General features: G+C 51.8%; 1 protein-coding gene across 1 annotated transcript; it reads left to right on the forward strand.

Annotated features, from left to right (window-relative positions):
* Nucleotides 1-17,101: 17,101 nt before the first annotated feature.
* Neurl1b (neuralized E3 ubiquitin protein ligase 1B) lies at nucleotides 17,102-49,149 on the forward strand. Its single transcript, XM_050135405.1, has 5 exons — nucleotides 17,102-17,269; nucleotides 34,013-34,558; nucleotides 42,398-43,090; nucleotides 46,142-46,267; nucleotides 46,643-49,149. Exons 1-5 carry the CDS (start codon nucleotides 17,239-17,241, stop codon nucleotides 46,885-46,887), a joined length of 1,641 nt encoding a protein of 546 aa, XP_049991362.1. The 5' UTR covers nucleotides 17,102-17,238; the 3' UTR covers nucleotides 46,888-49,149.
* Nucleotides 49,150-70,953: the final 21,804 nt, after the last annotated feature.

Raw genomic sequence — 70,953 nt, forward strand, 5'->3', positions numbered from 1 at the left:
TCACTGGGAAGGGTACAAGGACCAGCTCACCAGGCCGAGGGGAGTTCTCACTGAGTCCCTGGGTTGTGGTAGGCGAGGGGGCGAGAGGTGATGCCAGAGAGACGGCCAGATCCCGAGGGGAAGGGCACGGAAAGAAAGCTGTGCCCCGTTTGCTGGTTGATTTTCTTGACATTAGCTTCCCCGGAAAGTGTGTGACTTTCAGTGACTCTGCTCTGGAGCTGAGAGCAGACCTGAGTCATCAGCCTGTGAAAAGGGAGGATGTGTGAATGGACGGGAAAGATGGATGACGGCGTGGAAGAGAGAAGAGAGTGGATGAATGAGTAGGGGAGGGTGGTAGATGACAGAGCGATGGACAATGGGCAGGTGCTGGAGGGTGGTGGACAGGTGATGACTGGGTGTTGGGGGGGATGGGTGATAAACGGGTGCTGGATAGGTGCTGGATGAATGAACACTGGGCGGGTGATAGTGTGTGCTGAATGGATGGATGGATGGATGGATGGATGGATGGATGGATGGATGGAAGGCTATATGCTGAAAGCCCCAGGAAGCACCTCAGGCCAGGGTTACTGACTGGAGGAAGGACAAGAGGCAGGGGTCCCATCATAATGCTGTCACCATGCACACAAGGGAGAAGGGACCAGAATGTTGGGGAAAACCTGTAACTGTGCTCTGAAAATGAATTGCTGTGTTTGGTCAAACGAAGGGTCTGAAGTGAGAGGTCCCGTGGTGGCCAGGGCCATCCTCAGGAAGACCATTTGGGGCTGGCTGTGTGAGGTCTATGGTGACCGCGCTGATCCAAATGGGCAGGGGAAGGGAGACCCGGAAGACGAGGCGCAAGGGACCTGTGGCTCGGTGCACTCCCTCAGCAGGCCAGGGATGTGAGGGTTGTCAGTTGTGGCACACTGGCTTAGTTAGGGCTTTTATTGCTGTAAAAAGTCACCATGACCATGACGGTCCTCTCTTACAAAGGGTGGCTGGCTTACACTTTCAGATGCTCAGTCCATTGTCATCATGGCCGGTAGAATGGCAGTGTGCAGGCAGACATGGTGTAGAGCAGTAGCCGAGAGTCCTACATCTTGCAGGCAACAGGAAGCTGACTAAAAGTCATGCTGAGGGAAGCTTGAGCAAGAGACTGCAAAGTCCGCCCCCACAGCTATGTCAAACTCCAACAAGGCCACACCTTCTAATAGTGCCACTCCCCCTTGGGGGCCATTTTTTTTCAAAGCCACTGTACCTTAGGCCATGTGCCAATCACTCGAATCTTATTTGTTCTCCTGTGGGCTGTTCTGCCAGGGGTCCCCCCCCATGCCATTTTTGTAAACAAAGGCTCAGGTAGGTGATCTAACTTGTCTAAGGTCACACAGCTGCTGAGAACAGACGGGCCTCCTCCTTGCCATGTGGTGTACATGCACATAGGGTGTCTGTACATGTTCACGTTAAGTGTACATGTGTGAGTGCGTGCCTGCATATGGGGGCCAGAGGGCAATGCCAGATGTCTTCCTCTACGACTCTTCAGCTTTTTGTTTAGTTTTGTTTTTGAGACATAGTCTCTTACTGAACCTCGCTGAATCGGCTAAGAGGACCAGTCAATGAGCAATAGGAATCCTCCTGCCTCCACCACCCCCACCCCCACCACCCAAGCACTGTAGTTACAAATGTGCATAGCATGCCCAGCTACTGGAAAATCCAATCGATGGGTACAGGGAATTCGAACTCAGGTCCTCATACTTGCATGACAGTGCTTAACTGGCTGAATCATCTCCCGAGCTGCTCTCCTTCATTTCTGCAGCTGCCACGCAGTTAGGCCTCTCCCACCTCAGTGGGAGCTCCCAGACAGTGCCACTTCCCACAGCATGCCGAGTGGCTGCAGGGGCCATGCCAGGTGGTGTTGCCTGAGACAAAGGTAGGAGGTGCGTGACGGCACATGGGGTGGGGTGGCCATGACAATAAGGGCTTGAGCAACACAGCCAGGTGGCTTCTGGGAAGAGACAGACACTGTCTCCAGTTTGTTCTCGTCAATGAGTGAAGCTACAAGCCAGGACTCCCAATTGGCTCCTGGACGGTGTGACCTCAGCGCCTCCATGGACTGAAAGTTCCAGATGGCTTTTTTTTTTTTTTTTTTTTTCTGCAGCTTAAGTCTTGACGGTGTTTGTTCCCGGCAAAAGAACATAGCAAGCGGCTACCACTGACCAGGCTGCACAGGCGAGCCGGCTTGCTGGAGGGTGGGGCAGGACGAGCAGCTGTCATGCCCCACAGGCTGATAGTCTGATGATAGGTGATAGTATCCTCTGAGGCTGGCTCTGTTCACTCAGCCTCCGGACGTGTTCCTGGGAAGGAAGGCAGCACTCAGTACCAGACTGCAGCATGGGCGGGGCTTGATGTCCTGAAAGCAGCTCACCTGGATGAGCCAAGACCAAGCTCTACTGAGAACGTGCTGGTGGCTTGCAATCGATTCTGGTGTAGGCATGGACACGAGGCTCTCAGAAATCCTGGGGGATCTGGAGCCCGGTCACTCATATCTAACCCCGCTGGCTGGCTTTGACCAAGGATGACAAACACAACAGAAGTGTTCAGTAATCAGAGACTGATGCCCGGAAAGGGAAGTTCAAATCCAGAGGAATGGCGGTGGCCTGGAGGCAAGGTTGGCACTGGTCAGCAGCATGGGGCAACAGTTCTGGGGGAGGCTGCAGGAAAAGAGGGTTTGCAAACGCACAGCTGACTGTAAATCTACCACCATGTGCGCACACACCTGGGTAGTATAACTGAGCCTCCGGACACCTCCACAGGAAGCAGCAGCATGGTGACATCTGGATAGGGCCTGCAGAGGATGGGGCCTCCTTCCATTGGCCATTCTTGCCTCTCTGGAGACTTTCTTATACTGTGCCTTCTGTATTTGAGATTAGCTCCTCATGGTCATGCCCCTCCCCGGCAAAGCTCCAGCACAGGAAAGACAGATACACCCAGCTGATGACTGCACTTGGCACCCCTGAAGCCTCAGAAATGCTTGTTCATAGGTTGTCTTAGTCAGTGTTCTGTTTCCGTGAAGAAACACCATGATCACAGCAGCCTTTATAAAGGAAAGCACTTAATTGGGGCTGGCTTACCATTCAGAGGTTTGGTCTATTCTCATCGTGGTAGGGAGCATGGCAGCATGCAGGCAGACATGGTGCTGGGAAAGGAGCTGGGAGTTCCACATCCAGATCAGCAGGCAGCAGGAAGAGAAAGAGCTGGCCTGGCTTGAGGTTTTGAAATCTCAAAGTCCACTCCCAGTTATACACTTCTTCCAACAAAGTCACATCTACTCCAACAAGGTCACACTCCTAATTCTTTTCAAATAGTGCCGTTCCCTGATGACTAAGCATTAATATATATGAGCCTATAGGAGTCATTCTTATTCAAACCCCCACATGGGCTGATTGGTTGCACATGTTTTAGCTTTGCTTTGTTGTTTCTCTGAGTTCTCTGAGTGTAAGTCACATCTTGTATTTGGGAAGATGACCACCTGATTCATGCGCTACGTCCTTGTCCTTTTCTGGAGCAAGGCAAAGGACTGTTCCAAGGGGTGAAGAGATAGTGAGCCTCACCCTTGCCAGGAGATGCTCTGAGAGCCACATATGCCATCACTGCCTATGCAGAGGAAGGACCAGATTGGGCACTAGAGCAAAGGGACGCTGTGCCTCATCAGCAGCACACGTATACCAAAAACAGAAGGACCACACATCAGCCACAACATGGATGAGTCTGGAGGACATTATGTCAAGTGAAATAAGCTAGACACGGAGAGATGGCTGTGTATCTGGTCTCATGTGTGGAAAAGGCCTGAGAAGGTCAGAGGACTCAGTTCAGCTGACATGACGTGACTATTATAAAATATGTGTTTGAAAAGGCAAAGAGGAGACAGTAAGTGTTCCACCAAATAAAACAGTAAGTGTGTGAGGTAACTGGCTGTGGGCCGGCTTGCTTCGGCTGTGCTTCTACAGTGCACATGTCCCTCAGAACAGCTGACGGACATCACACGTGTATGCAGTATTTGGATTAATTTTAAAAACTCAAAATTTTAAAAACGAGTTTCAACAGCTACCCCGCCAACTATGTCTAGAGTAGAAAGTTTCAACGCACAAGACACCAGAGGGAGGGGACAAGAATGACATGGGGAGAAAGGCCTCTGGAGGTGGGGCTTGGTGCAGTGGGAGATCACATGACAAGCTGAGCCGGTCCAAGCTCTAGACTAGATCCCCAGTGCACCTCCAAATGCTAATGACCTTGAAGACAGAGGACCAGAAATTAGCCGAAATGAGACACAAAAATAACTCCATGTGTTTGTTGTGCTGGGGATTGAAGCCTGGGGGGATCTGGTACTCTACCACAGAGCTATAACCTAGACCCTCAAGAGAAATTCATAAGGACACTAATCTCAGTGACCTTGGAACACCTTCAGATGGCTCAACACATGTGTAAACTTAGGAGGGCAGCAGGAGGAACGATAACAGCAGAAGAGGAGCCCCAAATCTCTACATCCACATAGACCATAATCAGAGTTTCCAGGTTTCTCTGCCCCATCCCGTCCACACCTTGACGTCCATCCCTTCCTCCAGCTCACAGGGTCCTACAGGTCACTTGCCCCTCTTGTAGGTGCACTTGTCTCATCCCCGGTAGAGTACTGGGGCTTTCCTGATGCTGCTTCCCCAGGGTGGGATTGCAGGATAAAACCCACGAAACAAACTGCTCAAAGTTCCCAGCCTCTAAGAAGTCAAACGAGTTTTGACCCCAGGATCCAAGATACCAGAAAGAAAGGGAATATGGGGGTGCCCAAAAGGTATGTGTAGTCTGTTGACCAAACTGCACCAGAGGCATGCCCAAGGGGAAAGCTACCAAGAGAAGTTCTACCAGGAACATGGCTGAGACTGTGCCATCAGGGGTGTTCCTGAAGTGAGCATCTTCCAGACTTGAGCACTTTCCTGTCTCTCTGTGAAGCAGAGTTACTTCATGAGCTGTGATGTTCACAGCAAGGTGGGCAGGAACCTATTTCACGACGTCTAAAACATCAGGACATCCATCGGGATTTAGACCTGCTGGTATTGCCATTGTAACCTTCATCAAAGACCGCGTAGAGAGCTGGATGGAAGGAAACTCAGCTTTAGGAGAAGTAAAGTAAAATAGAAATTTAAGAGGAAGAGGATATGAAGAATAGAGGGTTGTCCCAATGAACATGTTCCCTCAGCCTCTTGCCAGCGGTAGCATAAGCCCAGGCTTCTGGGATGTGCAGGAAGGAGGTGTGGTCAAGCAGACCTGCCAGAACAGCCATTCCCCAGTTCCAGCAAGCTGTGGCTCCTGTGGCAGGGCCTGTTTCCATTCCCTGGTGGGTGGGCTCAGCATAGGTCTGCTTGATGATTCTCATGTATACAGAGCCCTCACAGCTCCCTGATATCCTCAAAGGATACCCAGAGGGACAGCAAGAGCCCACATGCAGGGCTCTTTCTAAAACCCAGAGCCCACACCAGGGCTCCCTCCCATCGGGTCCCATTCCCTCTCTACAGGTTGGGTTAAGTGACATGTGAGAATCTGTAGGGGACAACCTAGGGCTGGACCATCTGTCCTTTCTCTATTGACCACTCGCTATATGTCAGGGCTTATTCAGTTCACTGTGTCCCTGTCTCTCCAGCAGCATCTGGGGATGGCCTGAGCTGTCTGGGGTCAAGTCATTCCCTAGCAAGAAAGTGTTTCCTCTAGAAACACCTGGACCACGAAGCTGTGCACAGGCCCCAGGAAGGGCTGGGGTTGGAAGGACTGCATACCATAATAGGTAGAACTGCAAAGAACGGGGCAGCAGGATTCCAGTTTTCCCTCAAGAGAAAGTAAAAAGGCCCGCCAGCCTAGGAGGGGAGGGATTATGTTCAACGGTAGCACGGGGTTGGTTATTTTATCCCTACCCCGTGACTCACTGCTAGACTGTCTTTAATGCCTTTGTATGGGGCAACCATAGGGTCAGGATTAGCTCAAAGCATCCCTTTCAGTGTCCCACAGCTGACATCGGGCAGGGTGACATGAGGTGCCGGGCCTCCCCCAGACCTGCAGAATAAGAAGTTCCAAGGGCCCAGCCTCTCTGAGCCCTTGTGATGCTCACATCCACTAGGTCCCCGACTCCCAGGGTGTTCCACCTACATCTCTGATGACTGGCAGGCGGGGATAAGCCCGCCCCTGTTGTATTTGCAAGCGTGGTTCCCAGTCACACACAAGCTAGAGAACTATCTACCGAGTCAATGGGGAGGGGCATGGCAGGGCTGAATTAGCTACTGGGGAAGATGGACAGTAGGCACACAGCTGAACGGAAGGTAGCAGTCCGGGTAGAGAGAGCAGCACCATGGAGTGACGGACAGTGTGGAAGCAATGACATCACCATCGTAGCCCTCACACAGCCTCTACCTCTCAGCGCTCCATTTGTAAGGGAAGCTATGCTGCGGCTCACTTCTCTGAAGCTAGCGGGTCCTCATTCCCAGGTGCCTGAAACCAGGGTGGGCTTCGTGGTGGCAGTGTCTCAGGCCATGGATTTGGGGTGGCAGGAGAAGGGATGAATGTAAGGAGAGCTTGCAAATGGAAGGAGCCGCCTTCCATGAGGGCAGACATTTGAAGCTTACTGTGTTCTAGAATGATCCTTCCCTCTGTTTCTGAGCCCTTCATGGTGACAACAGTGCCCATCATAACCTGACTTTACGACAAACCAGCAAACTGCTAGTCAGTGAATGGCCGCAATGATACCCTCTTATGAATGTCATTCCTGTCCCGTTCTCTGTGGGCTACACTCAAACACCTGTCCTCACTGCACGGTGCCCGACGGCAGCCAGCTAATAATGTTACTCAGCCTCTCCCCTGTCTGCCCTGTGAAGGGTGCTCACCATATTCACAGAGGAGGAAAGGGAAGGGCGGGCTCAGTGCTGGGGTACTGTCAGCCCTGGTCTCACATGGGAGGATCCTGACATACAGGCTGTGTGACCCTGGGCAAGTCCCTAACCTCTCCGAGCTTCAGCCGCTTCATCTCTATCTAAGGCAGGCACCAGCTTTGCTGGGAGCTGGAGATGGGAGGGACTGCTTGTCCACTCATTCAGTGGATATACATCAAAGACCGCGCTGGCGGACAGAGAGGGTGAATGGCCCACCCGTGCATTGTAGGGTTCATGGGGAAAGGGACAGTAGCTAGCCGGCCACCCTGTCAGTGTGACAGAAAGCCTGGTGTGAAAGTGAAGCGGAGGGCGGGGAAGGCACCAGGCTCGGGAGAGGATGGAACAGATTGCATCAGCCTAGTCAAGATGGTCAGGACTGTGGGGCTTTCAGAGACGACACAAGTTAAGACCCCAGTCATGAGCTGAAGCCCTGAGGTTGGGGGAGGGGGCACCTAAGGTGGGGGTCAACAGGTACAGGTGCCCCGAAACTACAGGAAGCTCAGTGTGTCTGCTGAGCCTAGCCATGATGGTGTGGGGGTTATGGGAGTCCCCAGAAGCCAGGCCAGGGAGGGATCTGACGGGCAGGTGGGAAGGCGTGCTCTACCCACCCTGTGTGGCCACAGCAGAAACTGTAGAGAGGGAGTCTGCCTATGGGCTGAGGATCCTGGGAATGGATATCAGTGGCCTCCAGGCCTCTCTATAACTGACTTCCCTATCCAAAGATTAGGAGAATCTATGCCTGAGGCAGACCACCAGGACTGCACACGGCCTGCACATTCACTGAGCCCGCCCATCCCGCCCCCATATCCTGACACCCCAAACAGTGACTCACGGAACAAGACAGCAACCATGCACCCAGGTTAAAATTATGCAAGCCACGTGCGTGATATTAAAAACCCAGGGAGCGTGTGTTTCTAGTGCGGCAGGGGGCGGGAGGGGGGGATGCCAAAATGTAGCTGTTTTATTTAAGGAATTTATTGGGCTAGTGTGAACGGATGTTTGTTGAAGGTTTTTCTCCCAGTGGGGGAGAAGTAGGTACCTGCAACCTGATTGCTAAAAATAGGGGGAACCTCAGCCTGCTCCATGAGATGAGTCCCAAAATACCATGTCTTTCCTTCTTCCCCAGCAGCAGCTCCGCGAGCCAGCTCCTGCAAAGTCTGGGCTGGGGACCATCCAAGACCCCAGGGCTTCACTTCAGAGCTCCTTAGCTATTCCCTGAGTCACAGGCTTGGTGTGCGCCCATCCCAGCTGTCTCAGGGAGGCAGGCAGGCAGGCCATGGTCTACGGCATCAAATCCCCAGCTTGACCCTGATTCTGTCTTCCTGTGTAATTGACTTCGGATGCTGGGGACCAGACTGCAACACCCACCTTTGGGGTCTTTGAGAGGCTGCAAGCACAGCTGTGCCGAGTGAGTGGAGATGTATCTGCCAAGAGTGGGGCACAAGGAAGGGTAACAGGGGCCAAGTGCGACCAAAGCTCGTCACAAAGATTACGAAGATGTCCTGGGTCCATGGGGCCTATTATTTCATGCAACCAGTACACACTATTTTTTAAAGAGAGCTCTGCAGAGCCTGGCCCCTCTTGGCTTTTCATCAGCTCTCCCATGTCCAGGCAACCTCCACCTGTCTGCCTCGGTGGCCCTCAGCCATCCTGCTGCTCCGCATATCTGCTCCTCTCTCACTATACCCAGCAACTGTTCTCGGGGCATTTTGCAGGCCTGATCTGGACTCTGTACTGGAACCTCATTATACAGGAGTCTAGACCTGGGGGTGGAGTGGGGCTTTGCCCCTTAGATGGACCAGGGACTGACCCAGAGTCACCAGGAGCTTCTCTGACATCCAGTCAGGGTGGGTCTTGTCTTTACACTGGAAATATGAGGCGCTCCAGGTGCAGTGGCTCCTGAGCAGATGGCCCCTGCTCTCCAGAGCCATTCAACTCCTTTTGGGAAGGCATACCAGGTGGCCACTTTAGCTGTGACACCTCAGAGTCCAGGTCTGGAAGGTCAGAATGACTAGCTGAAATCTCTTAGCCTAGACACTGGGCCTGTGTGGCCTTGAGTTGATTTATGGGCCTTTTTGAATTGCTCTTTTTTTTTTTTTTTGAATACCTGTGTGATCCAGGCATGACGGTATAAACAAAGAAGAAAATGCCCATAGGGCTCTCAGACACCCCTACCCTCTGAACCTCTCAGCCAGGTCGCACTTGCTCAGACATCACCTGCTTTCTTTTCCTCCCAGACCTCAGCCCCTCCCTGTGTGCCCTGGGCTGCCCACCTGCCCACCTCACACCCAACTCACTGGCCTAGTGTTACAACACCCACTTTTTCTGTCACCCCATAGCAGGAACAGCCTTACGAACGTCAGCTCCCCTCCTGGGAGGAGGTAGCGGTCAGTGTGCTCTTGACTCCATCACGAGATGTGGTAAATGTGGGGATGGTGGAGGGTGCTCACACCATGGAGAGTCCTGAGGCTGGACATTATTCCTAGCCTCATTAGCAAAGGTGGGAGGTTCAGAGAGGTGAAGAATCTGTCCGTGGTTGCACAGCAGTGCTGAGACACACCTCCAGGTGTCTGTCAAACTCTTGTTCTTTTCTCTAGAATACACAGCCTGTGTGTGTGTGTGTGTGTGTGTGTGTGTGTCTACTCTTTGTACTGACAGTTTTCTGACGAGGGATATAAGAGAGAGAATGTCCCCCTCCTGCTGCACAAACTTTCCCTGCCTGCCTCTGTTCCCTGGCCAAGTGATGGGCTAGCCTTCCACCTCCCTCTCCTGCCCTGATCATTGAGGGCAGACCTGTGTCACTGGGAGACTATGTCAGCCAGAGAAGAGGACAGGCGTGGGCCTTTCAAGGCAGCTGCTATGGGAGGAGGGGTGCTTTGCCAGACCTTTTCAAGAGGGTAGGACACCTCTTTCTTTACTTTCTGCCACACCTCTGGGCCACCTGTTCCTCAGGGGGCTCCTCCCACTGACTCTAGGACTCTCAAGGTGGCCCCCACAGCCTGGGCAGTCCTGCCCTGCTGACCACTTCTGCAGCAAGCATCGCTGCTACCTTTGCCAGGAGGGTTCCCACAGTCCCCAAGACTCGAGGAAACTGCTCCTGACACACACAGTTGTAGCAGGATGTGAATGAAGCCCTCAGTGTGACTCATCTCCTGAGCTGTGCAGGATATGTTCTTCACACACGTGCACGCACACACACACATGCCCACACATGTGCGCACACACATATGTACACGCACACACGCACACAAACACACACACACACTGGCCCCATGGCTGGACCCGGAAGGTGCCAGCCTAGAGGATCATGCAGCTTGGGGCAGCTCTCCTCAGCCCCAGCTCTGACTCGGGGAGACCACCTTGCACCTCTGCACCATTGTCTGCCTTGGCTGCCAGGAGTCTTTGCTCTCAGAATACTTTCACTGAATATTTCCTTCAGCACAGATTTCACAGCTCAGCGGAGACTGCAGGGAGTGGCTGAGAGATTTCTCTAGAAGGTAACAAGCTTCCCAGCTCCCACAAGCCCCCTAGACCTGGCTTTGACCACCATATCATGCCCAGGTGGCCTCCACCAGATGCCATCCTCCTCCTCCTCACTCCGTGCTGTCTGTTCTGTCGCATGGCTGTGTACACGGTCATTGGAACTGCTGCATCATGGCTGTAGGCTTAGTTACAATCAATGCTGCTCAATAGGTATCGAAAAGGTACAGATAAACAAGAATGCACGCTAAGTAGGTGTAAATAGACACTCGATAGAAACAGTTCAATATATAATAGATACTGCTAAATCATTTTCTAAAGTGTAAGATTTCCTGTTGTCCCACAATGTAGCCAACACTTAGCATTATCAACATTTTAAACTGTAGCCAGTCACTTGGGGTGCTGTGGCTATCTCTTTGTAACTTCAATTTTCATTTCTCTAATCACTGTTGAGATTCAGTACCTTCACGTTCATTGGCCACTGAGATGCTCTTGTGAAATACCTGGATTTTGCCCCCCGACTCACAGTGTATTAACCCTGCCCCATGTGTGTGTTTGTGTTGTGTTCTTATTAGTCTAGGTGTCCACATATTTTTGGAGCCCAGAGGTCAATGTTTGGTGTTTTTCCTCCGTCTCTAGACTTTATGTTTTGAGACAGGGTCTCTCACTGGACCTGAAGCTGTTCCCCCTGCATTTGCTGCCGTGCTCTTGGTTTCACGTGGACTCTAGAAATCCAGACTCAGGGCCTCATGCCTGTATGGCAGCCAGTTTGCATAATGAGCCATTGCCACAGTTCTTGGTCAGTTTAGTTATTATTGTTGCTGTGTTGAATGCCACATGAACAAGAAGACTTTCAGTAGTGGGTTATTTTGAGACAAGGGCTCATGTAGGCTAGGCTGGCCTTGAACTTGGGACAATCCTTCTGCTTCAGCCCCTCTAGTGATTGAATTAGAGACCTGAGCCACCATGTCCATCTGTATTTCTCTTTGAAGAATTTATTTTTTAGATTGGTTTTATTGTTGTTGCTTTTGAACTCCATATGTAGTTGACTCCTGTTTCTGCCTCCTGAATGTGGGTTTGCAGGCGTACATCATACCTGACACAGATATTCCTTTTGTGTTGGTTTTTTTGTTTGTCCGTTTGTTTTGTTTTTGTGAGTAGGGAGGGTCAGATCTCATGTAGGCTGACATCAAACTCCATGTATAATCAAGGATGACCTTGAACTTCTCATCCTCTCGCCTCCACTTCCCAAGTGCTGGCGCTGAGATGAATTCATGAGATGTAGGGAATTGAATTGAAGTTTTATGCATGTAGGCTAGCAGGAACTGACCCGTAACTCCATCTCTGGGTCATTCTTCTTCTTTAATCTAGACCCTTCCACCACCATTGCTGTGATGGTGTGGGGCAGGAGTCTGTTCCTGTATGGACAGTCAACAGGACCAACACCAGTCATTAAAGTCTGTCTTTACCCTGTGTTTGGTATAAACCACATGACTATTGGTGTTCCTCTGTCTTCTAACCAGCAGGCCTGGTCATTTATCCACACACAATGCCACACTGTTTTAGCTAGCTTTATAATTGGCATTAATATCCAGTAAAGCTGGGTAGATGAAGGGGAGGCTCAACTAAAGTAGAGGAGCAGAAATTCCATAATGAAACCTGCTACTTTGTATGCTAATTAAAAGAAAATTAAAATAGCACAAAACCAAAAGGTACCCACTAAAGCACCTCCTCCCATTTCATTCTTCCTCTTCTTCACTGTAAACAGCTGTCTTTCTTTACCCTGTGTTTGGTATAAACCACAGTTTCTACAGCTTCTGGGAAAATTAAAATGTGTTTCACACACACACACACACACACACACACACACACACACACACACACACGCCAGACCTTTGTTACGGTTGTTTGCATTGGATCAACTTGAAGTTGACTTCTTTAAAACACTGAGCCAACCAGGCCATGAAAAGCGTCTGCCCCTTCATTTCCTTTAGCTCATTTGGATCCCTCTTAGCATGCTGACAGAGTAACTCTTGAGCAGCTCTGTTTGATGAAGCGGGGCGGGGGAGGGGGAGGATCTTGCTATAACACAGCAATGCCTACCTTTCCTTAGAGATGTAGTCCCAGAGCCCTGAAATGGCCTGGCCAATTGCCCAGCCAGAAGAGGGCAGAATGAGGACTCAGACCACCTTGCTTGGCCAATCTGGACCTCTCAACACAGGATGCTGCAACATGCAGGCACATAGTGACAGGTCTGGGGTGGCTAGCATCCTGAGGGGTGGCTAGCATCCTGAGGGGTGGCTCTGTGGCTGGTTGATGACCCACTCCTCCAGTACCCAGAGGCATGTGTCCCCTGGCCCCTCCACTGCACAGACTCAGAAACAAGGCATGCAAGCCACACAGGGTCAACAAACTAGAGCCCAGATGTTCAATGTCTCTTCCCTCATGACCACAAGCTCTACCCACATGGATTTTAACGTTCCCCATTTAGATAAAGAGACACTTTGATAGGACTACATCCTTACACGATTGCAATCTTAGCACACGCAAAGGGTTTAGGGGGCCCGAAGCTCACTCAATTTGGGCCTCCTTCGCATTGTAACTACCCCAGTATTTACACAGCCAATGAGAGCTAGGATCATGGCCTGACTCCAGTCCACTCCAGCTCAGCCTTCTGCCCTGTGCCCACAGAGTGAGTCAGATCACCTCCATTCTGTCCTTGTATGGTGGAAACACTGAGTCTGGGTACCCATGACCCAGGCCGTGGCAGGGCTACCCCCATTGGATTTTAGGTAAATTCCCACCTTGCTCCTCAGCATCGAAGGAAAATGTGTACATCCATCAAACCCGGATGATACATCTTTGGATAATAATGATCTTCTTGTGGCCCTTAGGTGAGATCCCTCTACTTCTATCTTCACAACCAAACGTGCATCTGTAAGCAAACAAGGAAAACCATAGCACAGGCTTCTTTCCCTTTTTATCTTGACTGCCGGGTATGTGTTTGCTGGGGTCTGTACCAAGTAGAAGTGATTTACTCATTGAGGGCCATGCAGCTGGAGTAAATCCTGGAATCAGAGAAATTCAGACCCCCTGGCTCCTCTGCTTAGCGCTGCGATAGGGGCATTATCACTCCAAACCTGCCTCCTCCTCCATAGAGAAATGAGAACCCTGAGTTCTACCTTCTCCAGACTGGGTGAGGCTGACAGTGACCCCCACTTCATCTCTGAGGCTGTTTCCTCTCCTGAGAGGTTCATGGTCACCTTGGCAGGTGGTGGCAAGGACTCAGAGGGTGCTGCCAGGCTCCTGTACCAGGTTGCTGGCACTTTGTAAACAGCAATTGATAAAAGGAAGGGTTATGAGCCTGAGGTTTGCAAATTGAGGCATTTTCCTTCGATGCTGAGGAGCAAATCGAGGGCCTTGTGCATGTCAGGCAAGCACTCTGTCTTGGTGTTATGAGGCAAGAGCTTTGCTCTGGAACCCAAGCTGACCAGGAACTCACAGAGCTCCTGCATCCTTCCTGTGGCAAGTGTAAAACAGCTCTGTAATCTAACGACAGCCCGGATTCTGGCTTCCGGAGTTGGTGGATGTGTCTGCGGTGAGCACCCCAGCTCAGGTGCGTCTTTGCAGGTGTTCCTACTGCTGCCAGGGATAGACCTGTCAGAGCTGGCCCTGAGGGTGCAGAGCCAGGGTCAGGCCTCCCACTGCCCATTGTGTAACCACAGTGCTGCTTACCCAGAGCCTACAGCCCTTGTGAGGATGATACCAAAGAAGGGCTGCCGCCTCACTGTGTGCTGGGTGGGGCAGGGGGCTGTGTGTTGAAGAGCAGCCAGACTGGAGGTGTGGCCAAAGCCTTGTGGTATTCCACATGCCCGGCCTCCTGGGCCCTGTGGGGTGCTTCTGACCTGCCACTCATTCCCCTACCTCCAGTGCCCTGGCCCCTAATAGAGCTGTCTTCTCTCACTTTCCAGGCACACTGGAGCCAGTCTGACCTGGGCAGCCATGCCCACTCCTCTTAGCAGCTTTAATGCCTGAGGCGAGAGCCTCCACTTTCTGAGGCTCTGTGTCTGAGACTGAGTTTGCAGGCTGTCTTCTTTGGTGTGGTACGACCCATCTAACTGGAGAGGCAGGAGAGGGTCACAGGATGCAGCTATGGTCACAGAGCCCCAGGCACAGCACATGAGCGGGGCCCTACATCCCTCCTATCCTTTCATGCTTCTGCCCCAGGTCTGGTCCTGGGTCTCCTAACCCAGCAGACAGAGATTCCACACTTCATCAGCTGGCCCTGCTGAGGAGCTGAATTGGCAGGGACTACAGAAGCAGGGCCATAGGGGATCAGCATGAATCTGTGGTTTTTCTAGCCTGGCCCACCACGGTGAATTTTGCAACCCTGTAGAACATAGACACCCATACAGCAAAGCTCCTAGCTGTTTCTCACCTCCCGCCACAGCGGTCTCCCTACCTGGCCAAGCCACTGGCCCCACCCTCCTGCAACAGCTTAGCTTTATTTATTTGTTTGTTTTTCATGGGTGGGCTCCAGAGCCAAAGCAAATTTTAGAATAAGCAAATCAGCCTGTGTGAGAGTGGCCATGCCCTTGGCTACAAGACTACATTTGTGTTTTAATGCCTTGCTATTTTGTTTGCTTACTTTGTCCACACCTGTCACTCTAGACGAGTGGGTGGGACCGCTGTCACTGCCGCCCCCCCCTTGTGGATTTTTTTCTTCCTCTCCCTTCTCTCTCTTTGGCCTCCCTTCCTTCTTTTCTGCCTTCTCCCGGCAGAGCCAGGCCTCTGTACACTGAGTGGGGGCCAGTTCTGTGTGGGGAGCTGGGGATGCATGTCTGTCTGGGTGGCAGAGGAAAGGGCAGGAAGGCAGCACCTGCTGTGAGCGGCTAGCTGAAACAGGACAAGGTGCAGAGGGACCTCAGTGAATAAGCAATTACTGTGCATACCCAAATATAAGACAGTCTATGCTCTATTTAGACTCTAGCTAGAGGGCCACCTCCATTCTCCCCAATAGCCCACACATGTAAAGCTGAATAGTCCAAAAACCACGAGGGAAGCCGGGTGGTCAGAAGTCCACTTACAAGGCCAGGGTCTCACTTACACATCCATATTTTAAGTTCATGTTATTCAGCACATTGATTTGTAATTCTGAATCTTTAAGAAATTCTTTGATCTTTCCTGTGGGGTTTGTGGCTACGTCACCATCATGGCGGGGGCAGTATTTCCCAAAGCACATCTTCACGGGCTGGAGAGGCTCAGTCTCTGCCTTTCAGACCTGCGAAGCCCGTGTGGACACCTCCTGCACTCCACCGGGACGGCAGGGGGCTCGGTGGCTGCAGATGACCCACAGCCACTCGCTGGAGCACTCTGAAAGCGGTCTTTAAAAGGCTGGTCAAGAGCAGCCTCCCTCCCTGCCATCACGGAGTCCTTTTGCCTTGAGTCCTTTTATCTGAGTGAAATTCCTCGAGTCCTTTTATAGCAATGGCGGCCTCTATAAGCACCCCAGGCTCACAGAGAGTGAAGGCCCACCCAGCCAATGTACCTTTCCCCCATCAGAGTTTGGGGTGGGAAAATAAATAATTTGGAGCACTTTGTAATTGAGAAAAAGAAACTCAGTACAGAGTAGGTCCTGGAGGGGAGGGGGCGAGGACGTCTGAGAAGCCAAGGCAGAGGCTCTCCTCGGAGCACCCGTGGTTTTTGCACAGTTTTTGAAGGAGCTTGCCCTCAGCTACTGGGAGATAGGTTTGGGTATCTCTTTTACTCACGGAGCCTCAGTTTACCCTGTCTGTGACGTGGAGACGATAACCCTGCTTTGACGGCGGCGCTAGGAATACACAGCATAGTGGAAACTAGAGCAAAGGTTAGGGACTGGGTCTCCTCACACAGTTACATCTTCCCCACCTTGGTGTTCCAGCCTAGGAGTCTGGACCAGAGAGGCACAGGCTAGCTAACTTCGGTGTAAGAGAGTAGCCAAGGCTGAAAGGTTCTGAGAAAAAAAACCTATGAGGTGGGCTAATTCACGAAAATGTTTGCCTCCCCCCCATACATTGCCCACCTCTCACACAACCCCATTCTCCCCCAAACCTCCAACCAATGCTACCTAACACCGTCCGTGTTGTTGCTGGCTTTGATCATTGTGTGATCTTGATGGCTAATTTTTCCTATCTCAACCCCTACTGTCCCTTCCTTAAGAGCAGAGACTGTATCTTGGGGCTCAGCACAGGGCCTGGTACACAGGCTGTAGCCAGTATTTTAATGAAGGCGGGGGGGGGGGGGAATAGTGAGCCAATGACTGAGTCAACACCCCGCCCTATCCTTGCACGCCACCGAAGTCTCTCCTAGGTATGTGGCCCAGAGAATGGAGAAGTTCCCAGGCTCCACAGGTCACCCTGGCTGGACTGCCATGGAGTCCTTGACACTGTCCTGCGCGACCTGCCCGTGTGACCATCACCTCTGAAGTCGGCGCACCGCCCAGAATGGCCCAGCGCCCGGCAGCCCCTCCCGAGGGGCAGAAAGAACCCGCGCAATCCGCGCGGGAACGGCAAGGACCGGAGGCCAGCCCCGCCTCTCCCACGCCCTGCCGGTGCAAACTTTCAAAAGACGCGGCGGTGGCGGCGGCCCCGCCCCGGCACGGTTGGCGGCGGGCGCGGGGGCGGGGCGGGCGCGCCCGGGCCGGTGGCTCCGCCTCCTCTCGCCGCCGCCCGCGCCGCCCATCTGCCGCCCGCCGGACGCCCGTACAGCGGCAATGCCCCGCAGCCCGGCCTCGGCCCCCGGCCCGCCCAGCTAGCTCCGCGCCGGGACTCTCGGAGCAGCGATGGGCAACACGGTGCACCGGACCCTGCCAGGTACGCGCAAAGCCGCGCCCCGAGGTGGCGCGGAGCGCTCGGTCTTCCCCGGGCAGCCCCAGCCTCGGAGCCCCGGGTGCACGCGGGAGTCTGGCTGCCTGAGCCTGATGCCCGGAGCCGCACCCCAGACAGGCCGTGCAGACCCCGCCTGGTTCTCCTGGCCTTGGCCGTGCGCCCCGCGCCTTTGTTCCAGCCCGAGGTCGCTGAGGAGCAAGCCGGGGGACATCGGGGCTTCCCCCGGCCGGAGCCTCCAGGGGGTCGTGCGGGTCGCGGGTGTCCCGGGTCCCCGCGCGCAACCCGCAGGCGCCCCCACCACACGTGCTACTTCTTGGCGGCGTTCCCACGCGCGCCCGGCTGCGCCCAGCTCGGGTGTCCGCTCAGCTGGGGGTTCTCCAGCCCCATCTGAGCCACTGCTGCGGAGCGCATCGCCCCCTAGTCAAAGGAGCCCTAGAATTTCACAGACTGGAGAAAGGCGGTGGGCGAGGGGCGTGGGGCGGGCTGCGGAGGCTGGGGACACCACGCCTCGCTGAAAATACCTAGTGATGGTAGAACAGGTCAGCTCGCCAAGGCTCTGGGCCACTGCCTGTCTGCAAAGAAGCGTCCTCGTAAAGAAGGGCACCCCGATTTTACACATGAAGAAGTTGAAGCTCAGAACATGAGAAATGACCCGATACCAGGCAGTGGTGGGAGACTATAAGGGCCCTGTCAGCCGTCTGCCACCCACCTACCCCCACCGCCTCAAGTCGTCGGAAGTATTTGGGTATAAACCTGGGGCAAATTTAGGGGCATAGGCTGAGTGTGTGTGTTTGGTGACGGGTAGCTCAGAGAAGCAGCAGGTTGGCTGTAGGTCAGATTCAGGGCAGCCCAGCTGACACCCCCACAGGCCTTCCTCCAGCAGCTATCAGAAAAGAGTTGTCCCCTCCTCTGGAAAGGATTGTCTGCATAGGGCCAGCCTGGGGTCTAAGGGCTGTTGAGGAGGGAGACAGCCCCTTCTACTAGTAAGCCCTGAGCAGCTTTCTCTGGATGGTTCCTCCTGTCAGCCAGGTCCCAGACTGGTCAGCTCCAGAGGTGCATTAGAACCTGGGTCTGTACTAGAGTGCAGCTGCTTCTTGTGCACATGGCTACTGCTAGAATGGGGAGACCCAGCCCCCCCCCATCCCCACGGACCCAAGGTGCCATCAGCGACGGCACACAAGTCCACGGGAGGGAGACACCACTCCGCTGCTCTCTACTCAGCTTCTTAATCCAGAATGTCTGTGTTAATCTAGTCGGTTTTGTAAAAGCCATTCTGCCACCTGTGGGTCACACTTGGAGTACGGGAAGGGACAGGCAAGTCTTACCAGGTGATCACCTATTGCTCGAGACTGGTACTGCGTCGGTTCCTCTGGGGCCTGGTGCTGTGGGTGAGCCCCAGACTGGGGGCTCAGGTCAAGGCAGGTCATACCGTGCTGTATGTAAGTGTGGGAGCCCCCTAGTGTCGGAGGGACCAAGTGAGGGAAGATAGCAGATGCCAAGGGCTGTGTATTTTCTCCAGTCTACCTGCCATTGGCTTCTTGCACCTCTGTACCCAGCCCCTCACACCTGAAACGCTCTTGCTTGGCCACACAGTGGCTCACCGTCAAGCTCCGTGGACGTATTTTGCAGGAACCCTTCTGCAGCTACGCTCTCTGCTTCCAAGACTGCTTGTTCATAGGACTGGGCTGCTCTGTCACTGCTTCTTGCCGTGACTCTGTGTGGGGTTCCGTGAGGACAAGGCCCTTGATCGTCTTGTACCCCTCCCTGGCTTGTCCCATCTCAGAGCCCAGTGACTGGCGCAGGCTCAGAACCGAGTGCTGGAGCACAAACGGAGCCTGCATCTTTGGCTGAAGGAACGCTTGGCTCGGGCTTGCCCCGAGGAAGCGGTGCTTTCCTTCTCAGGCAAGGGACACGTGCGTGGGGCTCATTCCACAGCACTGGAAATAAGGAGCTGGCATTTGCTGAGCACCTGGATTCCGTGCCAGGCTCCCTACATGTGTGGCTGCAGTCACACACCAACACACTGCTCAAGGCGGCTACACTCCCATCAGGTGGCCTGGCAGGTCTCAGTCTTATTTCCATGTGACACCCCCCTTCCCTTGCCTCAGGCCCTTGCTCTAGAATGGTTCTAGGCATTGTCATTTCTCCCAGCCCTCTCCCCCTTTTTTGCTTTATGGTTCTCCTGGGAGTATGTCATCTTGTGACACCAGGTGTGTACCTTTAATCGCTGCTTTACTTCGAGTTTCTGGAGCAGAGGCTGGGCTGGTTAGCGAGTGAACGAATGGGTTTAATTCTCCCAGCAACCCTGCACAGCAGGATTATCACTCCCATTTAATGGGTGAGAAATCGAGGCTCAGAGAGGTCAAATGATGTCTCTTTGTCTACAGTGCTCCTCTAGTTGACAGCGCCAGAATTGAAACCCAGGTTTGTTTAGCTCCAAAGTCTTCAGTTCTTCCTGACGGGCATTATCCCTTCAACCCAGGCCTAGATAACACTTACTAAGTGCCCCCGTGGTTTAGATAACATTTATTGGGTATTCCACCTTGCACATGACTTGCTACAGGGCACAATAAGGAAATGCCAAAGGAAGGGAGGTGCCCTTTGGTGGTGGGACCCCCCTTGGCAGCTCTCTCAAACTGCGCCAACATATTCCGATGTATACCCTAGACCAGGAGTGAGCACAGGTCAGCAGGAGACCTTGCATCTGCTAAGGTCCTACTGTGTGCTTCACCCTCCTTTCCAGATGCATCTCCATCCTGCAATGTAAGGTATCAGCTCCCTGCAATTTAGAGGACATAGGACTGGGTGAGTCCAGCTCACACAGGCTTCAACCAAGCTGGGCCTTAGCAGACTGAGATCCATCAGGTTCCTAATGCCATACGGTAGTATTCGTCAGTTAGCTGGCCTTCCCTGGGCTTTATAAGGGGAGAATAAGCATATAGCAGGTGGAAACGGGGGAGATCAGCTTTCCAGGATGGGAAGGGTAAGAGGAAGAGTTCTCTCCTTTCTCCTAACCAGCGCATTCTAGGTGCACCTTTCCCTGTGCACCTCTGGGGTTCACCCAGCACTGGTTGGAGGAGATGCTGAATTCAAACTATTAACTTGGTTTAGTCATTAAGATAGCCAATGCTTGGCCAAGCCAACAGCTTTCAGAGTCTGCTCAATGGCCAGCTGTCTGGGAGTTTTAGCTAGGAGGTATGCTGAGTCTATCTGGGCCACCACGGGCAGGCTGGGCAGACCTTCACTGTGTGTGCTCCCAAGGGCCATCTTTCACAGGCAACAGATGAAGGCTCAGAGAGGTCAAGGGCAGGGGCTGGAGAGATGGCTCAGTGGTTAAGAGCATTGCCTGCTCTTCCAAAGGTCCTGAATTCAATTCCCAGCAACCACATGGTGGCTCACTACCATCTGTAATAAGGTCTGGTGCCCTCTTCTGGCCTACAGACATATACACACAGACAGAATATTGTATACATAATAAGTAAATAAATATTGAAAAAAAAGAAAAAGGGAGGTCAAGGGCAGTCACTCACTGCTATAGGAGTGAGAGAGACAGACAGACAAGAGAAAGACAGGCGTCTTAACCTACCACATAGCTTGCAGATGCTAAGTCTAGAAGGGATGTACTCCTACCTGCCTTAGATGATCCTTCCCACAGAGCTCCTGTTCCCATCCTCCTAGACAAGACCATCTTGGACCAAGTGCACCCCAGCAAGACCCTCTTAGACAAAGAAAACCTGTAGCTGCTTGGCCCTCTGCTGCCTAGCCCCCTGTCTGGTCACTGAGATGATGTTCCCTGAACAAGCAGCCACTGGTATTCCTGAACCATGGCTTTTTCAAGCTCTAGGAAGGTAACAGTCTTGTTCACTATGCAGTAGCCAGCCAACAAGTGATGGTGGCCCTTCTCTTCACACCCCCTGCCTTCTCCCAGCTGAAGTTCGGAGCTGCGTTTCCTTTGTCCCCTTGGCCATGTATACCCCCTCAAAAGTTATTAGAATTTCTTTTGTAGTGGAGCTGAGCCCCTCAGAGCCACGGCAGCTCCTTCGATGTTCCTGAGACCTGCATGCTGCCGACTAATGTCCAGGCGGGCTGGGCAAGGCCCCTTGGTGAGGTCCTGTAAGGGTGCTGTGCGCTGGGCTATGGGTCTGGCTTGTGTGAGCGAATGGTAGAGAAGTCTGTGGTCTGGACGGAACAGGTAGACTTCTGCTTCATTCTCCCCCCTCCCCCACCGTGTGTGCTCAAGCCGGCTTCCTGGAAGAGGTTACATCGGAAAGGAAGTCCGGCTGAGTATCTGCTTGCCCTTAGGGTCTTGCGTGGCTTTGTGTGGTTTGGTTACTCTGTGGCCACCAACACCTGTCATGTTCCAGGCATGGGGTACAATCTTGAATGCCACAGCCAGAAGGTCTGCATGTTCCCATGGCGTACAACCAGCTTACTGCTACCCTATCCCCAAACCGAGCTGGGCCACCAAAGCACCTGTCCACTGTGGGTTAGCACCAACTACTAAATGCTCTTTAATGATACAGCATAGAAAAGGTACTGACTTGCACTCGTTATAAAAGGATTATTGGTGGTGGTGGTGGTGGTGGTGGTGGTGGTGGTGGTGGTTTTCGAGGCAGGGTTTCTCTGTGTAACAGCCCTAGCTGTCCTGAAACTGGCTCTTGTAGACCAGGCTGGCCCTCGAATTCACAGAGATCGCCTACCTCTGCTTTGCACGTGCTGGGATTAAAGGCGTGCGCCGCCCTTTCTGGCAAAAGGATTATTTTTTCAAGATATGTCTTATTATTTTAATTACATAGTTGCATGTGTATGAGATAGAGCACATGAATGCAGCTGTCCTCGGAGGCCAGAGATGTGAGATTCCCTGGAATTGGAATGACTGCGGTTGTAACCCATCTGATGTGGGTGCTGGGAACCAAGTTCAGGCCCTCTAGGAGAGCGGCAAGTGCTCTTAAATGTTGAAAAGTCTTTCCAGCCCTAAAGTGTGTGTGTGTGTGTGTGTGTGTGTGTGTGTGTGCGCGCGCGCTACATGTGTGCAGTGCCTGCAGAGGCCAAAAGGACTTTCAGATCCCTTGGAGCTGAAGTTATACAGACTTAATAAGCCACCCATTATGGGTCCTAGGAACCAAACACTGGTCCTCTGCAAGAGTAGTGTGGACTCTTAACCACAGAGCCATCTCTACAGTCCAAGCAGATTCTTTTGAGATAGCGATTCACTGTATATGGTCTAGACTAGCCTTGAACTCAGCAGCCCTCCTGCCTCTGCTTCCTAAATCCCAACCACCTGCTAGGTTCATGCTCATGTCCATGTGACAGGTCAAACCTAACTCTCTGATGGACACAGTCTGTGTTGACAGAGGCCGCTTGGCAGAATGGGAGACAAGGCCGGAGCCCAGATCTTAGAATAAGGCCCCACTGTGCCCCAGATCCTCAGCAGGGAACAGGAATGGAAGGGACACAGCTCCCAGGCTGGCGGGGTGACCCGAGTAGTGTGCTGGGAGAGGTAAACAAGAAAGAACACCATGATTGTGGTTGTCATTGGGGAAGGGCGTTCCCAGTCTTGCTCCTGGGGCCTGTAAAAACTGGCTGGCATGTGGCTGGCCAGGTGACCCTCCGTCTCATACCCAGGACTGGATTGGAGGACTCCCTTCAACCCTCGGGTTCTCCAGTGCTTCCCAGACTACCAGCCTTTGGGAGAGAAAGCTGGCACACTCGGTTAGGACAAGGACCATAGCCTGGTCTTAAGGAGTTGGGTTTTCATGGTAGAAACCAGCAAAGTCACCACAGCGATGGTGACAGAGGAGACCCACAGAAGATGCAGGAGCATTTCCTGGAGAAAGCACACTCTATCCAAGGAAAAAGAGGCTTTGTTGGGAAAGAGGGAACAGCTGGTGAAGGCAGGGCACCTCAAGGTCAAAGACCCCGGGTGCAAGGACAAGATGGGAGCCGAGCTGCAGAGTTCTGGGAGCTAGTACTAGCTGGGGACAGGAAGTCTTGTGACGGCAGGCGAGGTTTGCAGACGGGGTGCAATCTGCTCGCTAGCTTTCCAGCAGGGTCAGGGTCAGGCTATTTAATCCTCCATGGTGGAACGAGGCGGCTCTGTACCCCGTATCTGTATTTAGTGCTGTGCTTTGAGGGTGTAAAATAGAAGGCGAGAGGCTGGCAGTGGCAGTGTTTGAAGCAGAGGGTAAGGGGCAAGATGAGGAAAGAAACTCAGAGCAGTAATGAGACCTGCCCTGGGTCAGGTGGCTGAGAAGTGGCAGGTGATCCACCCAACCCCAGGCCTGCCCTCAGGAACCTTTGCCTCATCAAGTGGCTGACCCTTGTCCTCATCCTAAGCATCCTGGGACACGCCTTTTCTGTCATCTGAAGTTATCTATGGTTAAAAAATATCCCCTCCCAGCACCCTTGGCTCTGCATCTACAGAGGTGGGCGTGGCTCTGCACCAGTCTCTTTGAAGGTGCATGTGCCTGCCCAGTGGAACCCGAACACCCAGGTGATGGCGGACACCATAGGCCCACATTTGTTGAGAGGCTGGCTACCAGGTAAGAGCAGCCTGTCCCCACACCGGCCAGGGTCCTCGATTGTCTACCTGAATCTGTGGCCCACCTGCCCTTCGGCCAGCCAAGTAGCATGACATTCCAAGCCTCAACCCCTTCCTGGCACATTGAGGTGACGATACTTCTATTCAGGTGTGCCAAATTCTGGACCAGGAGAGTGCTCATCTGGCTTCTGAGAATTGTGAATCCTCTAGCCAGCGAGCTGTTCCATGCTGAGCCGGAATCAGGTGCTCTTGAAGGAGACAGACACAGAGTAATCAGAACTGCTAGCGTGTGCCCCACAGCCTGCTGGTGCCAAACACTATTCTAAGCCAGTACACTTGTTTAACCCTCAGCTCAGGCCCCAGTAGCTGCTGCGGTTAGCTCAATATAACTGCTGAGAAACAAGTACCGAGAGGGGCAGAGGAGGGCGCCCACTGCAAGTTAAGATCAGCGTTCTTTGGTTGTCCTGAATCATCAGATATCCATCCCACCCTCACCCTGCTGCAGGAAAGGTGGGTTGGGCTTGCTCCAAGTGACCTGTGGGTTCACCTCAGGGAACCTGCCTGAGAATCCCCCAGGTCTGATGTACATATCTCCAGCCCTTGCCAAAGTCAGTCGGGTATGGAAAGCACAGCTGGGAGGCCTGTACCATCCTATTGGAAGTGTGGCCGTTGGCAGCTTGGGGCCTCCCAGACCTGTGGTCTGTTTTCAGACACGATGGGCGGAGCAGCGTGGGCAGAGGTCCACTGTGTCCAGAAAGACAGATTTTAGTGCCAGAAGACTTCCTCATGACAGGGCCCCCAGGGCAAAGGTGAGGGAGTGCTTGTCACCTGAGTGGCTTGGCCTAGTCATCTGTCACACAGATCCTGGGAGGATAGTTTACTCTCAAGAAATTGGTGAGTTAGGGATGCCTTCTGTGGCCCTCCCAGCCATGAACCTGTGCCCCCCTAATAGTCTACAGGAGTTAGACCTATTTTACAGATCTGGACACTGAGGTGATGGGAAGCTACCTGCTGTAGCTAATACAGCCAGCCTCTAGTTCAGCTCAGTGGTCACTGTGTTTGTGAGCCTGTCCTGGAACCTGCACCCAGGACAGCTGCCAAGCTCCCTAATCCTTCCTCATTCCTTCTTCTCACAGGGACTCCACTGGCCTAGTGATACCCTACCTCAGGCCTGGCCTCCCACTGGTGGGGAAAGCTTTTTAATGAGTAAGCCATTTAGGGAAGTGGAAGGGCGGGGGCATCTGGCTGTGGGCTGGCCGAGTGCCCGGGGTATTTTGTTTACACCCCCGGCACCACCCAGTTTATACCACAGTATGGCCCTTGGGCATTTGCCTTTCTCCCCTTGGCCCCCCAGGATGATGGATTTATGAGATGGGTAGGCACACTTCCACCTTGTGCCTCCAAAGCTGGGCTCAGTAACTTTCCATTGTAGCCCGCAGGCTCCTTGGGCCTCAAGAGAGCTTCCTTTCCCACAAGGTTCTTGGTGTTCAAGGGCAGGAGATGGCAGAGTGGAATTTCCATGTGTCTGGGTTGTGTCGTAGGATTGCATCCTGGACGGCAGGGGCTTTGTTCTAAGAACCAGGAAGCTCTGCATCACGTTGCCCTGTCTCCCACTTGTCAGAATGGGCCACTGAGGCCTGGAGCCTGGCCCAGGGTCTCCGAGCAGTCACAACTGGACTTTGACTAGAACCCAGGAGAGGTGTTTGAAAGAGCCCTGGTCTTAGAGGCAGTACTGAGTTCAGACCTCTGTCTGTGTGTCCTCAGGCAAGACGGTTGCCCACTCTGAGCCTCCATCCTCCCGTTATCTTTAGGGTGAGAAAAATGACACCACCACCCTCCTTTTCAAGGTTCGGAAATGAATACCAGGTGGGAGTCAGAGCCCTGCACACAGTAGGACTCCACAAGTGTCCTTTATTCTTGGACACGAAGAATCTGCACTCCCGAAATTGCTGATGAGGGAATGAGACCAAGTTGCCCTGTCACACCCAACATCTCATGTCCTGTTCCATGGAAACAAGCGTGGGCTTTCACTGAGGTGTGGTTTACCTGTGCCCTGGCCATGGCCAGCCCCTCTCCATCTCTGGAAATGGGCTTCGAACTATACAGTGGCCACAGGGAGCCAGTACCCAGTAGGAAGGAGACTTGGACAGGGCCAGCTCGGGTCATGGCCTTGTAGGGAAGCAGGCTGTCCTCAGCAGCCTGTGAGGCACTGGAAGATCCAGCCTGGGGAGCAAAACCAAGCACACCCCCTCCCGCAGTCACGGCATCTTGACCCCAGCTTTAGCTGATTGCCCAGAGCCTCACTGTCAGTCCATCTCAGCCTGCTGGCCCTGGGCACTTTCCTCGCCTCTCCAAGCCCCTGCTCTTCAGCCACCTCTATCTCAGGGGCAGGCGCTAGGTCTCAGTTCCAGGATCTGCCTACCAGCAAGCTCCCCTCTGGTTCTCCCCCCACCTTAGGGTTGCAGGCCCTTAGGAACTCCCCTCCCCCACAGTCACCGCTTTCCCTTTTTAGAAACTTTGCCTTTGTTCATCCCAAGTTCCGCCAAACTGTGACCTTTTTTGAGGCTGTGAACCGGCTGATTGATGGCTCTCACTGCCACCCCGCTGCCCCAGCCAGAATCCCTTATCTGTGCCAAGCTTCACAATGGCCTTGCTTCCATCTGCAGCCTTCTCCTTGCAGGTTGGGATGTTAGGGAGACCTGGGGTGAGCATGTTGCGTGGTGTGAGTCTAGGGAGAGGGGCAGCCTTGATGGAGAACCTGTTCCACTCCCTGCTCCGTTTCCACCCTGCAAGGTGGTGAGGGCGTCTGTGGCCACAAGCACCCAACTCTTAGAAGGACCTGCAGGTGCTCACCTGGCAGGGTGTTACAATGCCTCTGCTTGGGGCACCACCCATGTTGGGGTAATGGCTGTCAGAAAGGCAAAAGAGAGAGAGTGAGAAAGAGAGAGAGAGAGGGAGGGAGGGAGAGAGAGAGAGAGAGAGAGAGAGAGAGAGAGAGAGAGAGAGAGAAAGAGAAAACTCTAGCCAGCTAATCAGTGAGTACTGCCAGGGCTGCCTGGAGAAGCGCCACTGGGAGTGGGGGTGGGGGTGGGGGGCTGGACCAGGCAGGAGTGTGTGGCAGTTAGACAGGATGTTCAAAATTTTGGCTGCCTTTCTCATGGCCTGTCCTACTGGGCCATTTTGACAGGCAGGGAAGAAAGGAAGGTTCACAGTTTGAACCTCATTCTGCAGAGAGGTAGATCCAGTGGGGGCGTGGTCCAGCCTCAAACTCTTCAGCACCCTGAAGCTTTCTGGAAGACCCGATTTGCCTGGCCTTTAAGACCCTTTGTGATGCAGCCCTTGACCCCCTCCGCATCCTCCTGCTCCTGTCCACTCTGTGATTCTGGAAGGTTCCCAGTGCAGACTGCTTATTCTCCCCTCTAGACCTTCCCTGGTGCCCTTCCCCCAACCCGAACACATTTCCCCTGTCCCTTCTGTCTGCGAAGTGGCTCTTTCCAACTTCCCTGTGCGTTTTGTCTGTGTGTCCTTCCTGCTGCTTTCAGCTCTAATCCGATCTCCTGAGGGGAAAGAGATGGCAGGGGAGTCCCGTGTGTGATTCACTGGGACATGGACCCCACAACCCACACAGGCGCTGGCACAGAGACGCTCCGGAGCTGTCAGATGGAGGAGGAAGTGACATACTGGGGAAGGAATGAGGGACATTCCCTCTGGCCCTCACAGCACTGAGGCCCTAACCCTGAAGCTGGCGCCTGTGAGACTGGAGTTTCCTGGGCCCTTTCATCAAGAAGCAACCTGGCCGAAGGGCCCGTGCAGTTGGAGGGACAGTGAGCTGACACTCTGCCTGGGCTCCCATCCGAGCCAGCGCAGCAGAGAGGGCTGCTACACCGAACAGTCACTAGAGAACAGACAAGACTTTCTCCCCGGTTGCCTGGAGAGACCCCCAGCTCCCCACAGCTGTTGACTGTTGACAGTTGTTTTCTCAGCAAAGGGCCAGTGGCGGTTTCCAGCGCGGGCTGGCCCTCTTCCACACAGGGTGCTGGCCAGCCAGGCCTCTGAGGCCAAGAACAAAGTCCCTTACGCGCCTGTTGCTGTGTTTGGCAGGGGAGCCAGGGCCGGTTTGTCTTTTTCTGGCTACTTCAAACCCACCAATGGAAAGGTTCCGTCTGCTGCCAAGGACAGCCAAGTCCTTGCCCTTTCGGTATGGCGGGAAACCTTGTTTTTCTTATCTCTAAAGCCTGCCCTACACACACCTACCCACGCGCTCACCCCGTGTTGTTTTGTGCCGTTTGCAGCGCTGGTTTGCATTTTGACTGTGAGCAAGTATTTCTTGAACCAGATATTTCTCCCTCAAGGTCTGCAATCTAAGGATTGATGATCCAAGGGTCCAGGAAACCTCTGAAGTTGAATGTCAGGTTCTGTGCATGGGGCGCGGGTATGTTTCTGGGGAGAGAAGGTCATACGCTCTTCATTGCTCTCAGCCTGTGACTCTGCCATACCCTTACCCAAGTGTTTCAGCCTGCAGAGGGCCAAGTGGGAGCAGAGCCCTGAGCCTGTCCTCACAGCCTAACTTCTCCTCCCCAATGGAAACAGAAGGTAGTGAAAACGGACTGCTGGGGTCTTTCCAGCTAAAGCCCCAGCATGAAGGTCTGTGTCCAGCACAGCTCAGGAGCTCAGCAGGGATTCCCAGCCAAGAGCACGCTCTTGTTAAAGGTGGTGCCCTGCTTCTGGTTGGAACCAGAATGCTGTCACTACCAACACTGAGAAAAATGCTCACCATGCCTGTGGCAGTGGGCACTGTTTCCTCATCATAGATCAAAGACTCGGTGGCATGAGGATTGGGATGATTGACACAGCACACCTGTGCCTGACACAGGACAGCTGCTTAAGAAAAGGCCTCTGTCTGTGGACAAGAGAGGAGGTAAGAGTCTGGGGTAGCATTTCCTGGACAAAGCCATGGGCCCCTCTGGGAGAAACTCTGTCCCTCATCCACTAATTTTAAAAAGGACCAAGTTTTTCACAGCTACCCACTGAGCCCGTGCCATCCTCGAGACAACCTTAGAAGGTAGACATAACGGCCACTAGCCTTGTAGGTCGGCTTGAAGCTCAGAGATGTCAATCACGGAGCTTAAGGTCACACAGCAGACACAGCCTGGTTTGAGCTGGGTCTGTATGGCTGCAAGCCCGTGCTCTCTGGAGTTACTTCCACATCCACACCTAGTTGGAGGTGAGGCTTGACCGCTGGTCACACTTTGATGGAGGGCGTGACTGTTTAGGACCTTCCTACCACGTACCAGAACGTTAGAAGCCATATGTGTGTGTTCTCATCAGCCCTGCCAGCCACCTCAAGGTAGAGATCCAAGGTCACCGCCATCTGCAGGTGACAGAGCCACATCTGTCAGAAGCAAAGGGGTTTGCTCAAGGGCCCTCAGGCAGATTAGCGACAAGGCACAGGCTGAACCCAGAGCCACCGCAGAAACCGCCCAAGGAGCGGTCATAGGCTTGCCCAGGCCTGGGTAGTGGAGATGCCCAGTCTGCCCACCCTAGCCTTGAAGATGCATGATTTTGTGTCAGGTGTTGTTCCTCTGACCCACACCCTAGGCAGGGCCAGAGCTACTGGCTATGAGGTTCAGGCAGAGACTGTCCCTGGTGTCAGCTACATGGATGACTTCAGAGGTCCGTTCTGTTCCACCTCCCAGGAATCTCCCTGACTGGGTCTCACAGTTCCTAGACGGGCCTCACTAACCAGGGACCTTGGCTGTGTGGGGGAGGAAGGGACATGGGTTTGTCCCTGGTGTCCCTGGATTTGGGAGCCTCATCCTTGCCAAGTGCTCTTGTCTGAATCTGGTCCTGGTGGCAGCAGCTGAGACCTGTGCAGTTTGCAGCTGCAGCTCAGCAGCTGTGACAGGACGGTTCACGGGGAAGTGCCAGGAACCCGGGGCAGGATGGGCTGCATGCCAGCAGACCCTTAGTAAAGGTGTTGAGTGACCCTGGCCGCTGTAAAGAAGGAGTCTGCTATCTGGGGCTCGAACCTGAGCACTGAGGTGTGCCCTGTGGGTGATGGCCACCCGGAGCCTGCTTATCTACTGGAAGTGGGGACAGTAAGGTGCGGATTCATCTTAAAAGCCAGCTGCCGTCGTGCTGAGACACCTCCATTGTGGGGCGTGTGGAGTGGGGGACTGCGGCTTGCCAGGGGACCAGCACAGAGACGAACAGTGCAGTGGGTCTGGGACTGGCAGGATTCATCTTTCCTCCTATTTTCTGCTGTTGATTGCCCCTGCTGAAGTGACTGAGTTCATTTTCCTGCTGACATGCTTAGAGCCTTGACTCTCGCGCTAGCTCCAGTCCTGGTGTCCCCAGGCCCAGCAAGGCAGGTGCGGGAGGCCCATCAGGACACCGGTTGGCCTTTCTTGTGTCTCCACATTGTGTCAAGAACACATCCATCCTACCCACAACCACGCTGGTTGTCTTTGCCTCTCATCGAGTCTCTGGCCTGGGGATCGGAGGGGATGGAGTGCTTATCCCCCATTCCCTGAAGGAAGTTGAGTTGTGTAATCAAAATTAAACAAATATGTCCACCAGGGCCTAGAGTGTTCTCCGCAAGCACGGTGGTGTCGTCTGCGGGGAACTTACCCTAAAGTTGTAGAGGCTGGATCTCCCCATCTGTCTGCTACCCCTGCCTGCACATATCATCCGACTGGGCTCTGAAAACACCTGCGGAGGCTCCAAGGATGTTTGACAAGGACACAGGATGAAGAGATAGGACTGGTGCCTAGAGGGGAGCAGGAGAGAAGTCACCCAAGGTCACAGTACATTTGGATGCTCTGGAGGCTTTGATCTGTGGTCCTGTTAATGCTTCCTGGAGAACGCGGCAGATGCAGGGGACCTTGGTCTTTAGGAAGCCGTAACCCGTGTTCATTGACCTGCACAAGGCTGCGCGTGCGAGTGCTCAAACTGGGGATCCCGCTTGCTTGGATTTCATCCTCTAAACTCTATAGGTCTCTGATTGATTGTTAGCACATCGGTTCCAAAGATGGCTGCCTCCTCAAAGCCACCCCTTCTCTGCAGGCAGTATTGGCTGGCGAAAGGGCTGGTCTGTTGGAAACCTCTGCATAGCCCCTTCTCAGCTTGGGTTATGTCATCTGGTCTGAGCCTCCTGCCTTGGCCTTTAGGACCGTCCAGCTGAGTCCCAGGACATGGACAGCACACATACCAACCCTTCACCCAGCAACTGCCCGGCCTTGGCACTCTGAGCCACCACTACTGCGGTCCTCTGCTTCCCCCTCAGCAACCAACTCCCTGCTCTGCCCACAGCACTTCCCTCTGACCTTTCATGACCCATCTCTGTGGACATGGCTGCCACCCACTGCCACCCTGGGTGCTGGGGCATGTGCTGGCCTTCATATGCTCCTTGCTGGAGTGAATTCAGCTGTGACAGTGGAGAGATGCCAGTCACTCTGTGGGGTCACAGAGAGTATGAGCGGGTGAAGACAAGTCTGAGTGAGCTGTGGACGGAACACTGCCTGGCACTCTCCCGGCGCTCTCCAGAGCCTCCTAGGAGCACTCCCTGCAGCCCTCCCGCCAGGACCTTGTTGCTTTATTGTGAGAATGGGAGGGAGGGTGGAGGACAGGCACTGCAGAGTAAGCGGCCCTGGGGTGTGTGCTGGATGCGGGTGACTGCCCAGTTTGTAAGTAAAAGCCTGTCCCAAGCAGAAAGGTCTGTCTTGGCTAACCACCAGAGTTGCACCCCAGCTTCTGGATTTGAGTGCAGTCACCCTAGTAACTGGATGTGATACGGGGAAGGAGGGACCACTGTGGGCAGGCAGAACAGCAGAGTCTGGCTGTAGGGTGTGTGGAAAAGGATGGGTTCTTGCTGCAGCCCAGACCTGGAAGGCGTGCCTGACCAACCTGAGGCAACAGTGGCCCTGACACTCCTGTGGCTGCACTGGGATCACCTGGTAGAGTCCACAGAAGGGAGTTATACCCTGACCCTGACCGATCTGAGTTTAGGGCTTGTAGTCTCTCTGTTGGCCCATGTCCCTATCTGCATATGGGCCCCTGGAGAAGCTACTGCCTGGAGGAAGGCGACGTCTAGGCTGGCAGGCAGCAGCTAGCCTTTATCGAGGACCTGATTTGACCAGGACTTTGATGGGCTGGTGTGATTGAAGCCCTGCCCCCCGAGTCCATTCCTGCTACAACCCTACCCTTCCCCTTCTCTCTGCTGCCCTTCAGACACACTCCATAGAACCGAGACACCTCTAAAAAGCAGGTTCTGTTTGTTGAGTATTGCTTTAATGTTGAAAGCAAACATACCAAGTGTTTTTATTTCTGTGTGGAAAATTTCTTAGGCCCTTTGTATCTCCTCTGTTTTAAGACATACTGACCCCTTCTCTCCTTCTGCTGGCCCCTCTCCCATCTGAGCATGGTATTCCCACGGGCCTGTCCAAACTGTGGCTCTCCCCGCTGCCCATCCTGCCCTGGTGTCCAGGGTGGTCTTCCTCTCTAGGCTCCAAGCTTGCATTAATGAAGCTCCCTCATAGTTGTTGTTGTTGTTGTTTTTTCCTTTTAAGGCAAGGATCTATAAGCCCCCACTCCCCCAGCTCTGGGCTCACCCAGAACCCAGTCCCCAGCTTGCCCTCACTGGCTCCTTGTTGCTCAATCTCATCAGTACTTCTCCTTCCCAGGGGTCTTTGCGCTGTGATCCCTGCCTGTAACTCTCCTCCCTAAACTCCTCGTTCCTTCCTTCAGTTCCTTTGGTGTTTTCTGTTCCAGTCACTCATCAGAGAGACTCTCCATGCAAATCCCAGGGCAGGCTCTCAACACATTGCTTTCTGCAACATACCCCCACCAGCGTGCCCCCATCAGCGCACTCCACCAGTGCGCCCCCACCCGCGGAGAACACTCCCTTTGTCGTTGGGCTAATCAGAAGGGGACCGTTGTCTGTCTTGGGACAGTTGTATACTTATTGCCTAGCATGTTGTCTGCCGCATAGTAGACCTTAACATTAGCTAAGCAATTAGTTGTCGGCAGCCCTTGAAGTTTATTTCCTAACGAGGTCTCTGTTTTGGTCCTTGTCTGGCATCTTCGGCGGCTGGGTGCCTTCTGTCTGAAGAGGACTGCTTTCCTTCTCTGCCTCTAGAGGGGCCATGATGGCTTTTCCCCCTTGCTCTGCCTCCCATCAGCCTCAGGGTTAACCAAACCCTCCACCTACCTCCATCCCCGAGAGGACCACAGCACAGTGCACTCTGGGTTGAGCGTGGGAGGAGTGTCCCCACGGTGGCCTGTCATTCTTCTCAGAATGTACTGTGGTGGCCTGCTTTGAAAATGGCCTCTGCAGCTGTGGTAAGTGCAGGATTCCTCCCTGCAGTGAGCACCCACCTGCAGCCTCCCTCGGAGTGGAAAGAGGAGGGAGGCAGAGACATTCCCACTCCATTCTGGGCCGCCTGGGTTGTGACCAGTGCCTGGGTTCTCTGAAAAGGCCCTCAGAGCCAATCCCCTTAGACATGAACCCCCAGAAGGTACATTCTAGAAAAGCTAACAGCCTGACCATCAGAGAAGGGGGAAGGCCAGAGTCCTGGTTGGGACCGCTTTGGAGCCTCAGAGAGATGGGGAGGTTACCAGTGGTCCATCACAGACTCTAAGTGTCCCGCCATATATAGGCATTTGGTCCACAGGGCCTTCCAGCAATGATGGGAGTTTCTGCACCCATTTGGAGACAAGATCAGGTGGGGAGCCTGGGACAGCAGGCTGCTTTAGTGATCCCAGAACAATGTGTGCGCCCCAGATCCCAACCTCACTGTGAACACAAATTTTGAGGCAAGCAGCCAGACATCTCCACCTCAAGAATCCAGGCACTCTGCAGCTCAGATGTAGTCCTGGGGGAAAGCTTCTTGATTTGGGGAGCTGTGGGTTGCTGGGGATGAAGAGGTCACCTGACCTCAGACCAGGAGGTGATAAGCTGGGTGTGGTCCTCAGTTCACACCCAGCATTAAACCTTGGGTTGCTCATCTGCGAAGTGTCTGCAGTGACTTGCCAAGGTTAGGGACAGGGGTAGAGGAGCTCCTTAGGTCTAGGCCGGAACCTTCTAGAATGTATCCATGTCCAGTCTAATGTGGAAATTATGGAAATGGTTAATAACATCCCTGGCCACAGGAGTTCCAAGCGCTGACTTGCTTTCTCTCTGTCCATAGACTCCAGCCCTCCTGCCCGCCTCCTGGCCACCCGCCCTTGCTACGGCCCAGGCCCCGAGAGGCGTGCTGTCCTGGGTGAGGCACCACGCTTCCACGCGCAGGCCAAGGGCAAGAACGTGCGGCTGGACGGCCACTCGCGCAGGGCTACACGGCGCAACAGCTTCTGCAACGGCGTCACCTTCACGCAGCGTCCCATCCGCCTGTATGAGCAGGTACGGCTGCGCCTGGTGGCCGTGCGTCCTGGCTGGAGCGGTGCCCTGCGCTTCGGCTTTACTGCGCACGATCCGTCTCTCATGAGCGCGCAGGACATCCCCAAGTACGCCTGCCCGGATTTGGTCACAAGGCCTGGATACTGGGCCAAGGCGCTGCCTGAGAACCTGGCGCTTCGGGACACGGTGTTGGCATACTGGGCCGATCGCCATGGCCGCGTCTTCTACAGCGTTAACGATGGTGAGCCGGTGCTGTTCCACTGTGGCGTGGCCGTGGGGGGCCCACTCTGGGCACTTATCGACGTCTACGGCATCACCGACGAGGTGCAGCTGCTGGGTAGGTCGGTTGGCACAGCCTGTGCGTTCACAGTCCCGGGGGCTCGGCTCACCTGAGGGCTCCCAGCTGCCCAGTGTGTCCTCATGTGTCTCGATTCTCACAACAGCAATGACGATCAATTTCCATGGGAGGAAACTGAGGCACAGAGAGTTACTTTGTCACAGAACTGGGAGGGAACCCACGTGGGCAGGCCCCAGCGCCCATTGGCTATGCATCTGGTCAGTCTTAGACCGCTACTCCCTCATCCACTCACCCCTCTTCCATCCCTTTGGTCATTTGTTCATGTGCCACCTCCCGATGGCCAGCATGCATTTCTTCTGCTGGTTCTTATTCATCCAGCAGATGAACCTATGCCAGTGGGCAGTCAGGTGCAGACTCCAGAGCCAGGCTAACTACGGAGTGGGTTAGGGAGGCCCTCACAGCGCTGAAATTCTGACTGTGGGTGCTCCCAATGTAAAAATTTTCTCCTATCATCTTGAGGCATTGTATGTGGTCTCATATGTGTATGTGTGTATATATGTATGTGTGTATATGTGTATGTGTGTATATGTGTATGTGTGTATATGTGTATGTGTGTATATGTGTATGTGTGTATATGTGTATGTGTGTATATGTGTATGTGTGTATATGTGTATGTGTGTATATGTGTATGTGTGTATATGTGTATGTGTGTATGTGTGTAAATGTGTATACATATATATGGCCTACCCCATCACTGAGCATGGAGGAAAGACCAATGTGCGCGCGCGCGTGCGCGCGCACACACACACACACACACACACACACCACCTGAGCATTCAGGACTTCCCAAATATTCCTATCTCAACCTGGTCATATGGCTGCAGGGACTGCCTAAGAACATATGTGTGTGTTACTTTTTTTAAAAAATGATGTTTAAAAAAAAATAAAGTAGAATTTGGCCAGGAGTAGGGTGGTGCGTGCCTTTAATTCCAGCATTTGGGAGGCAGAAGCAGGTGGGTCTTCTGAGTGAGTTCCATGCCAGCCCGACTATATATAAGACCCTGTCTCAAAAAGAAAAATGATGTAGAATTAACGCCAACAGGAAAGTGTCCACTCTAAAAGGCCTAGTTGGGTGGCCTTGAGTTGGTGCCGTGACCTCTGTTTCCATCTTAGCTACTCGTATGAAAGGACACCAGACCCCTGAGGTCATTGTCTGTTCTCTCCTCCCACAATGACTGGTGGTCACTTGTCTTCTTCTGAGGTTGCGGCCCGCATTTGAAACAACCCAGCCTAGTACGCTGGGGGAGTAGGTTTCTCAGGGAAGCTGGACAGAGCCCTGTGTGTAATTTACCTGGAAGGAAATATGCAGGGGTAAAGTGAGTGGGTGAACGGGTAGACAGATTTACCCACCTGTCTGTAGCCGGGAGCTTCCACCTCCTGAGGGTCTTCTTCACTTTAGTCTTTCTGCGTAGCCTGTTTCTTAACGCCCTGTGAATGGGCTGATCCACACCAGAGATTGCTGCTGATTGCTTCTCTTTTGGCTTTTGAGACAGGGTTTCTCTGTGTAGCTTTGGAGCCTGTCCTAGAACTCACTGTGTATATCAGTCTGTCCTCAAACTCATGGAGATCCACCTGTCTCTGCATCCCAAGTGCTGGGATTAAAGGCAAGCACCACCACTGGCCAGCAATTGTTCCCCCCCCCCCATGGGAAGATAGTTTATTTTCCCATAATAAATGTTTGGGTTGTTTCTGCCCCCACCCCACTGGGCATGGGAGGCAGATTCAGTGTCCAGGAGCTAACTCTCCTCTCTCCCCAGAAATAATGAAGTCGAAAAAGTTCTGTGTGGTTAAAGCAGACGGGGAAATGAGAGCCAAGGAGACTTGTGCCTAGTCCCGGGTCTCACGTGCCATCTGTGTGGAATCGACACAGAGACAGACCCTCTCTGGGCCTCAATTCTTTTCTACTGTAAAGCGGGTGCATGATGGCACCCACCTCATGGGCTTATCGGCAGGGTTATAGGACATGGTGTCGGGCCTGAGACACTGAGGGCACTTGACCAGCAGCTGGCAGACAAGGACCTCTGCTGGCTTGCATGTGGGCAGGGCCTGTGTCCCAGGTCTGGGCAGATCAAACTGGAAAGCTCCACTCTGGGGCCTCACTTGGGTATTCTGACCACACCCCTGCCTGCCCTTACCCCTTAAAGGTTTTCCGTGATGGCGCCTGAAATCGCAGCTTGCCTAAACCTCACCAGTCTCCCACCACTTTGTCCCTGTAGAGCTAGGAAGCAAATACGCCTGGTTTCCCAGCCCACGTCTGTGTGAGCAGACAGGAAACCACAGCCGCACATGAGCAGTGCAAATGGGCTAGGAATTTTTGAAAGTACAGATTGGAGGCTGTCCTCAATGACTCGGTGAGGCTGAAAACACCCGGGGGACACACGGATCCCTCCTTTCATTTTTTCACTCAATAAACTTGCGTGGAAACCCCTCCACCACCACAGTGTTCTGTGACCCTTGGTGGGGGGAAGAGGCCACCATGAGGTAACAGGGCAAACCTGAGCCTCAGTTTCCTTATTTGCAAGTCATCCCTGAGCTGCACCAATTGACATGACATGCGTGGCACAGAACGATGTTCACACACACACATGTAATATGGGCAGTGAGAGCAAGAGGAACTCCGTCTCTGGGTTAAGGGGCCGCGGGTAAACTTCCCTTCCTCCTGGTATCTCCTTAAGAGTCACTTAAAGTATGTGCATGTGCTCCGTTGTGTTGCGTGTTTCGTATGTATGAGTATGTATGCATCAGGTGTGTGCATGTGGCGGAGGCCAGAAGTGGGTGTCAGAGCACCAGGGACTGGGGCTACAGGCAGTTGTGGGTCACCGTGTGGGTGCTAGGAACTGAACCTGGTCCTCTGAAAGAGCAGTAAGTGCTCTTAACCCCTGAGCCATCTGTCCAGCCCCAGCCACATTTACAATTAGAGCAATAAAACCATTCCTGGGGCTATGTGATGGGACCTTCTGGCTCTGTCAGTATTTCTTTCCTTCCCGAGGGAAAAGCAAGTTGATACTGAGTACATCTGAGACAGTGGAATGGAGCTTTTAGAGATCCACCATTTCTGGGGGTCACAGACTGTCCAGCTGAGGCCTCAGGGTGGCCAGTGGGTTCCTAGCAATGTGTAATGGTTTTTTTTTTTTCTCCTCCAAAGTTAAGTTTTTCAGGTCTTTTGCAGGGCTAATGAAAATAAGAAGAGGAGCCTGGCATGGTGGCACACGCCTTTAGCTCCCGCACTCAGGAGGTAGAGGCAGGTAGATCTCTGTGACTTTGAGGCCAGCCTGATGCCCATGGGAAGTTCCAGGCCAGCCACAGCTACATAGTAAAATTCTGTCTTAAAAAATATCACAAGAAAGAAAGAAAGAAAGAAAGAAAGAAAGAAAGAAAGAAAGAAAGAAAGAAAGAAAGGAATGAATGAATGAATTGTGGTTGTAGCCCAGTGACAGGTGCTCCCCAGCACGTGAGGTTTTGGGTGTGACTCCCCAGCAGGGGAGGTTTGTTAGGTGTGACTCCCCAGCATGTGAAGTCTTAGATGTGACTCCCCAACATGTGATGTTTTAGGTACATTCCCCAGCATGGGAGGTTTTAGGTGTGACTCCCCAGCATGGGAGGTTTTAGGTGTGACTCCCCAGCATGGGAGGTTTTAGGTGTGACTCTCCAGCATGGGAGGTTTTAGGTGTGACTCTCCAGCATGGGAGGTTTTAGGTGTGACTCCCCAGCATGTGAAGTCTTAGGTGTGAGTCCCCAACATGTGAGGTTTTAGGTGTGACTCCCCAGCATGGGAGATTTTTTAGGTGTAACTCCCCAGCATGGGAGGTTTTATATGTGACTCCCAAGCATGGGAGGTTTTAGGTGTGACTCCCCAGCACTGAATAAAAGGTTTTCAATTACAGCAAATAAACGGATGTTAGGCCATTATGACTTGATATTAAGAATGGGCAGTGGGTCAGAAATGATGTAATGTACAATCCTGAGAAATCCCTGGGAAAACTTGGCTTGGGGAGATACCCCAGGACCCACTAGTGGGTACCTCACAACAGCCAGTGTCTGTTTGCCCTGTGCACCCTAGACTTCTGAGGAGACAATAGAATTGCCTTAAAATTCTCAGCTATAAAATCCCAGAACAGAAACAACAACAACAACAACAAAAACCAACAGTACCCTTCATCTCCCCTCACGTCTCATACCATACGGAATAAACCTGCGAAACAAAACCCAAAGATGACGTCAGGGTAGGGCTGTCAAATGGGGCAATAAATACAGTATGTCTAGTTAAATTTGAATTTAAGATAAACAAGAAAAAATTTAGTACTGGTTGCCTGTGCCAGTATTTGAAACATGCTCATAACCCTGCCCCCTCCAAAAAATTGTTTATTTAAAACTTAAATGAACCCAAGCTTTATTTCAGCCAGCTCCACAGGCCTGGGAAACACAGTCCTCATCTTTGGGTTCTGTGCCTTCAGTATTCCAGAACTTGAGCCAAGTCAGAAGGGGCCTATAGGCTGCACACAGCTTTTGGCCTGGTGGAAGTGTGTGCCCTTCCCTGTGTCTTCCTGCAGTGGGTCTGACTACCACATTGGTGTGGCCAGGCCCATGGTGCGGTTCCCTGCTTAGGGAAGAATCCAGGTTCTGAGAAGGAAAGTGCCCAGCCCTGGAGTTCCCAGCCTACAAGGCTGGATTTTGTGTTTTGGGCTCTGTAGCTCTCAGCCCTGGCTGTACACTGAGTCCCCTGGGAGACCTGGAAAGTCTCTGCTCAGGCTGCACCTAAGCCAATGACAGCGCGTCTGGCTCCCAGCACCAGGCTGACCCAAGGCTCTCAGGTGGCACAGCCTGCAGCCAGGACTGTAATTCTGAGGAAGCCCTTCCCTCCCCCTCCCTCCTAGACATCCTCACTCTGAGGTGGAATTCCTTTAGATCTCATGTCCCCCGTTTATATTTGTGGTCATGTCATGTACTGGGCCTGCCTCATCAATCAGTACACCCCGGGACAGCATGCAGATGAGGAAAACGACGCTCACATCTGCTAAGGTACACTGACATTCCAGCTGTCCTCTTCCCCCAGAACGTTGTAGGGGGTCCCAAGGATGAAGCACAAAGGGTCTGGCTCCGAGTGGATCCCATCTTCCCTCTGCCCCGTGACTCGTCAGTTTAAACAAACATCATGCCAAGGCCATAGCATCACGGGCTAGACAGTCTGAAATATTTGGTTGCTTCAATATCATTTAAGTGGAAAAAAAAGGACACAGCGCCTTGCAGCTAACTGGGAAAGGCCAGTGCCTGAGGTGGCTCTTCACTTCTTGCTCTGATGTCATTCTGTAAGCTTCTTCCTCAGTCTGGCTGTCCTGTGGGGCAAACGAAGGGCCGCCCACTTGCTATGACAGTCCCGTGTCCTACCAACTGCTTATCTAGGTCTCAAGACATAATGGCCTCATCGACTCATTAGGGTTCAAACCCCATCTCTTGACTTGTGGCCAGAGGCAGGAGGTGGGGTAGTAGTGACTGGCCAGATTGAAGAACCCCGGACTCCTCGGGTTATAGCTGTGAGGGTGGGTTGTTCTTTCTGAGGGAATATCTGGGTGTGGATACAGAAGCCCCAGCAGGAGTCCTGCCTGGGCCTTGCATGGCACCATGTACCTGACTGGAAAGGCTGCATGCCCTCTGCTGAGACAGAAGGCTCTAGATTATATGCTAGCTGCGCTCATTTTCTTAAATTATATATCACAGCACACAAAACACATGTAAAACCAGTATATATGGGGCTCTCAAGCAGCTAAGAGCACCTGCTGCTCTTCCAGAGGACGCAGTTCTATTCCCAGTACCCACAGGGTAGCCCGCAAACATCTGTAACTCCAGTTTCAGGGGATCCAGTGCCCTCTTCTGGCTTTCGTGGGCAGCAGCTGTGCAAGCGGCACGCATACACATATACAGGCAAACATAAAAATAAGAAAAATGTTTTAAAGTACATACAAACATATTTTAAATATATATTCAGCTCTTAGAATCACCCAAAGTACAAGGTGTGTGTGTGTGTGTGTGTGCGTGTGTGTAACAACATGAAGATAGGTATGTGTATGTACGTATCAACAGCTATAGGCTCGAACAAGCGTTCAGAAAGCAAGACCATTTCTCCTTACCTGCTGGTCTGAAGACATGGGCAGGCCTTGAAAGCCATCTCTAAACCGTTGGCTTCCATGTTAGTCACTCTTCCGTCTGCTGTAACAGAATCCCTGAAGCTTTGCTGAGAAGTCTGTTTGGCATGCTGTGCAGGTTGAAAGAGCCTATAGGGCTGCCTTCCTGATCTGGCCTCTGGCAGCCCCCCCCCCCCCCCGCCCCGGGAGCTGCCATCAGGGTGGCGGACAAAAGCAGAAGAGATCACCTAGTGAGACAGAAGCTGGAGGGAATCGGGGCTCAGGTTTGTTCCCTTACAACAATCCGTCCTCACAGGGCAGAGTTGCTCCTCAGCCCAGCTCGCACCCTCGGGGACCAGCACATCCAGTAGCGTGCACTGAGCCCTGTCACTCAGAACTAACGTTCCCTCTTAATCATCAAGGCCCTAGCTCCCATCACAGAAAACCCAGAGGACTTAGCAAACTAGAGTTCCCGGAAGCACACCTCACCCTGCCCGCTGTCCACCTGCCGCTTTGTGACACCTCAGCCTTGCACTGAACCTGCTAGAAGGAGCTCTTGACTCTCCCCACCTGGTGCTCTTCCAATCCCCTCTGTCAGCAGAGGCACCTCCCACTGCAGACGCTGGCATCCACAGTTCCTCTTCCCTCCCAACTATTGCGTGCTCTGTCGTTTCTGCTCCCAGAGTTATCGTATTGAAGAGTCCCGAATCTAGACAAGACAGCTTGGATTCTGTGCCAAGTCGTGCCCCCTACACTGTATGTCTCAGCTCCCACCTTTGCCAGAAGGCAGTAGCAATAGTTCATACCTATCAATCACAGTGTTTAAATGAGATACATGCGTTCAGGTTAACCTGCCACACGGTAGGACCCCAATATAGGATTTCGGCTCTTTAGGCTGCTGTTACGTTCTGGCTGGGGAAACAGTAATGCCCAGACGTACAAATGTATGAAAACCTTGGAGAGAGAGAGAAAAAAAGGACAAAGGAAGGAGGCAAAAAGTTGGGCTTGGTGCATGAACCCCAGGACTTGGGAAACTAAGAACAGCCTGGTCAGGGAGTGAAAAAAGAGAAAGCAAGATAGAGAAAGAAGAGAGGCCCTTTTTTGTTTGGTTTTTCAAGACAGGGTTTCTATGTGTAACAGCCCTAGTTGTCCTGGAACTAGCTCTGTAGATCAGGCTGGCCTCGAATTCACAGAGATCCGCCTACCTCTGCCTCTCTAGTGCTGGAGGCAAGTGCTACCACCACCCGGCCAAGAAGGCCCTTTTTAAAGCAATAGCAAAGACAGAGGCTCAGGTAGCATGCAATCCAGTCTGACCACCTGCAGAACTAAGGTCAGGGTCAGGGGATCTGGGGGCCAGAGGCTGAGGTCACGGGAGTATCTGGGATGAGATCCGAGGGAGCTGAGGTCATTAGGTCTAGGAGTTCAGGAGCGGTGCCTGAAGGCTGGGATGACATCAGGAAGAGCTGGGGTCTGCAGTCTCATGGCTGAGATTGGGGTGGGGGGTGCTATCTAAGATCATGTTCTGAGGTTTGGGAGAAGGGTGGAGTCAGAAGTCAAGGGTCCAGGGTCTGAGGCCTGAAGTTGGGGTCTGGTGCTTCGGGGATACGTGTCTGAGATCTGGGGGTAATGGGATCCAGGGTCTGAGGTCTGGGGTCCAGGGTGCCCGCGGGCCTCCTGACGCTACTCCTCTGTCCCACAGAAAGCACCTTCGCGGACACACTGACACCCCTGCGCCTGGGCCAGGCCCGCCTCAGCGCCTGCCCTCCTCCTGGCAGCCACGACACCGCCAACTTCGACAACAATGAGCTGGAGAATAACCAGGTGGTGGCCAAGCTGGGTCACCTGGCTCTCGGCCGTCAGGACGCCGCCGTTCCGTGCGTGTCCCGCGATCGCGCGCGGCCCGCGTCGTCTCCCGCGCTGTTGGACGCGGAGCTGCGCTTCCATGCCACGCGCGGCCCCGACGTGAGCTTGTCCGCCGATCGCAGGCTGGCCTGCGCGTCCCGGCCCGACGGCGGCCGCACGCTGGTGTTCTCCGAGCGGCCACTGCGGCCGGGGGAGAGCCTGTGCGTGGAGGTGGGCCGGCCGGGACTGGCGGCACCCGCGGCTGTGGCCTTCGGCATCACGTCGTGCGATCCCGGCGCGCTGCGGCCATCCGAGCTGCCCGCCGACCCTGCCGCGCTGCTGGACCGCAAGGAATACTGGGTGGTGGCGCGCGCCGGGCCGGTCCCCAGCGGCGGCGACGCACTCAGCTTCACCCTGCGGCCGGGCGGCGATGTACTGCTCGCAGTGAACGGGCGCCCGCGGGGACGCCTGCTGTGCGTGGACACCTCGCAGGCGCTCTGGGCCTTCTTCGCGGTGCGCGGCGGAGCGGCGGGCCAGCTGCGCCTTCTGGGTGAGTGACCCCGGGTCCCCAACAAGAGCTCCCCCCCCCCCCCAGCACCGGGCTGCTGTCGGGGCTTGGCTGGCCGGCCGATGAGTGTAGTTTTTATTTCCCTTATGATTAATTTTATTAGGATTTTTAAAAGAAAATGAATAATGGCTATTAATTGTGAGAGAGAGGAGGGGAAGTCACTAGCATATGCAAGAGAAGCAGCACCCCAACACGTCCAGAAAGCAAAGGGAAAGCAGAGCGGTTCTGTTTTGAGATGATTCTTGCCTGTGCTGCCTGGTCAGCAAAGGGACAAGACACCCACCGTTTGTGAGACGCCGACAGGGACAGCTGCACAGTGTGACATTTGCTGCAGCAGAGGGGGTAGCGAAGGGTCCAGAGAGCACAGTGCCATCCTCACAGCCTGGCCCAGAGCAGATACAGCTGCCTTGCCACCACGTTGCCCTGGATGCTCCCAGCGACCTATGAATCCCCATCTACACACAGGACAACAGGAAGGCAGAACTCAGCATCCAAGGGTCACACAGCCCTGGAGTGCTGGGCAGATATCATTCTCCTGGGTTCTCAGTATCCTGGGTGGGAGAGAGTGCTGTGTCCGAGGTGAGGTTATCATAGGGATGAAATGATGGACAGCTCTTCAGGCCCCTAGCTGGTGCCTGAAACAGAACTGTCATAGGTAGCTACAACCGGGGTGTCTGAAGGAGGGCAGAAGAGGAGCAGGGTGCCTGTGGCTGTTGGCCAGAATTATTTTGCTTTTATTTTTGTTCTTTATTTTATTTTACTGATATTTATTGAGCTCTACATTTTTCTCTGCTCCCCTCCCTGCCTATTCAATACTCCCCCAAGGTCCCCCATGCTCCCAATTTATTCAGAAGATCTTGTATTTTTCTACTTTCTACTTCCCATGTAGATTAATTAGATCTACGTAAGTCTCTCTTAGTGTCCACATTGTTGTCTAAGTTCTCTGGGATTGTGGTTTGTAGGCTGGCTTTCTTTGTTTTATGTTTAAAAACTACCTATGAGTGAGTACATGTGATAATTGTCTTTCTGTGTCTGGGTTACCTCACTCAAAATAATGTTTTCTAGCTTCATCCATTTTCCTGAAAAATTCAAGCTGTCGTTATTTTTTTCTGCTGTGTAGTACTCCATTGTGTAAATGTACCACACTTTTCTTATCTGCTCTTCGATCGAGGGGCATTTAGGTTGTTTCCAGGTTCTTGCTATGACAAACAAAACTGCTATGAACATAGCTGAGCATATGTCCTTGTGGCATGATTGAGCATCCTTTGGATATATACCCAAAAGTGGTATTGCTGGGTCTTGAGGAAGGTGTTTCCTAATTTTCTGAGAAATCACCACACTGACATCCAAAGGTGCTGTTCCAGCTTGCATTCCCACCAGCAATTCAGGAGTGTTCCCTTTACCCCACAACCTCTCCAGCATAAGTTGTCACCAGTGTTTTTGATCTTGGCTATTCTTACAGGTGTAAGATGGAATCTCAGAGTTGTTTTGATTTGAATTCCTCTGATGACTAAGGATGTTGAGCATTTCCTTAAGTGTCTTTCAACCATTTTAGATTCCTCTGTTGAGAGTTCTCTGTTTAGGTCTGTACTTCATTTTTTTTAATTGGATTATGTGATCTTTTGGTGTCCAAATTCTTGAGTTCTTTGTATATTTTGGAGATCAGACCTGTGTCTGATGTGGGGTTAGTGAAGATCTTTTTCCATTCTGTAGGCTGTCGTTTTGTCTTGTTAACCGTGTCCTTTGCATTACAGAAGCTTTTCAGTTTCAGGAGGTCCCATTTATTAATTGTTTCTCTCAGTGTCTGTGCTGCTGGGGTTATATTTAAGAAGTGGTTCCCTGTGCCAATGAGTTCAAGTGTACTTCCCACTTTCTCTTCTATAAAATTCAGTGTGGTTGGCTTTATGTTGAGATCTTTGATCCATTTGGACTTGAATTTTGTGCATGTTGATAGATATGGGTCTATTTTCATTTTTCTACATGTTGATATCCAGTTATGCCAGCACCACTTGTTAAATATGCTTTCTTTTTTCCATTTGATTTTTTTTTTTTTGCTTCTTTATCAAAGATCAGGTGTTCGAAGGTATGTGGATCGATATCCGGGTTTTCTATTCGGTTCCATTGGTCCTCCTGTCTGTTCTTATGCCAATACCAGGCTGTTTTCAGTACTGTAGCTCTGTAGTAGATTTTAAAGTAAGGGATTGTGATACCTCCAAAAGTTCTTTTATTGCACAGGATTGTTTTGGCTATCCTGGGTTTTTTGCTTTTCCTAATGAATTTGAGTACCGTTCTTTTGAGGTCTTTGAAGAATTTTGCTGGGATTTTGATAGGTATTATTTTTGTTCTTGTTGAATAACCTAATATTTCAGCCTGAGACAAGTTGCCCAAGTTCCTGCTATGTTAGCTGACTTTCCATCAAGCGGAGTAAAAGAGGTTCACTCTTCTTCCCAAGGAGGGCATATTTTCTGAATTAGCACTGAGCTTGGGCAGAGAGAATTAGTCACAGCCCAGGATCCTGTAGCTGTGACAAAAACCCACTCTTAAGTGACCCATGCAACAAAGGGTAGTGTAACTCGGAAGCGCAGGAGTCTGTTGGACGGATTCGGAAAAGCTAGGTCTAAACGATGCCTGCGCGCCATCAGGACAAGCCCTGTCCTGGCTCCTCTCTCAGTGGAACAAACCTTCCCTTTCCCAACAGTTCTAATGGCAGTGGCAGGGTGGCCTTGCTTGGCTTGTGTGCCCTTCTTGAGGGATTGGAGAATGGAAGGTTCTTTGGACTTGACCTGGTATCCTAAGGCTATTTCTGAATTAGGAGTAAAGTTAAAGCCGTACCCCCGTGAATGCCCCAAGGTAGGGATGGCGGCTGGGCAGGCAAAACACAGGCATCCACCATATTGATGGAACCCTGGACGGTCACTCAAATCTGCTTCCCAGACAGAAGGGCTGCAGAGAGGGCTGCTGAGGGATGAGGAGCAGGGACTGGCAGAGCCTGTGCCACCTGCACACCCCTAATGGAGTCTCTTCGGCTCCCAGGTACCCTGCAGTCCAGCCCTGAGACCACAACCCCATCGGGGTCCTTCAGCGGCTCCCAGGATGACAGTGATTCGGACATGACCTTCGGTGTCAACCAGTCTTCCTCGGCATCAGAGTCATCTCTGGGTAAGGAAATGTAAACCTCCCAGGGCACAGGGGTTCCTGATGGTGTGGGTTCTTTGGCTGTGCCAGTGGCCTTGGCCTCTGCTGGCTGAGCAGGTCTGCTGTGTTTTCCATTGCCTCTGCTCCTTCCTTCTGGTGTGCTCATAGGAGCATAAATATGGAGGTTCAGAGGCCCAAAGGCTGCTGAGGAAGCCAGTTTACCTTTGTGCTTTTGGGGACGGCAGTATCAAAACTGTGTAAAACTGAAGAGGTAGACGAAGATGGGACTCTCCACACTGTGCCCCGTTTCTACCGTGGGAACACCGTGTTCTTGGGGTTTCCCAGCAGAGCCCCTCTGAGAGCCATGTCACTAATGATGTCCTACCTTCCTTCTGGCAGTGACCGCCCCCAGCTCCCCGCTGAGCCCCCCAGTGTCCCCAGTCTTTTCTGCACCTGAACCAGCGGGCAGCAGGAACGGAGAGTGTACAGTGTGCTTCGACAGCGAGGTGGACACGGTCATCTATACGTGTGGACACATGTGCCTCTGCCACAGCTGCGGCCTGCGGCTCCGAAGGCAGGCACGGGCCTGCTGCCCCATCTGCCGGCGGCCCATCAAGGATGTCATCAAGATCTACAGGCCTTAGCGGTGCCACTGGCTCGGCCAAGGCAAGGTCACCTTTCGGAAGCCCCTGTCAGGTGGGCGACACCATGTCTACCAGGGAGCCCAAAGTCAGAAGCCATCTCTCATCTGCCATTCCGCAGTGATGAGCAAGGCAGGACAGGCGTGGTGATGAGGCCCTGGGGGCCAGAGCCCAGGCAGGCATTGCTTCTGGCTCAGACACACGCTGCCCCCAAAAGCCTGTCCCAAGATTCAGCTCAGGAACTGCCTGGCAGATCACCTGCCTCTTGGTGACCTTCCGCTGGGAAAGGGTGCCCTCTGTCTGTGCAATGCTTCTTCGGGTTTGGGTTGAGTGTGTGTGTCGGGGTGGGGTGGGGGAGACAGCACAGGGAATGAGTGTGAGCGAACGGGTGAGGGCGTGTGTGCGGGTGTTCTGTGCGGGGATCTGTCGTCTCCCGGAGGGTATTTAACACTAAGGGATGTGCAATCCGGGCCCAGATGTTAATGTGATGGTTGTCCACTTTCTGGGGGTGTGGGTTTCTGCAACGAGCTAGCTTTGAGCACATGAGGCCTGAACCTACCTACACAGAACTCCTTCGACGGTATAGAAAGAGGCACTCACATTTCCTAAGGGAAAGCAAAAATAACTTCACTGTTTACAGCTCCCAGAAACAGCTCTTGCCGAGGGGGAAGGTGGGCGGGGACAGACGAGCACAGGTGGCTTTCACTGCTTACTCAGACTAGGAGCTGCCTTCCCATGGCGGCTGAGGACAGGTGCCCCAAGCCCTAGCATCCTGGATTCCTTCATCCCCAGCCAGTAGAACAGTAAGCGCCTCGCCTCTCGGCCCCGTCCATACGTGTCCTGGAGTTTTATAATGCCCCTGCTGTTCTCTGGGGCGACTCCGTAACTCCGGTGGTAGAATTAAGGAGAGCTGTGGGCATGTCCCAGCCACCAGCTGGCAGAAGCCAGAACACCCAGACTCCCTATCTGGAGTGTGTCCTGATCCTCTCGTTTTCCTCTTGACTATTAAGGTGATAACTAATACACTTGTTAGATACTTGTGAAGAGCTGACTGAGATGCTCCCCATTCCTGGACCTCTTTGCTGACATTTCCCAGGACCCTGGTCCTGGCCCTGGTCCCCTCTCACTGGGCCAGACCTGTTCCTGTAGGCTCCCAGACCTTGCCATTGCTGATGTTCTAGCCAGGCGTGCCCCTCCCTTCAGAAGAGCCGCCGTTCCGGCATCCATCTGCCCGCTGGGAGCTGTACCTTTAGAAGGGTTCCTTGACTCCTCTGTTTCTTGGTTCCTACTTGGAAGCCTGGTGCCAGGCACTCGGGAGACCCACATGTTCTGAGAAAGCTTGAGGCAGCTTGTGAGGAGCAGCTTTTTCCTCACAGCTGACCATCTCTTGCCGTGAGGGAGGAAGGGGGAAAAGAAGCATTTAAGAAGTGAGGCTCATTGGACAGGCTTTGACAGGAGCCATGGACCACCTGACAGAGGCCCAAGCTGCAGTCAGTGTGACTGGGTGGCGGAGCTCCGGGCCTGCATTGCTTCTCTGTTTGGGAGGGTCTGGATCTGACTCAGTCACAGCTTCCCCATTCCTGTCCCCAGCAAGAACCTCTGGCTTTTCCCTTAGGGATTGCAGGGCGCATGTTCATCCTTTCTCATTGTCCTTTTGCAGTTTTTTTTTTTTTTTTTTTTTTGAGAAAGGGTTTCTCTGTATTCCTGGCTGTCCTGGAACTCTTTCTGTACATCAGGCTGGCCTCAAACTCATAGAAATCTGCCTGCCTCTGCCTACAGGGTGTTGGAACTAAGGGCGTGCACCATGCCTATCTGGATTCAGTTAAATGTTTTAAAGAGCTACAGGAACCCCTGTCTGCCTGGGTTAGAGTCAGAGAAACAGGCACATTGGGTACCCAGCTCAATTTATGCAGCCAAGTTTTTGGCTTCTCCATGTGCTGGGCATGGGCAGAGTCACCTCATCACCAGCGGTGGTGACTTGTTTTCCAGGCAGTCATGGCCCTGTCTGATCATAGTCTCTAACTGCCCAGTCTCGTGGCCTTGGAGAGTCACTTCCCCTTTGCCTCTTGCTCTCCCAGCTGGACCCTGGCGTTGCAGCAGGGGTCACCCATGGCCACTACCAGGAAATGAGCAGCTGAGGTCCTAGAGCCAGGGGTGGACCAGGTATGCTCCTGGTGACCCCTACCAGGACAGAAAGGCTCCACAGGCCTGTTTAGCCCGCTCTGCAGCCGCTAGAAATAGCTGCCGTGTTTCCCACAGAGCAAAGGGGGCTGCTTCTGTTCTAAAAGCTGGGCATTTGCCAGGGCTCTGAAAAAATGGAGCCAGGCCCTAGAGGCAGTGTGTGTGTCTCATCTCAACAAGGAGCAGGGGAGCAAGGAGTCCGTGTCTGTCCTTCTCACCTCTTCCATGCCTGCACACTGAGTTAGAGAGACACCTTTGGCAGGACCCTGCATACAGGTTTTGGTGCCATCCTGAGTCCCATCTGAGACCTGACTAATTAGAAGGCATGCCGTCTTACGGGGAACTGTGAAAACCACACCCACCATAGCCCCAGGATACTGGGATGCAGCTTCTAGGTCCAAGACCTTCAGCTTTAGGAAATGGGTACTCAGGATCTAGGAAACACAGTATTGTCCTCATTTGGTGGGGGAGATGTGAGATCCTGTGGAGGACCTTAAGGCTCACACAACAGGAAGTGGCATGGCCAGAATCCCAGCCCCCCCCCTCCCCGCATCTAGTCCTGGCCGGCCTGCCTCACTCCTCAGGAAGCTCAATACTGCCCAAGTCTTCTTTCTCTCAATTCACCTGGAAAGCCTGGCTTCCGCATCTGTGTAGAAGGTTCTGGGCCACAGTCCCTCTGCTGCCCATTCCCTAGAGGGGACAAGTGTCCTCTAAGGCCCGTGTATTTGCTGCCCTTCTGCACTGGAGTGTCACATGGGGCTGCTCTGGAGAGGGACCTTAGGCCACCCCTTTCTGGGATCTTGTGGCCACACCCCTCTCGGGTAGCACCCTGCCCCCATTTTCCAGGCTCACTGCCCATTTTATGCCCTGTGAGCCTCAAAAGCCAAGAGTATGATGGGGGGAGGCCAGGTGACAACCCCCCATTCGTGGCAGCCGTATCCTGTCCACTAGAACTTCCCGGAAAATGGTTGTTTCCCAAGCAACGTGGACTTCTCCACTTCCTGCATCCTCGGCGCCGTCTTGGGGTTGGCTTCTTGGGCAGCTGTCCTGCAGGGGCTGTGACACGGGTTTTCACTTGTTCAACATCTGCTCACCAGTGTGGCTCATGATCAGGACATGAGGTTGAGAACCGGGGCCAGAGGCTGAACCTGTGAGCAGCTCTCAGACCAGAGGCCGGAGGCCAGGTTAGAAACGGATCTCTCGTTCTGGAGTTGCGTCCTGTGCTAGTACATAGTAGGTGCTCAGGAAAAGACTGCAGATGAGTTCAGGGGCCAGGTTATGCATAGTCAGGAGTTTGGTGAAGTAGCATCACATGCATATGGACACAAAGTCATTCGACAGATGTTTGCTGAGTACCTCAGGATGTGAGCAGCTGTGTGGAGGGAACAGAGAGGGTGTGTCCAGCCCTGATGCCAGAATGGTGCCATCAACAAGGTAAGACAGGGCAGAACACGTGGGCTTTCTTGACCATTCTGTTGCCTTGGGTCCATTTAATTACAATGCCCACAAAGCTTCCCACACCCGCACTAGGTATGTGGGGGTCCCTTTGGTAAGTGAGCTCTTGCCAGACAGCAGGACCCCACCAGTCAGTAGCCACCTTCAGGTTCTACAAGGAGTCTCTGGGGAGACCTCTTCCAGCTACTTCCAGGAGCTGGGAGACACAGGAGCCCCAAGTCCCAGCTGGGAGTGGCATTGTGCAGCCTTGGAGCCTGGGAAGCAGCAACTGCACTGTACCCTCCGTCCCGCCCTGGCTGGGGTCATGGCTCAGGAACACACAGCCTCCCGGCTCTTCTCAGTTCTTCAGTGTCTCACCCGGGTCCCTCATGGAACTGCCCATGCGACAATCTGTCTGTGCCTTATGGAGGTGTGAGTGCGTGCACTTTTTACCCTTTACAATGCAACCCTTCAAAGTGGACAAGAAGCTAGCAGATGTGGTAGGGCTCCAGATGCTGGCGGGGAGTCCCCGAGACCCTCCTGTGGTTTGCTGGTGGACTGATAATGTTCATCCCCACCCCACTCCCACTACCTGTGTACAGATCCCCTGAGACATGTATGTCCTTTCTGATTCAATACTGTGACTCTCCAGCCCTGTCTAATCTTTGGGGAGCTGTACTAAAGGCCTGAGAGCTTGGGGAGTGAGCCGGGAAGGGTTTGCGCTGATCTCTGTGTGTTGTGTGTTCTGATATTTGTCTGATTTTATCTGTTTTGTATTAACATAACTTTCCTGTTTGAAAAACAAATACAACTCTGGCTTGATTTAAAAAAAAAAAGTCTCATCAGATTTTTTTTTTAAAATTGTGCTGAATGTTGTATTGGTGAGTGGAGGGAGGGCTCCAAATCCTGCCAGCCTTTAAAACAGGTGAGGTCACGTCCGAAGAACCTCAACGGTCCTTAGTCCTTGCACCATGTCACTACACAGTTGCAAAACTGCTGCAAAGAAATCCTTTCGCTAAGGGTGAACACTGATCGTGGCGATGTTAGCAGCAGTATCGGTTAGCGTGGCAGGAAGCCAAGAGCCCGAAGTGTGCAGTGACCAGGTGCTTCCTGAACTCTGGAAGTATCAAACTGCCCAAGGTGGGAAGAACAGAACGCAGCCTCCACCCCTGAGTTGATTGCTCTGCATCCTGCGCTCCTTTGTTCTCCCTCCCTCCCCAGGTGTGTTCTCCAAACCGCATGACTACTCAGCCTGCATCCTGCCCTCCATCATCCCTTAGGGGACCAACCTGTGCGGCATCCCTTCCTGAACCAATCCCTGACACCAGGCTGATGTGGGCCCTGATTGGCTAGACCCAGGACTTGCATTGGCCTTTTCCTGGGAATATTAGAGCAGCCTGGACAGACAAACTGACAGACGTCTCTGTAGGAATGGCTGAGTGAGCCATGAGATGGTACCAGGAAGCTGTCATGTGAAGCCAGGGCAGCCTGACTCTGGTATCTTGGTTAGACCTCTGCACATTGAGAGCCTTGATTTCAGGGTGGGTGTGACTGCTGTTGTGGTCGTGCTTGGAGATGCTCTGGGCACTAGTGTCCAGCACTCCCAACAGGCAACAAATGTTAGGCTTTACAGCACAGAAATGTGTTAATGTTAACAAGACTTGGGACGGAAGCCTGGAGGACCGAAGCCAGTTCAAGGCCACCCTGATCACATAGCAAGTTCCAGGTTGGGGTGGGAGGCAGTCTAAAATCACACACACAGGCTGACCTGATATGGATGTGAGGAAGCCATGCATCACAACCAGCACAGAGAAGTAGTCAGAGTGGGCTGCCCTGAGCTCATGCTGACTCCCTGCCAGATCCACATCTTTTTCCTCCTCTCCTCTCCTCTCCTCTCCTCTCCTCTCCTCTCCTCTCCTCTCCTCTCCTCTCCTCTCCTCTCCTCTCCTCTCCTCTTCTCCTCGCCCCTCCCCTCCCTTCCATCTCACTATGCAGATCTGACTGGTCTCAAATTCAGAGATCCACCTGTCTCTGCCTCCCAAGTGCTGAGATTAAAGGCGTGCTCCACCACTGCCCAGCTGGTTCTAACCAGTTATAGCAAGCAGATATGATTTCATTAAAGCTTGAGGTTAGAATGAAAATTACCTCTCCGTTCTGCAAAACCCACAAAGAGTGGCTGACCCCAGCTGGAATTTGTTGGAATTTGCCTGGAATTCTCAGGCAGCTGGTGTGAGTTTAGGATCAGCATTTAGTCATGGTGAGATAAGGCCAGGTTGACTGGCTTGCTTGGGCTTCCTGTAGTCCAGGGTTTCAGGCCCAGGTGACCGGGGTGCAGCCCCAGGAATGCAAGTGGGCCTGTCAGAACATCCCAGCTGGACTACTGCGTTAGGAACGATGGGGAAAGAGAAACGCACCAGCCTTTCGTTAGCCTTAGCCATGGAAACCACCATATCCACAGGATGTCTATAAGGCCTCTTAGAAGTTCCCACTTGCAGAGGAAGAAACCAAGGACTCCCAGAGGAAGAAGTAGATCTTGTCAAAGCAGAACTGTTCACAGTTATGTTTGCTCTCCTTTCAGAACCCAGGCCCCTCCCTTTCCCCATGATACCGTGTTTCTTTGGTACTGGGGGACATTTTCATAAATATTATCTGAATATTTCATGAATATTTCATGAATAATAACCAGGAAATTTTTAATAAAGAAAAATTGTTACATTAAGCTGGGTTCTTTGGACCTGGAATACATTGTGAGATCTTGTAAAAATAAATGGATAGATAGATAGATAGATAGTTAGATAGATAGATAGATAGATGATAGATAGATAGATAGATAGATAGATAGATAGATAGATGGTAGCTGATGGATAGATGGATCGAGGGAGAGAATGGGAAGGAAAGCCAACTTAAGAGCAAAAAGGAGGGAGGGAAAAATTCTTGATTGAACAAGTTGAACCTGTTGGTTCTAGCTGCTTCCAGGACAGCTGGACCCAGGTACTCGTTGTACTCGTTATACAACTGCCTGTTTCTCTAGTCTTCTTTCTTCTAGGTTAGTGTCATGCTAGGCAGGTTTGCCCGCAGCAATTAAGGTGGCCCCAGTGGCACCTAACACGTCATGCCAACTAGTAAACATGTTAGAAATCTGTCCTATTGTGGAGACAAAAACCTGACCAAAGCAATTGAAGGGAGGGATGGTTGGCTTTAGCTCATGGTTTCTGGTGATAAAGACGCTATGGAGGTAGGAACAAGAGAGGGCTGGTCATAACCAGCTCTGCAGTTAGGAAGCAGAGAGTGGCGAATGCTGGTGCATGACTTGCTCTCTCATTTTTTATTCTGGCAGGTAGGGTGGAACTTCCCACCTCAATTCTCCTAATTAAAAATCCTCTCATAGACACAGCCAAAGATTTGTCTCCAAAGTGATTCTACATCCGTTCAAGTTGAAAGTCAGTATTAACCATCCCAAATTCACTCCTGTCTATTTGATACCCAAGTAGAACATTTTTAAGCCTCAGTCTTCAGCCCTTCTTCCTGTATGCAAATGGACATCTCATAACACACATTCAGTCCAACTTCAGAAGTCCTTATGGTCTTCAACGGTCCCTTTGCTTGTCCGGGCCACCCAGCTAGCTTACACCGAAATAACCTCACAGAAATTATATTATTTAAACACTGCCTGGCCCATTAGCTCTAACTTCGTATTGGATAATTCTTACATCTTAATTTAATCCATTTCTATTAATCTGTGTATTGCCACATGCCTGTGGCTTTCCGGCAAGATTCTAACCAGCATCCGTCTTAGGCAGGAGATCCATAGCATCTGCCACTCTGCCCTTCTTCCCAGCATTCAGTTCTGTCTACTCCACCTACCTAAATTTTGTCCTATCAACTAGGCCAAGGCAGGTTTCTTTATTCATTATCCAATGAAAGCAGCACACAAACAGAAGGAACTCCTACACCCGTACAATGCTATTTAAAAGCCGAAATCTCATGTGAGACTTAAGGTAATCACTTCACTATGAGCACCTATAAAAATAAGTAAATTAAACAAATAAATAGAAACACATTGCATATTCCAACACACAATGGAGCAAAATAGACATTCCTGCTTCAAAAGGGAAAATTGAGACATAACAAGGAATAACTGAACCCAAGCAAGACAAAAACCCATCAGAGCAAACACCAAATCCTGCAGCTCCACCTCTGTCATCTGGGACACATGATGGAACCACCTGAACTCCAAAGGGGTTAGGTAGACACGCTTCCAGCTTTGCTCCTTGCAGTATGCATACCTTTCCTTTTGAACTGTCTCTACTCCATGCCTTCAGCTTTCTTCAGTGGACAGTCCATGGTTCTAGCATCTCCAGTATCCTGGGGTCTCCACTGTAGCTTAGGCTTCACCTTCACAGCATCATGCAAAGTCTTCTTTGCAGGGACTCCAACCCTAACACACATTATCTAGTCTCAGCAGCTCTCTGGAACCCCAGTACAGGACTCCATGACCCCCACAATCTTAAATCTTCCCTGTATGCAAAACCATGTGAATGCTGTTGCCAAACTGTCACTAGCTGGGGATGGAGCTGTTATAGGAAGGCTACAACTGGAAAATCCCAAACTTGTGCAAAAGCTTGGGGGGGGGAGAAAAGAAAATATAGCCAGCAGGGCAACACCTCTGGTAGGATTAGACAGAAAAGAGGAGATGATGTGGGATGTCCTTCTGTATATGACAGAAAAGGGAAGATATGTGAGATGCCCTTCTGTATATGTGTTGCTTTTATTGGTTGATGAATAAAGCTGTCTCAGCCAGTGACTTAGCAGAGTAAAGCCAGGCAGGAAATCTGAAGAGAGAGAGAGAGAGAGAGAGAGAGAGAGAGAGAGAGAAGGCAGAGTCAAGGAGGCACCATATAGCTGCCTGAAGGATGCCAGATCATTGCAGTAAACCACAGCCTCATGGTGATACATAGATTAATACAAATAAGTTGTTTAAGATGTAAGAGTTAGCTAGGAATATGTCTGAGTCATTGGTCAGTGTTGTAATTAATATAGTTTCTGTGTGATTATTCAGGTAAGGCTCCATGTACATCCTGTCTGCATGCTGCCCCTGGGCATCTCCGTGGGCATTTGCTTTCCAGGAGCAGGATTCCCCTTCAGCATACTCAGGTAGGTAGGCTTTGCCCTCTCAAATGAAGTTACATTTCACAGTGTAGAACATTTGGTGGTGAGATCTAGCCATCAGGGCACCTTTTCTATTATCCTGGCACAGCTGGAAGTTTCTCTAAGAGTTACAGCCCCTTCTGCAGTACACGCCTAGGCTGCAACTTTAAAATTACCCAAGATCTTTTCTTCAACAAACTGAACTTTTAAATGTCTTTCCTACTCCTGTTGCTCTTTTTCCCCCGACTGTAGACCTGCATAAGAGTGCTGAGCAATAACCCATCCACAGCCTGAGTGCTTTCCTGCTTTGGAACCGCCTTCACCAAACAAATGACTCTTGTATTCAGATTCACTCAAGTCCCTCTCAGCATGTAGAGAAGATACAACCGGACTCTTTGTCAAACAGTCACACAAATGACCTCTAGCCTAGTTGTCAATAAAAGCCATGTTCCTCATGAGCAGGGCCTCCACTGCCTCCAAACTCTCCTGGGAACAGCCCGTGGAGTTCTGCCGACAGCACCCAAGGGCTTTCTAGATCAAAGTCCCAGATGCTTCCATGCTGTTCCTACAGAACACTTCCAAAGGCCAAAGAGCCACACGGTCAAGTTCTTTACAGCAACAACCCCACTTCTGAGCACCAATGTCTCACTTCTGTGACAAAAGACTTGACAAGGGAAAGGAAGGGGGTGTTGTTTTGGTTTATAGTTCCAGGTGACACAGCCCATTGTGTCAGGGACAGGATGGTGGCAGGATCAGGAGGCGACTAGCCAGCCTGAGTCCACATCAGAAAGCAGGAAGAAATGAATGCTGGGACTCAGCCCGCTTTCCTCTCTTTATTCGGTGTGTCAGTTAGGGTCTTCCCACATCAGCGGCTAATCTAGAAAATCTCTCGCTGGCGTATCTGGAGTTTTATCCCCAGCGTAATTCTAGATCAAGTTGGCAGTTAATATTAACCATCGCAGTGACTCTATAGAAGTTTCTGGATAAGTCTCAAAGTGTTTTTTCCCCTCTTCGATCCAAAGGACCAAAAGCCCAGTCCCTGAGCCAGTCTCTGTCACATGCCCTCACCTGACACAAAGCCAGGGTTCTTTCTAAACCTCACCTCCCAGAAGGGGCAAGCAGATCCAGAAACAGACCAGTTTGAACCAGCGTGCTACTGAGGCTGAGGGACAGGTCCATCCAGATACAAAGGCCATGGGTCATTTAGTGATGTGCTGGTTGTTGTTTTTGTTGTTGGTAACTTGACACAAGCCAGAGCCATCTCTAAGGAGGGGGCTGCAATTGAGAAAATGCCTCCAGCAGGTTGGCCTATAAGCAAATCTTTGGGACATTTTCCTGATTAATGACTGGACAGGGAGGGGTTCAGCCCACTCTGAGCAGCGCCACCCCTGGACAGGCGGTTTTAGGGTGTATAAGAAACCAGGCTGAGCGAGCCATGGAAGGAAACCAGTCAGCAGTATTCCTTCATTGCCTCTGGTTCAGTTCCTTCCTCCAGGTTTCTGCTTTGATTTCCTGCTCCCATTCCCCTTCATGGCGGACTGTGAGCTGTAAGATGAAATAAACCCATTCCTCCCCAAGTTGTGTTTGGTCCCAGTGGCTTTATCACAGCAATACAAATAAGAACAATGTCCCCCCTTTCTCCCCATCTTGCACACTTCTCCCCGCCCACTCCTATTGATGCGAGAGTCCAGCCCCCAGCCCCACCTCCTGCAGCCAGAAACTGAGTCTACCTCAAGTTTGCCGGCAATATATGCGGACAAGTTTTTCTTTCCCTCACTCCTGGAGTCCTGCACACGGAGCTAATAATAAGGGGTCGTCTAGTGAGCAATTTCTGCAAGTGAAAGACTTTGATTTCAGCCACAGGGCCTCACAGGATCTCTGGAGCAGGCTTCACCACTGCTTGCATTTGACACATAGGGTAGCTCTATGCCTTACTGTGCATCCCAAAGGTTTGTCCTCTGGTGGTGTAATTATGCCCTGGGGTCTAGTCCCAGAGGTTTATCCAAGGCATCTTATCACCCCTCCCCCCAAGTGTTCTCTCCTGTAGTGCAGAGGAAGGAGAGGAGGCTCCTGGAGGGCAGGAACTGTGGGAGAACTATGAGGTGGGGTTTAAACAGGCTGCCTCTTTCCCTGAAGCCCAGCTGGCCAGTGGGTAAATCTCGGTAGAGAAGAAGGGAGAGGAGAGGGAGGGAGGAAAAAAGGGGAAAAAGAACAAAAGCATCCCAACCAGTCTGGAATACAGATGGGCAAAGAGCAGCAGCGGGCCGTGTGTGGACTGCAGGGTACCATTGTACCCTCCCAGAGCCAGGATTTCCTCACCTAGGTTTCCTACAGTTCAGCCTGCTCCTGGAAGTTGTTTTGGCTCCTATATGGGGTGTGGAAAATAGAGCATTTTCAGACATCTAGTTCTGGGAATAGCGTCTGACCACAGCAATTAAATGCACACAGAGAGAAGTTTCCAGAAATCTGAGGGAGGAGGCAGCAGCCATGGTTCCCTTTCTCTTCCTGCTGTCCCAGATATGGCCTGCCTAGGCCTAGACATCTTTCCCCAGACTATGGCTGAGGCCCTTTCCTGCAACCCCAGCTGCTCAGGCAACACAGGACCAGCTCTGGAGTTGCTAGTCAGGCCTGAAACCCATACACCTGCTCTACCTGGCGAGAGACCTCTTCAGGGGTCTCAAAACCACTCTGCATGTGACTGCGTTCTGGAGCCCTTCATGAAGGGAAGACTCCTCACTAAAGTCCATCTTCCCATCCTCTCACCTCTGGGTGGGCATGCAGCCTAAGCTCTTGGTGTCCCAGCTAGCGCATGTGCTCTGAGGATCTGAAGGCATCCAGCATGGTGGATGAGGGAGCATGGGCACACACATGGGCCCCTGTCAGTTTCTGGGTGAGACTCTGGACAAGTTACTTCCATCTCTGAGCCTCCTGGATCTCTGAGGAGGGAGGGGCATCCATTACCTTGTGTGTTACGTCATAGTGATGTCATATAGTCAGTGCTAAGTACAGGGCTCTATTTTATCCGGCTTTCCTTTCTATGGTTTCAGTTACCCACGGTCAGCGTTGGTCTGAATACCAAATGGGATACTCTGGTTATAAACAGCCCATACGTTTAAACTGTACATTCTTCTGAGTGTCCACAGTGTATAGGCTACCCAGCCTGTAATCACTGCGAAGTGAACTCGCTAGCCCGAGCCACTGTCCGTTTAGGTCAGGACTCAGGCTGAGTAAATCTTACATACTTCATAATTTCCCATAGTGGGAGCAGTTAGGTGAAGGCTATGCCGGGACAGGAACCTTGGAGGGCAAGTGGCTGCTGTCCCCAATGCTGCAGGATCGGACAAAAGGATTCCGCAGTACATGTGCTGGGGGTGGGTCAGAAGATGTCTCTTGTGGATAAAGGCCACTAGACGGTTGCTTGCTCACCCAACCCTCTGCCAACGACAAGCCTGCTGGGCTTCCCTTCAGCTAGCACTATGGCAGGATTATGTGCAGCTCCGCTCCCAACAGAGTCGGCCACACGGTGGAGCTATTGCGTTCCATCCCACCCCCACCAAATGGAGTCCCAGAATTTAACGCAGCTCCTTGTCACAAGGAATGAAAACGGGGTGCTGAGACAGGGGCTTACCAGGCCTGCATCTGAGCTTGCCATGGCCCTGTGCCCCATGTTTATTTTGGCTCCTGGTCAAGAATGCTGGTCCAGGCTTGGGAGGCTGACCTTCTGACTCCAGAGGGAAAGTCACACTTTCGCTCAACTCCCAGGAGCAGTTCTGCATTCCAGGAGAGGCGTGGGAATGGCCAGGCCTTCCCCAGCGAAGGCAATGGAACTGCCTGCCTGCGCCCCAGTCGTTGCTCCCAGCCTCTGCACTGCCCTCGGGGATAGCCAGCCCACCGCAGCGGAGAGGAGATGCCCCCCACGGGGGGAGGGGGAGGCAGTTCTAAACCAACACAGGACAGACATCAGAAGTCGCTAGAAGGGAACCATCCAGACACTTACACTTCGCTTGCTCGCTCTCACTCTCCTCCCTCTCAGTGCTGATCTTGCCTCCACATGAGCCCCATTTGGCTATCCCCTGGCAAGGGATGCCTTTCCACAGGTGCGTTGTTTTAGCTGCTGTGGAGGCTGTACAGGTACCGGCACTTGCAGGGAGACTCCCCTGGGACTTCAAGAAAAGCCAGGCACTGGAGGCAGGGCAGCTGTTGGCCAGCAGAGAGACCATCCTGAGTCCCGCCGGCAGAAAGGGGATGCCAGGCCAAGGAGCAGAGAGCAGCAGGTTGGCGCGCCACTGGGGCTGGGGCCGTAGTCCAAGTTGACATTCTCCTGCCTGGTTCACCAGGCCCTTCTCCAAGACGTCCCCAGATGCCATTCCCTGATAGCGCTTGAACAGGCTTCCTCCATGGGGCTACACAAGGTCCATCCACAGGGACAACGCGCATGAACCTGAAGTTGGGAAGGGCTTTAAGCAATTGGAAGGAACCAGCCCTTTCTTTTCAGAAGATGAGGCATTATCGCCCTCTTGCGGTCATGATGAGATATGACATCTCCTCTGGCTGGCATAAAAAGTTGGCTCTCCAAATCCACTCCGTCCAGCACACCCTCCAGGTAACACCCAGCAACCAGGAAAGTGAAAACCTGTGACTGACTTTGCAGGTCTGTGTTAACACGAGGTGGGAATGTCAAGGTGACATTGGGGCTGGTTTTGGATGGCCTAGCACTAGCCTGGGAGCTTACTGGAGGAGCTGATACCAATCCCAGGATTGCCATACCCTGAGGGACCAGCAAATGGTGCTGTGTCAGGTCGTGGTCGTCCCCGTCCGTGTCGTGTCCCCCACCCCCACCCTCCCCACCCCCCACCCCCGTCTCTGGCTCACATTAATTCACCCAGACAACCTATGCCAGGAACCATGAAGAAAGACAGTGTAAAACAGGGACACCGATAGTCGTGGTAAGGATGCTAAAACCTTAACTTTGGCTATGGGAACGTGAATGTCCCAGAATTTGAGGAACTGGTGACCCAGTAACTCAAAGGTCTGCCTTGAGTGTGTGGCAAGTCTCTGGGTGACAAAGCAAACTACTTTTCAAGGTGGCATTTGAAGCCCAGCATGTATGGCTTGAACGGGGACCTCTGCACATCCTGGGAATGGGGCTGCAAAATACTGAGTCAGGTTGGATGGCAGCAGCAATGACAGTGCTGGCCTGCTCTCTCAGGGACACAGTGGCCCTCGGGCAGATTGGCCAAGGGCCCCTCCTCCAACTATACAGTGGCAGGTCTGAGATTCGCTCTCCTCTCGTGGGGCTAGCTTTGGTGTGCTGTCACGAAAGCAAATGTGCAATGTGATGTAATTAAAATAAATATTGTATTAATCAGAAAACAAAATAAAATAGATAAATAGAGGCTGGAGGTATAGCATGCGGGGAGGGAACACATGTGCTCAGCACACTGGAATCCCCGAGTTCAATCCCCAGTATTGCAGCAATACAATAAAGAAATATATTTCTCATGGGAGAAAGCTGAAGGCAGGCCAGCAAGATGGCTCAGCAGGTAAAGGTACTCGCTACCAAGGCTGAAAACCCGGGCTCAATTCCTGAAACTGACTTCTGCAAACTGTCCTCTGACCTCTACGTGATGTGTGCAGGTACACCACACACACACACACACACACACACACACAACACAAACACACACACCACATACACCACACATACAACACAACACACACAACACACACCACACACACACCACACACACACACCACACCACACACCACACTCACACCACACACCACACCACACACACATGCCACACATACACACTACACTATACACATGCCACACACACACCACACACACATACACACCACACTACACACATGCCACACACACACCACACACACATACATACCACACACCACACCACACACACATACCACACATACGCACCACACTACACACATGCCACACACACATACATACCACAGACACACCACATATACACACAAACACACACACACATAATAATGCTAAGGTATTTACTGACCTGTTAACAAAGGTGGTCTTGATAGATGAACAGTGAAAGTAAGTGAGGAGAAATTTTATTTTCTTAGTTTGTTTTTCTGCATTAACATAGCAACACATTTGTGATTGTATATGGATCAAATACTATTGTCATAATATGAAAATTATGATTATTTAAATCAGTAATTTTTAACAGGGACATAAAGAGACAATTGACAAGAGGAGATCTCTTCTAAAGAAAAAGATCCAAGGGGCACTGAGGGACAGGGCATGTGGCTCAGTGTAGAACACTTGCCTAATTCCTATGGGCCCAGGGCCCATCTCCAGCACCTCACACAACAGCCAGTTGGATAATTAACACAACTCCACTCTGCCCTTGAACCTCTCTGGCCTGGGCAAGGACGGAAGTGGAGCAGCTACAACAAGAGAAGCCGGTGCGGGGGCTCGGGTAAGCCTAGGGCTGGAGGGGCTCTCACCTAAGCTGAGAGGGTAACAAGAGCCTTCCAGAGCTTCTTAGCTTCTTAAAGTGTGTGCAGTTGGTCCACAGACAGAGACAAGCAGACAGGGTGAGCCAGACAGACAGCCCAGCATCCCCTCCTTGAAAACAATCTAATAGGTTGCTATGGAGAAAAAGTTGATGCTCCTAGAAATGGATTTGAAAGCTTCATTTTAAATAGTCCCTTTTGCTTACCCCCCTCTTTACCCTAAACAACAACAATAACAACAAAAAACGCTCAGACCCACCAACGAGGCCTCTCCCTTGAGCAGTGGCCTGCTAATGCTAAGACATTGAGTCAAACTGAAGAAGAGAGACTTCCTGAGGGCTGTTCATGGATCCCCACTTGTCCACAGGGGAAGGAGGAGCGTGCCCTGGGATGTGGGTAAGATACGGGCACTGGAATCTGCACGGTGCCAGCAGTCACGGCACCTCCTACCCTCGGGGTCTCCAGCAGTGGAGCAGCAAGACACCGAGACCACCACCTCTCAATGTATAGTCTGGTTACAGTGTAATCGTGAGGGTCCCCAGTGCTGGAAAAGAAACTGTCCCCTATTTCATGGATAGAAAAGAGTAGGGGATGGGGGGAGGCGGCTGTGAGAAATCCGTACGCAGCATCTCTTAAGACTTTCAGCCATTTTTTAAGTGTTGACGGCCACCTTTGGAGGTGAAAGCCGGGTTCCCGTGCACAGGACATTCACATTCTGTAGCCTGATGCTCCGACTTCCCGTGAGCTCCTCTGTTTCTAGCCCCAGGCTGTGTCTCCCTGTGCCCATCTGGAATGGGCCACCATTAAATGCAGAAGGCGGTCATTTCCTCCTTACCTGGAATTGTTCCTGCTCAGTTCCACAAAAAGATGTCCCAGGGAAGGAAGCAAATAGGAAACGGGGGACCACTAGTCTGAATTGCCATGGCAACAGACGGACTAGAAAATGTGCTCCTGGGTTCTCTGTTTCTCATCAATACGTTGGTACTATCTAAGCCCCTTGCTGTGACCTTGTGACGAGGAGGAGAACCCAGGGGGATGGGGAGGGAGTCTCAGGACAGGCAGAAACTTGAAGACAAAACTTCGTGTCATGCGTGCCTGGGTTTGTAGATCAAGATCAGATGCTGTTTTTGGAGGCTGCTCGTTCATTCCTGGCTGCCCAGACCCAAAATAATCACTTAGAAACTACATTATTTGCAATACTATTTGGCCAATAGCTTAAGCATATTTCTAGCTAGCTCTTAACATCTTAAATTATTATTTTATATTTTACTACAAGGTTTGTGGCCTACAGGCAAGGTTCTAACTGACAACTCGCATCTTTCTCCTCTGGTGGCTACATGGTGTCTCTCAGACTCTGCCTACTCTCTATATATCTCTTTCAGCCTGGTTTTACTTCTCTTTGGCTGAAAGTAGCTTCTTTATTAACCAATGCCAATAAAACATAGTCACAGCATACATCACCTCCACATCACCTCTCCTTTTGTGTCTAAATGAAAAGGAAAGTTTTAACTTTAACATAGCAAGATTACATATAACAAAACAGGTATCAAACAAGAATTACAGTTATACTATTTATATATACTTTATCTTTTACCATAACTAAGGAAAATTATAGCTATTTCTCAACTCCATCAAATACTCCAGAAGGATATAACATTACCTAAGTAATCATTTTGCCCACTTGCTCCTCTCTGTCTGGAATGTCCTCACCCATTCCAGGCATACACATACACACACACTCACAAGCACACACACCCTGCCTGGATCACCTCCACTCATTCACTTCTATGAACCCCATTTCCATAAGATTTCTTCCAGAAGCTGTCCCTGGCCGGCTCCACTCCATCAGGCTGAGTTCATCTGTTGTCATCCAATATTCTGCTCCTCAAGGGCGTATCTCATTCGCTACTGAGACTCTGGTGTGCAAAGAGTGTGTGGCTCTCCGCAGACAGCACACAAACATCCCCCTTGCTTGCTTACATAGATGACGACCCCGTGGGTGAGGAGGGCAGAGATAGGGACGGAAGTTCCAAGAAGGGCTTCAGTCTCGTGGTCACAGAAACTGACTTCAGACCTTGTGATGTGGAAGTATGGCCTCTACCCCCTGCCTCTGTCCTGTTTCTCCCTCCCCTCCAGAAGGGTTCTGGGAAAGAAAAACAGGCAGGAAGCATGGAGGCATGCTAGCTAGGCCCAAGGGAAAGACTTTTCTGAGTCTAAAAGTCTTTACGGACAGGAGACAGAGGTTAGGGCCCTTCGTGGTGACTGAGAAGTATGGCGTCGCAACGCAGCTTAATTTTGTCTGTGCATCTGGCTCCCGATTCCACAGAGGCTTCTCTGATGGGGCAGTGTGGAGAAACAGCTTTATAAGTATTCTAGCCTGGAGAACCCCTTACAGATCGCTCCTGCCTCTTAGCGCACAGCTCCTGAATCCCGAAAGGGATTCCCATGTTAGCTCTCATTCAATAAACATCCCAGTGTCCACAGCCCTTGGTCAATCGTTCTTGGTCAGTGTAAGACAAACACCCCTGGGATCTTGGAAGGAAAGCGGCACCAGGAACCCTGGGGACATCAGAGTGTCAGGATAGTGTTTACACACCTGCCCCTATATCTGCAGTCAACGCTAGAACTCTTCCATGGTAATCCCTCCTCGTCTACAGTTTAACTGCTCCGCTTTCAGTTGCCCATGGTAAACACAGATTCAAAACAGCACTCAATGTTCTGAGGTGAGCTGCCTCCCAGTCCTGCCCAGGACTCGTGCAGGCTGGTCCCATTCCCCAGACCATAGCTGAACATATAGCCTGACCAGACAGTGCTTCTTGAATCTGCTGAGTCCTTCCTAAGTCTAGCAGCGGGAAGAAATTTCTTCAAACGTAAACCAGATTACCTAATTCCTACATCTGCCATCTTCCCCAGATTCTTACACTCAACCAGGAGCTCCCAGGGCCTGGGATGCCTGTACTATTTGTATTAACGCCTCAGTCTCGATAGAGCTGCTCCGGAGTCACCTTGCATGACCACGTCAGCAGCCTCGCGTCCCTTCACGTTCGTCTCCTGTCACTGGGTCTTTCAACCTGCTCCGTTAGAAGAGGGAAGGCAGGGACCCATGGGTCTCATCCACACGATCTGCCCAGCGCCTGGCCCCATAGGTGCTCGGTCAGTCTTCGGAGAAGACACTCGTGGGGTTTATGACATGGGCTGGAGGGCTACATTCAGAGACCAGAGTCAAGAGCCATGAGTAGGCAAAGGAAATGGGGGTCACTTCTGGTGGATGTGGCAGAAGAAGGCTGCCCTCCTCTGCATTTATGGTTCCACAAGCATGGGATCAGCCTACTGTGGCCTGGGACCATTGAGAAGAAAATCGTATCTCTACTGGACATTCGAAGATTCCTCCGCCTTTTTATTTTATCAAGTTGCTCCCTGAAAACTGCAGTCTGGCAACTGGTGCAAAGCGTTTGCGTTGTATTAGGGATGCTGTACAAAGATGAGCCGATTTTCAGGAGGATGGATGTAGGCCAGACACAAATTGTTCTCTGTAAAAGGGATGTGAGTAGCTAGGGTTTGGCATCTTCCAGAGTCCTGGAATAACGCCCCCCCCCACACACACAGACTGAGGAGTGAGGGTTCTCTGACCTGTGTGCCTTACCAACCACAGAAGTCACTTCTTACAGCTCTGGGGTTAGGAAACCCAGGACTGAGGGGCCTGCAGACTCCCTGCTGTGCCCTCACATGCTAGTGGGCGTGGGAACTCTCTCTTGAAGCCCTTTTTAATAAAGCATCGATCCCGTTCTCAAAGGCCCCACCCACACAGCAGAAGCAGCCTACAAAGGGCCCGTGGTGTAATATTCTCTTCTTTGGGGGCGCTGAATTTCTAGATGTGAGTGTGGGGGAGAGATGCAGATCTCAGGTAAGAGCCAGGAATTCGCGCTTTGAGACAGAGAGAGCATAATAGGCTGGAAGGATTAGATGGGGAAGGAATCAAATATGAGCCTTAAATGTTCAACCCGAGACCCTGAGGAGGTGGTCATGCCAGTAGCCGGGAGGTGGCAGAGAGACCTGAGACGCCCCTGAGACTCTCACTATTCCTATGGGTCTGGAGCCAGGAAGAAAGTTTCAGAGGCAAGATATAGAGATGAGGGCACCGCCATATGGGAGTGATTCAGAAACCACGGATTGTGTGAGGTCAAAGGCAGGGGTCAGCAGAGAGAAGAAGAGATGAAGCAGACCCGCAGCATCCATGAGTCAAGAGAGAATGGCCTCTCAGGGACACAGAAGCCTATGTATAGCAAAGATGCCTTTGCCGAGGAAAGCTGGACTGTGACGCCAGCAAGGACAAGGGCTCTAGGGAGTGACCCAAGTGCCAGCTTGATGCCTAAATGCCCTGCGAGGTGGCTGGAGGAGCTAAGATGAAAACATTTTCTCCCACAGGTTGCTCAAAGGAGATGGGAAAGACAGGTCATGGCTGGAGTCGTACAGTGTCTGGAGGCTCTCTGTGTGAGTGGCTGCTGACTGACGGGAGAAACTGGTGTTTGGGGTAAGGAGAGTCAACACAGTGACTTTCTGTGTAGTGTCAGGTATTTAAGATACATGGCTCCTCCCGATAAATGCACACAGAACCCTAAGAACAAAGACAGCCAGGAGTCACTCCCATCCCCAAATTCTGGTCATGGGCACTCTCAAAGTGTCCCCAACAACTAATGCTCCAGTGTTGAAGCCAATAAACTTTGAGAGGCAAGGGTCAGCAGACATTATTTTGACATTTTTCTTGACGTTTAGAACCAGTATAGAGTGATGGGTTTCGCGTGGCATCTTTACCTACGGTGAACCCACAAGTATGATACAGTACATGTACAGCTGGTATCTACTGGACTAACCCACAGCGGGTGTGTACATACATGTCCACATGGAGTAACCAGTTTTTGCAGGGCTATGGGAACACCTGTCTTTTGGCGAAGTCACTGTCAGTTCTGTATAAATCTTGTGAAATCGTGGCATTTCTTGCTTCTATAGTACCTATAGCAGTGTATAAACCTGACTTTTCCTGTAAGGGCAACTGGATACCTTCCCTACAGAGTGAAGACCTGGTGTGAAAGGTTCACTCAGTCAAACCTTTGTTCTCATAGCCAAAATCTACATAAAACTAGGCCCCCACAACTTTCTTTATTGACAGGACTCACTAATAAGAAAGGAGCCCCAAACAGGAGGTGGTATGTCTGCTCGAACAGCAGACTCGGGAAGGTGGAATTGTCTGATCTGCTCTAAACAAATTACTAATATTCTGTAGTTACCCTTCGCCTTGGTTTCAGCTAACATACAATCATAGCCCAGGAAATTAACTGTTTATACAGGAAAAGGGCCTGAGTCGCTAAAACCAGCTTCAGAGAGGAAAAACTTTCACCTGGGCACCCCGCTGGAGTCAAAAGCAGGGTTCCCAGAAGAGACTCCTTTTAACTCAACCAGCTGGGCGCTAATGCAAATCAAGCCCCCAGGTTTGTAAAGCAGCCACCACTGTGTTCCCAGTCACCTGGGAACTTCATAGTCACGCCCCCTCTGAGACACAAGGTGCCTCCTTACCAGACAGATCCACCGTTTTTTGTGACTCTGTGAAAATGCATGCTTTCGTCTGTGGGACTGCTGACTTGATTGTATGCCTACATAAACTGGGAACTTCGTGGCGATCGCCCCTTAGGCTTCTTCTCACTGCTTCTCCAATCCAAGGAATAAAGAACAGGTAGTGGTAATGTGTGTGAGCTGGTTTATTTGGTTTTACCCTCAGATACAATTAGCCAGGTTTTTGCCTGCTGTAGTGAATCTTTCTAGACCCTGAGAGGTTTAATGTGTTATATTTACCTGTCTATATAACGCACTTTGTGTTCACTCCTATTTCCCCCCTTATCCCTTACACACACACAAACACACGCACACAATACACACAAACACGAACACACACAGACAACACACACAATTTTCCTCTCCCCAAAATGCCCAGCTCCAACTTTCATCTCTTCCTCCTGATACCGCATATAAGAGCAAACAGCATGCAGCGTGGTTACTCTCATCCCACTCTGAACTGGACTAGGAATCACCTAGGAGACACACCTCTGGATGTGTCTATGAAATGTTTCCCAGAGGCTTGACTGAGTGGGGAGACCCGAGTGTGCAAGGCATCGTTCCACAGGCTGGAGGCAGGAGGCTCAACTGAATGAAAAGGGAAGGGGGGGGGCAGCATTCATCTCTCTGTGTTTGTCAGCTGCAGAAGGTGTGACCAGCTGCCTCCCACTCCTGAGGCTAAGAACTGATCTCATCACCCCACCAGGACAGACTGCACCCTCAAACTTTGAGCCAGAATAAACCCTTCCTTCCTACTCTTGCTTTTGTCACAACGAGAAAAGTGTCTAACGTATGTGATGTCCGCCTTTGGGGGTCTGGGTGGTTGGTCTTAGCATACTATCTAGTCCCACACACTTGACTGAAGATGACATGTGTTGTTGTTATCAATCTTGGAGTGAGACCCCACTGTGCCTTCTTTCTAGTTTTTTCTTTCTTTTTTTTTCTTTTCTTTCTTTCTTTCTTTTTTTGGTGAGTTTGGTTTGGCTGTTGTTGGCTAATTGTGTTTGTTGGTTTGGTTTGGTCTGGTTTGGTTTGGTTGTTTTTTTTGTATATGTATAAGTGGTCTGTATGCAGGTTAAGTACATCACGTGTGTGCCTGGTGCCTGAAGAGGCCAGAAGAGGGCACCAGATCCCTGGGAACTGGAATTACAGATGGTCGTGAGCCACCGCGTGGGTGCTGGGAACCGAATCTGGGTCCTCTGCAAGAAGGGCAAGTGTACTTGGCCTCTGAGACATCTTCAACCCCTTGGTTTGCTATTTTTTTTGAGGCAAGATCTTACTCTATAGCCCAGGTTGCCCTGGAATACACTATGTAGCCCAGGCTAACCTCAAATTTGTAGCAATCCTCCTGCCTTGACACCCCTACCCCATGGGCTGGGGTCACAGACCTGAGCCACCATGCCAGTGCACATGCCACACTTTAGCCACTTGGGCAGCTGCGCTGAGTTTGTGACTTTGGCACAGTGACTGGTACCGCAGCACCATGGGCATGGGGTTCTCTGCTACAGTCTGACCTCGGTTCTTGAGGTTGTTCTCCTGAGTGAAAAGGGCGGGTCACATGAGAACTCCAGATTTAACTGTAGGGAAAATTCTATTCTGGTTTGCATAGTGGTAAAACTAACTTATGTTTTCATAAGCCATATATAAGCTGCATCTGGGCCCTGCAACCTCTCCAGTATTATTTGTTTTCTTGATGGTGGCCTCGCTGATGCATGGGAGATGGGCTTCTGATGCAGCTTTGGTCGGCATTTCCTTCATGGATAGAGATGCTAAATTTTTTCTTCATGTTTTTATTTGCCATGTATATCTCTTCCTCCTGCCTTTTTTTAAAACAAGGTTTCTCTATATAGCCCTGGCTATCCTGAAACTGACTATGTAGACCAAGATAGCCTCAAATTCAAGAGATCCTCTTGCCTCTGCCTTTCAAGTGCTGGGATTAAAGGCGTGTGCCACCACACCTGACTATATTTCTTCTTTTTCAAGTGTTTCTTTAGTCTATTTATCCATTTATTGGCTCTGTTATCTGTTCGCTTGTGTTTTATTTCTATATGTATTTTAGATATTAGTCTGCTGCCAGATAAATAGCTAGAAAAGATTTTCTCCATTTTAAGGACTGGTTTTCCCTCTGGTCAGTGTTTCTTGTGCCAGGCGAAAGCTTTTAATTTAATGTGACCTCATTTGTCAATCCCTGCTTCTCTCTGGCCAGCTGGACAGGGTCGTTGCTGTGACTGTGTCCCGCGGAGTTTTTCTACTAGTTTTAAATGTCAGGTCTTCTATTAAAGGTTTTTTTTNCTTGGTGTCTCTGCTCCAGAGAGCAGATCTGTTGCGTCTACCTGGGAGGGCTGAGCATGGCTTCTCTGCTCCAGAGAGCAGAGTCTGACCTCACTTCCTCTTCCGCCCAGCATCCTATTCTGTTTATTCCTCCCACCAATGCTTTAACCTATCAGGGCCAAGCAGTTTCTTTATTGCTCAGCCAATGAAATCAACAGATTGATATATGACACTCCCACATCACTTTTCATCTGAAAACATGCCATTATGAAACTGGGGGATGCCCCAGATGGCAAAGTGTTTGCCTCACAAGCATAATGGCCTGAGTTTGGATCCCCAGCACCCACTCAAAACCTGGATACAGCGGCACATGCCTGTAACCCCAGCTCTGAGAAGGTAGAGACCAGAGGATACCTGGAGCTTGCAGGCCAGTCTACTCAAATATATAGGCTCTAGGTTCAGTCACACACGCACGCACACACACACACACACACGATTGCATTATGTGCATACAACATTTTATCCATTTCTCTGTTGTTGGACATCTAGGTTCCTTCTATAACTGATCTGTTCTGAATAACGCAGCATCAACACTGATGTCTCTGTGATGCATTGACTTGAGGTCCTTTGGAGTGGCATAGTTAAGTCATGGAGTAGGTCTCTTTGTAGATTCTTGAGTTACCCCTGTGTGTATTTCCTAATGGAGGAACTGGTTTCTGTTCTCATCAGCAATGTATAAAGGTTCTCACGAGGTGTCAACGGTGAGGTAGATTCTGAGGACAGGGACCCTGTGTGTGACAGTAGAGTGGTGTCTGCTGAAGAGGAAAGAACACGAAGGTCATGGAGAGGGGACCAAAAGAGAGGCAACATTTTGTAAAACCAACTCAGATAAGGGAGAACTATCTTCCATTCCAAGAAACAGAGGAT

The sequence above is a fragment of the Alexandromys fortis genome, unplaced genomic scaffold (genome assembly GCF_014885135.2).
Source record: "Alexandromys fortis isolate MF-2015 unplaced genomic scaffold, M_Fortis_MF-2015_v1.1 scaffold_29, whole genome shotgun sequence".
NCBI lineage: Eukaryota > Metazoa > Chordata > Mammalia > Rodentia > Cricetidae > Alexandromys > Alexandromys fortis.

Excerpts from the sequence above, each read along its gene's own strand:
- Neurl1b (XM_050135405.1), top strand. The coding sequence starts at position 17,239 with ATGGGCAACACGGTGCACCGGACCCTGCCAG. Across the intron at positions 34,559-42,397 it reads CGACGAGGTGCAGCTGCTGG|AAAGCACCTTCGCGGACACA; the intron begins GTAGGTCGGTTG and ends TCTGTCCCACAG. Across the intron at positions 46,268-46,642 it reads GGCATCAGAGTCATCTCTGG|TGACCGCCCCCAGCTCCCCG; the intron begins GTAAGGAAATGT and ends TCCTTCTGGCAG.